General features: G+C 46.5%; 2 protein-coding genes and 1 pseudogene across 4 annotated transcripts in view; all 3 read left to right on the plus strand.

The window, feature by feature from the left end:
* The first annotated feature begins 3190 nt into the window (after positions 1 to 3190).
* NME4 (NME/NM23 nucleoside diphosphate kinase 4) lies at positions 3191 to 11021 on the plus strand. Of its 2 annotated transcripts, none has more exons than XM_083152893.1 (5): positions 3191 to 3408; positions 6241 to 6371; positions 9509 to 9610; positions 10438 to 10550; positions 10628 to 11021. In XM_083152893.1, the coding sequence occupies exons 1-5, from the start codon at positions 3327 to 3329 to the stop codon at positions 10767 to 10769; spliced, it is 570 nt and encodes a 189-aa protein (XP_083009019.1). In that variant the 5' UTR covers positions 3191 to 3326; the 3' UTR covers positions 10770 to 11021. The 2 variants fall into 2 exon arrangements, with proteins under 2 accessions (XP_083009019.1, XP_083009020.1); XM_083152894.1 differs by having other exon boundaries at positions 3197 to 3408; positions 10649 to 11021.
* A 38313-nt stretch (positions 11022 to 49334) lies between these two features.
* Positions 49335 to 49823, plus strand: LOC146021174 (RNA-binding protein MEX3B pseudogene; annotated as a pseudogene).
* Positions 49824 to 58601: 8778 nt separating this feature from the next.
* Positions 58602 to 72089, plus strand: part of DECR2 (2,4-dienoyl-CoA reductase 2) — a 16391-nt gene continuing 2903 nt past the window's right edge. For both annotated transcript variants that reach the window (XM_083152896.1, XM_083152895.1), the window contains exons 1-8: positions 58602 to 58813; positions 60996 to 61113; positions 62444 to 62512; positions 62637 to 62688; positions 63903 to 64038; positions 64398 to 64522; positions 70026 to 70119; positions 71958 to 72062. In XM_083152896.1, the coding sequence (XP_083009022.1) occupies positions 61016 to 61113; positions 62444 to 62512; positions 62637 to 62688; positions 63903 to 64038; positions 64398 to 64522; positions 70026 to 70119; positions 71958 to 72062 (679 nt within the window). In that variant the 5' untranslated portion in view covers positions 58602 to 58813; positions 60996 to 61015. The remainder of the gene's footprint in view (positions 58814 to 60995; positions 61114 to 62443; positions 62513 to 62636; positions 62689 to 63902; positions 64039 to 64397; positions 64523 to 70025; positions 70120 to 71957; positions 72063 to 72089) is intronic.

Below are 72089 nucleotides of genomic sequence, written 5' to 3' on the forward strand. Positions count from 1 at the left end.
TGTTTTGAGGAACAGGCATGGTTGCTGTCCCCAAATGCCCTCATGCTGTCAAGCTGAGGCTTAGGGGGCACTGTTTGCGAGGATGCAGGACATATCCTGCACATATGCAGTGTTCCCACCATCGGACTTGTACAGTAACCATTGGGATAGCGTACAAATCTGAATTAGGCCCTCTATGTACCACAGAATGGTGAATTATGTATGTAACACATGCAACTGTGACAGGGAAGGTGGCCCCTCTTATGTGGGGTACACACCAGGACGATATGGCCCAAAACAAGTCAATTTAGATACAATCTCGACCGATTGTACGTAAATTGGCCATGTTTTGGGCCATTTTGCTGTCCTTTTGATGCAATCCCAATCCGATGCGCGGCCCCCCGGGTCGGTCAGTATTTTCTGGGTGGACACCAGGTAGGTGTATATAGTGAGGGTGGGGTCTCAGAACCGACCATTGCAGTAGGTGGGGGTTGTGATCGGATCGCAACTACATCAGCAGCATTTTTGCGGCGTGTCGGCAGCGCCGTCAGCTCGTGAGCGGGTCGTACGTTCCTGTGACGACCCACTCATGAGCACCATCGTCCTGGTGTGTACCAGGCATTAGTTCTGAGCTCCATAGCAGCTGCATCCCCGTGCACCTATGGTAGCTGCACCCTTGTGTATAACACATCTAAAGCTGTGTACACACGGGGCAATATGATCGCTGGCAATATATTGCTCAGCAATCATATTGCTCAGTGTCCGGTTTTCATCAGCGACCAGAGATGGTCGCTGATAAAAATGACACACTGCCGGGAGAAGAGGCAGGGGAAGTCGCTGGTCGGAGGAGCATGGTCCTCCGACCAGCGACCATTAGGGGGCTGAAAACGAGAGCGTGCGCCTGGCGATTTTATGCCCATGTGTACGCACCTTTACTGTGAGAATGAAGGTGGCCCCTCTGGGCCCTACAGCAGTTGCACTCCCCAGACTTTATGGTAGCTACACCCTGTATATAACATATGTAACTGTGACAAGGAAGGTGGCCCCTCTCAGCTCTGGGCCCCATAGCAGCTGCACCCCCTGCACTTATGGTAGTTACACCCTGTATATAACACATGTCACTGTGACAAGGAAGGTGGCCCCGCTCAGCTCTGGGCCGCATAGCAGCTGCACCCCCTGCACCTATGGTAGCTACACTCTTGTATATAACACATGTAACTGTGACAGGGAAGGTGGCCCCGCTCAGCTCTGGGCCCCATAGCAGCTGCACTCCCTGCACCTATGGTAGTTACATCCTGTATATAACACATGTAACTGTGACAGGGAAGGTGACCCCTCTTAGCTCTGGGCCCCATAGCAGCTGCACCCCTTGCACTTATGGTAGTTACATCCTGTATATAACACATGTAACTGTGACAAGGAAGGTGGCCCCTCTCAGCTCTGGGCCCGCCCCCATAGCTTCACTATACCTCCCAACCAGCTTTTCAAGGGACAGTCACAATTTTTTGTGATTGTCGCACATCCTCACAGTGTGGGGGGGGGGGGGGGGGAGTTGGGAGTTTCCCCCTTGCGGTGAATAGACGATGTGCGCATGCGTTTGCCAGATAGCCAGTCCAGGCATTAGTAACCATAAGTGTTGCAGATGAGGGAATACCATGATGTGGCCACAGATTCATGATACACAATTGTTCTGCCATTCACTGCAATTAAAATGCTTATCTCATGCACAATAAACATCTGTAAATGAGTCCCCTCAGTGATGAATAGTTAATGACCTTTCTCTGCTATAGCAGTGCACTGCATGTCCCAGCATGTGGCTTTGGGACATGCTGGGAGAAACTGGCAGTTACATACGAGCTTCGGTACTTGATAAATGAAATTAAAAGTGGGTATCGTCCTTTCTTACTAAGTTTTTACATTTTATTACACACTAATGCTGGGTGCACACTAATGGTGCGTACACACGGGGGCGATTATAGCAAATATCTCTGGAAATATGGTCACTGAGCGACCATATTGCCAGTGATTGGAGTGTGCACCAGCGATAAATTGACGGGTGCACGCTCCCGTTTTCAGCCCCTGAATGGTCGCTGGTCGGAGGAGCATGCTCCTCCGACCAGCGGCTTCCACTGCCTCTTCTCCCGGCAGTGTGACATTTTCATCTGCGACCATCTCTGGTCGCAGATGAAAACGGGACACTGGGCAATATGATTGCTGAGCAATATATTGCCAGTGATCATATTGCCCCGTGTGTACGCACCTTAAGAGATCGGGATTCCAACAGTCAGTAAGTATACTGACATCAGAATCCCAACCTCCGGTATTCCGACAGGTGGGCGAGCACAAAAGCCGTGTACACAAGGCAACCGATATGGGTTATACTCGCTGGAAATATGGTCGTTGCGACCATATTGCCAGTGATGGGAGTGTGCCCCCGGCAATAAATCTCCGGGTGCGCACTCCCGTTTTCAGCCCCGTTCTAATCGCTGGTTGCAGGAGCTTGCTCCTCCGACCAGCTGATTACCTCTGCGGCACCGCCGGCAGAGGTTCCCTTTCATCAGCGACTATCTCTGGTCGCTGATGAAAAGGAGAAACGGAGCAATATATCTCCCCCCGTGTGTACGCACCTAAAGAAGCCCCTTGCGGCCTCACTGTGGGCTCGGTATATTCACAGGTTATATTCTCTCGGTATACTGTCAGAAGTCCATCATGCGGCACCCCAATGTAGCAATGGTGAGGGGCAGGCTGCATGTACAGGTGACGGAGGAACACGCGTGTAAGCGCACATCATCAGCGACATAGAGCATATGTACAATGTGATATTTAGTTCCCCTCACCATAGCATATTGTGTGATCTACATGGGAATATAAGCACTTGTGCTGCGGTCTAATCTACTCCCTGCAGAACTTCATGTGAAACCAATTAGGAAACCATGCAAATGTCTCCTATGTGCCTCAGGTTTCCCAGGACAGTGTATATGGGAGCACTAATTGCTCTAATAATGCACACACTCTCAGCATGCTCGGGGTCACATGATGAATTAATGGATTTGGAGACAGGATCTCTCACTAACTACTGTGCTTTACTGGCATGTGGCATTCCCCAAAAAAGGGCGTGGCTAGAATTGGGCATCCAGACCACCAGATACACGTCACTCGACATGGCCTGGCCCACCTTTATGGTTGATGGCCACCACAAGAGGGCGTGGCTAAACAGCTGATGTGGGCGTGTTCTGCGAACCAGTTCTGCGTTGTGGGCAGTGACGTGCGGTTGTTAAGCCCGGCCCGCCGCCGGCTGAGTGGCTAGTCCGCAGGAGGGAGAAGGTCTGTGTCTCCCGGCGGCTACAATGAGCTTCATCATCCGGGGTCTACTGAGCGGGGGGAGAGCACAGCACCCGGCCCGGGCATCCTGCCTCCGCTACAGCTCTGGTGAGTGGGGCATAGGGGGGAGGTTCCACAGTGGGGAGATGAGAAACTTTACATAAACTTTCCAAAGTTACATCCTATGCCGGCTCTGGGCAACTATGTGCAATGTAGTCTATCAGTGTAACATCCCCAGCTAGCTCTGCTGCTGCACCAGAAAGGTACTTTAGTATAGGAAAGGGTTACAATGCGCATAGCGACACGCCCCCTAGAGGGTCACTCTTCTGCTGGCTGGGGGAGAGATGCATTCGTCACCCCCTCCTCCCATTCATTATGGGTATATGACCCACACAGTGCAAGCCATTCATTCATTTGCACAGCCTCCAGGCTCCTTGTTCATTACTGGTAATTAGTTGCAGCTGATTGGGCAGAGCCTCTCAATCCAATTATGAATGAAAGGGTGTAATTGCCGGCAGAGTGGGACCTGCTGTGATCAAAGGAAGATATATGAATCTGCAGTGAGGGAGATGCACATTGTCATCTAGGTAATGCTGTATTACTCTGAAGGCAGCAGAAGTTGGGGCTTTACAGTTGTAATGGTAAGTTCTGTGTACCCTGTATTAGTCTGATGTGTGCTGTATGTATGGCCCTGCCAACCACTTATGGCGCCTCTATAAATAATATGTAGAAGTAGTAATAATTATGTGTATAAAATACACACCATTCTCTACTGGGCATTGCCTTGCCAGCATCAGACCTCCGCCATGCTGATACAGGTGGTCTAGCATTGTGTTAATGTCACTAACTTCCAATGACCTTTCCTTGTTGGTACTGTATTGCAATAGTCTTTATTGTGTTGCAGGGCTGATGTGAGTGGCTGAGATATTCTCTGTACAGCGCTGCTGAGAGTGTGTGTGTGTGTGCTATATAAATAACTGGAAATGAAGAGCTTGTTTTACACCGTGGGGCAGACAATGGGCTTGAAACCGTATAAACCACCAACCAATCAGATCCTAACTAACATGTTGCAAGCAGTGTTTGAAAAATGACAGGCAGAAGCTGATTGGCTGGTGGTTTATCACGCTGCATTTTATCACTTTTCAAGCTTAGTACATCTCGTCCAATGAATGGTATAAGGCTGTAAAGTGCAATGAAATGTACAGCGCTGTATAGGTAACTATTAATCAATATGTGGTGCTGCAGTTTACACGCATGGTACTGTAGTGCATAGTGATATTGCAGTGTCCTTTTGTATGTGACCTTTTCTTCACTTTCTCTTCTTCCCCCTATACATACACCCCCTCCCCCTCCCCTCCTTCCGGAGTCTGGAGGTACCCCCTCCTCTCTTGCAAAACTTTTTGAAGTTTCCTATCCATTACATAGCCCCAAGCTCCTCCTGTGTACTATATCCCAAATTGTCTGGCTGCCTATCTCATCTCAGGATCCCATGCCAGCTCTGGTATGCCTGAGAAATACTCTGCTTCTGTCACTTGAGATGAGCTTATGCCAGATGGGGTATTGTATGAGTTAGGGCTGTTAAGGGGCCTACAGTCGGGTTGGGATCATTTGGTCTATTGCATTATGGTAGAAAGTCATTAGGTCGAATCCATTAGGTCGACATGCTAAAAGGTCGACATGATTCTAGGTCGACATGGGAAAAGGTCGACATGATTCTAGGTCGAAAGGTCATTAGTTCGACAGGTCATTAGTTCGACAAGGTCATTAGTTCGACATTGTCTATGTCGACATTCACAAGGTCGACATGGGGTTTTTCACTGTTTTTTTACCTGAATGTCAACACAGTCGACATGGACACAGTTTAAAGTGCACTGCATCCCCTCGCATCGCTCGCTGCGCTCGCTATGCGTCGGGCACGGTGCCTCGCTACGCTCGGCACACTATTTTATTCTCCCACCACGCCCTAGTGGATGGTAGGGCATGAAATACCGCCTGTCGGCACATGTTGGCTCAAAAAACAGTGAAAAACTCCATGTCGACCTTGTGAATGTCGACATAGACAATGTCGAACTAATGACCTTGTCGAACTAATGACCTGTCGAACTAATGACCTTTCGAACTAGAATCATGTCGACCTTTTCCCATGTCGACCTAGAGTCATGTCGACCTTTTAGCATGTCGACCTAATGGATTCGACCTAATGACTGTCGACCATAATGCAGTAGACCAAATGACCGCATCCCCTACAGTCACACGTAGAGATTTTCTGAGCGATCTGTCAGGGCCAGTGTTCTCTGGTGAGAACACTGGCCCTGACATGCTAACATCCAGCATGCTGGATGTTAATCTTCAGGCAATAGTGATGCGTGGGGACATCGCTATGGCCCCTATACACATAGCGATCCCAGGGCATTTTCTATGCTGGATATTAATCTTCAGGCAATAGTGATGCGTGGGGACACGCATTGCTATGGCCCCTACACGTGTAGCGATCCCAGGGTATTTTCTAAGCAATCTCACTTGATCGCTTAGAAAATGTGTGTGTGTGTGTGTGTGTGTGTATAGCGACGCTGTATTCCCGGCAGTTAATATCCAGCAGGCTGGATAAATCTATAATAAGAAAACACTGTCTCTGACAGATCGCTCAGTATCCCATCGCTGTGAGATCTAGCATCGCTCAGAACGCTTATCTCCCTCTGTGTTGATTGGTTAGAAAATTCCCCTAAAACGCTACGTGTCTAGACCCCATTAGGGTTAAAATACTGGGATCTATCAGGATGCTGCTGTCGTCATTCTGACCATTGGTCTCCTTGATATCGATCCCTTCCTGTTTCTACATACATGGCTATTGCATTATAATATTATCCTTCAGTCTCACCAGAGTTCCTCCCCGCTGTACTTTCTACACCTTGCTGTAACCATGGTTTCCTGTTATCATAGTGGCTCCTGAGATTCGGGAAAGGACGCTGATTGCCGTGAAGCCAGATGGGGTCCAGCGGAGGCTGGTTGGAGAAATTATTAAGCGTTTTGAAAAGCGTGGCTTTAAGCTAGTGGGCATTAAAATGCTTCAGGTACCAGTATGAGGTCTATGCCCTGTATGGGATTATCAGAAAGAATGTGTGGTCTCTACACACCAGTAACATATGAACCATCCCATCCCTGGATGTACTGGGAGTGCAGCGTATCCTGCTCAGACATACGTCTGCTTCTGTGATTCATCCATTGTTCTTTCATTATAATGATCGTGTCAGGACTTGATCTGGCAGTGTCCTGGATATTACAGGGTACTGGGCATTTATGGTTACACTGGGGCTGTCCGTACTGAGACCCGCAGGCCAAATGCGGCCTTTCACCGTCTTCAGCGTGGCCTTTTGAACAGACCAGGGTTCTTAAGTCCCGTACATACAGGTTGACCTGGCTAGCACAGATCGCTCAGCACACATCACTGGCTAGGCTGCCCATACACATAGGGATGTATCCAATGTGTCCGGCGAGGGAGTTAAACGGCAGGGATCGCCGAAAACAAACGATCCTCGCCATTTAACCCCTGTGCCCGCCGCTCACCCCATTCAGCGTGCTGGGGAAATCCTTTCTGTCCCAGGACAATGAGGATTCCCCCAAACAGTAAGGCTCATGGCTAATGCAGGGAGCCTGTTGCAGTTAGCCGCGAGTCTCGCTGTTTTAGCGTCCGCTTATGCCATTTCCCCCTCACTCCAAAAAACCTAGCGACGTGGAAAAAGCGTGTGCAGGGGGTCAGTCGAATACTGACCCTGTGACAGTGAGCAGGCAGCACTGCTCGCTGTCACAGCTCGCAGAAAGCATTGACTAGACCCCATAGTGATCTGTGCTAACTCGGTGATCTTTATGCACATGGAGGCGATATGACCTGATCTTGACTACATGTGCTTAATATCTGAGCATGCGATGAAAACGAGCAGGACCGCACATCACCATGGGGCACACCATGCACGTGCGGTGAGGTAAATGGCTCAAGAGTCCCTGGCAAGTACCAGAGCCAGATATGCACACAATATATGAGCCATGGGGTACATGTGGGCATTCTACACATGTGCAGCAGTGTGTACTGTTGGAGATTCACTGAGTTTTGATAAGAGATGTGCAGAAAAGGTAGCCAGGTGAGGCACTTCCTCACCTGCCATAGACTTTTTACTCCAGCGTTTTGACTATAAAAATGATTAGAATAAAAATAAGATTTTTTTTTTTTTTTTATAAATTATTTGTATTTTTGACATACTTTATCAATTCCAAACACCGGCATATGCCCTAGTATGACAGGAAAGGCGGTGCCTCACCCCACCGCACGCGCACTGGGCGATGTGTGCTTAATTTCTAAGCAGTCTAGACAGAATGCAGGGAGTAACGTGTTGTATACCAGGGTGTAGATACCATAGGTGCAGGGAGTAACATGTTATATACAGGGATGTAGCTAGCATAGGTGCAGCAAGTGCAGCTTCTATGGGGCCAGAGCTGAGTGGCCACCTTCCCTGTCACGACTACATGTTATATACAGGGTGTAGCTACCATAGGTACAGGGAGTGCTGCTGCTATGGGGCCCAGAGCTGAGAGGGGCCACCTTCCCTGTCACGGCTGCATGTGTTATATACAGGGTGTAGCTATCATAGGTGCAGGGAGTGCTGCTGGTATGGGGCAGAGCTGTGAGAGGGGCCACCCTCCAAGTCAGTTACATGTGTTGTATACAGAGGTGTATTTACCATAGGTAAATGTGAGGGTTTTTTGTCTGCCGACTTGGAGGCCCCATTTGAAAAACTCAAAAAAAAAAAAAAAAAAATGTGTAAAACATGTCAACCTTTTGCCTGTCAGTCATTAGTGGTCGACCTATTGATCTATCGACCGGAATCACTGGGGGGCGCACACACAGAAACGAATAAGGGTCACTTGGCTCAGCACCCTTAGCTAATTCCTGGGAGGCTAAGAGCAGTATCCTATTAGGTAGGACCATTTGGATCTTTTTTTCAGACCATAAAAACAGCCTGATGGAGTGATTATTGTGCTGTCCAATTACCGGCAGTTTTTATCGGACATAAAAAGGTCCTGCGATCCTGTGAGGACACATGGGATCCGGTATAAGTTCCCGATCCCATATGTAATGGGAAGTGGTACATCTGTCAGAACAGACTTAGGTCGACAGGAGGTTCACTGTTTTTTTTTTACCCGAATGTCGACACAGTCGACATGGACACAGTTGGAGTTGAAACGCAGCCCCTCGCTTCGCTTCGCCCTAGTGGATGGTAGGGCATGAAATACTGCCTGTCGGCTCAAAAAAACAGTGAAAAACCCATGTCGACCTAGGCCCCCCATGTCGACCTAATGACTGTTGACTTAAGTCTGATCTGACAGATGACCGTTTCCCGTGAAATGGAAGTGGTATCAGGGCTATCTGGATCACTGCAGAAGAATCCCTTAGCTGCTGTAAATTACCACCGCTAATTAGATACTGGCATGAGAAATAAAATGTGTGACCCTCTGTTAAAATGAATTTCCTTAACCCTATGAGTGCCAAGTAACTTTGACAAAATAGGTGTAAAAATTGGCAAGCAAACCTTTTTATTCATCATAATGGCCTGTAATGTTACCTTGTATAGGAAATCTCTCTTTTTCCACTATTTTTTTTTTTTTTTTGGTACTTGTGTAGTTTCACGGCGGCAGCTCTACGCTACGTTTTCAACGTAGCCGGCACCGTAAAACTACACTGGGAGCAGGGTGGTGGGTGCTTTGTTTTATATTTACCGTCCTCCGGTCGGCGTTCCCCGCGGGCAACTGTCACTCCCCGGCGGCAGCAATGTACGTAATTCAGCGTATTGGTTTCCCTGCTCCCCCAGCGGCACTACGCTAATTGTGTACATTGTCCGCTGCCAGTGCCGGAGGAGGGGGACTGAATGCTGGCACTGGGGAGTGACTGCTGGAGGAGGGGGACTGAGGGAAACTCGCTGCGCTCGCCACACTTTATAAAATCAACTCCCCACCGACGTGGATACTGGGGGTATGACGCATTGTGTAGATTCAGGGCTCCAGAAGCTATGTAATTGCTGCCGTGAAACTACATAAGTACCTTTTTTATCTGTGCAGCAAGTGATTAATGCTAAGGATCAGTTTACTAAAGCTGCATTTTCCAGGATGCACTGGTGACATGATAGACCGTATACTGATGGTCTTATTCTCTTCTCAGGGCTCAGAGGGGATTCTGGCTGAACATTACCACGATCTGAGGAGAAAACCTTTCTACCCCGCACTTATACGTTACATGTCGTCTGGGCCTGTGGTTGCCATGGTAAGTGTGCTCATTGTACATCCAGAGCTGATTGGTTGGTGGTTTATCACCCTCCATTTTATCACATTTCAAGCTTAGTACATCTGGCCCTTATTCAGCTCTTTTCTATGACTTTGAAGTCACATGTTTTGATGAAACGCGTTAGTGGGCGTGGTTTGTTTTGCTTTTTCCCTGCTTCACTAAGGCTGGCTACTCACTAGTGCGTATATCTGCAGATTAATTGATATGCAGATCTATTGTATACAGATGGATTGTAGATCCATCGTGACAGACCTCACAACTGGACTTCCCACTGAGCTGTCAGTCATGCCAGCTCCCGCAGCGACATGTACGGACGGTTGGCAGATCCGCCGTACACACACCACGGTTATGTCTTTAGGCTATTTATCGCAGCTACATGGATCTACACTTTATTAAGTTCCTTGCATCAGCAAGTCCCTGTAGGTCAGGCATGTAAAAACTATGGCCCTCCAGCTGTTGAGAAACTACAGGTCCCATCATGCCTTGCTATTATGTAATGCTAAATCTATGGCAAGGCATGCTGGGATTTGTAGTTTCACAACAGCTGGAGGGCCACAGTTTGGACCTGCCCGCTGTAGGTCGTTGCCATTTTCCGCTCATTAATCCTATATACAAGCTGCCAGGAAAGTTCAGCAGAGCGTTTTATTCCTGCTTGGCCAAGGCAATGTATCTGCAGGAAAAGCTTATGAGGAGATGCATCAGAACTCATGGGCATCCTCACTACTGGGCTGGATGGCCAGGCATTAAGTTGAGAGTACTTGACTCGTTTGTTTTAAGGCGGGGCTTGACGTATCTTCTCATTCCAGGTGTGGGAGGGTCACAACGTGGTGCGCTCTTCACGGTTTATGGTTGGAGAGACTGACTCTTCTTTGGCGAAGCCTGGTACTGTGCGGGGCGACTTCAGTGTCCACATTAGCAGGTGAGTCTATACAGTAGAGGCTGGTAGAGCAGGCCTATGGGAGGGTCTTGTCTAGTGACCAATTTCTTCCCTTGAAGCTCCCTTTATTTCCTCTGCAGGAATGTCATCCATGCCAGTGACTCGGTGGAGGTAGCGGAGCGGGAGATTAGCCTGTGGTTCCACAGCGCAGAATTAATCAACTGGGAAACCTCAGATCACAGTGACTTGTATCAAGTTTAATGTTCCTTGGGGTGTTTGCTGTCCGCACCAAAAAAAAAAACTGTGTTCCTGTTTAATAAACCTATTTTTTTGTCTTTATATAAAAATAGCCATGTGCCAGTGTTCTGTTTATACCATCAGGCTAGGAGACACGCTGGGTGGGGGTAGCTTTTTCCATTGCCCTCCCTCCCCTGGGAATGCACTGTTGCTGCGTGATCTTGTCAGTTTGTCCTATGACTGCGTGTATTAACCCCTCCACCACTGGAATATGCTGCTGTTCATCACACAGGACCTGAATCTGTTAGCTATATTATTGAAGACCATTTTATGGTATGTTCTGCAAAACTTCGGTTGGGGTCATTAGAGTAAAAACACCGTAAAGACTGATTGTTTTGTGATTGGCTCTTAAGGACTGGTTATAGGTTTCTATTGGATTTACACTTAGAGCCAGATGTATCAAGCTTCAAAAGTGATAAACAACCAGCCAATCAGCTCTTACCTGTCATTTTACAAACCCAGCCTGTGTCATGACAGGTAGGAGCTGATTGGCTGGCTGTTTGTCACTCTCTATTTTATCCCTTTTTGAAGCTTGATACATCTGGCCCTAAAGGTGAAATATGATTCGTTCATCTTATTAAAGTGAGAGATTTGGTAAGGAATCTCCTCCAGGTGTTTTTTTTTTTTTTTTTTTTTTTAAAGCGGCAATCATTTGCACTTAAAACTAAAAACCTGTTTTTGCAGTGTAAAAGATTGCCGCTTTAAAAAAAAAAAAACCTTTTATTTTTTTAACCGAATCTCTCACTTTCTTCTCTCATCCTATTACATTTCACCCTAATTCTCCTCCTGCTTTAAATGTGCAATCTGGCAATGAATCACATACAATAATTTGGAAATAAGATGCATATGGCTTTTATTTGACGTGCAAATGTTGTCTCGTACATTGAAATAACCGTGGGGCTTCTTTTAATTATTTTTTTTTTTTTTTTTATTATCCCAGGATTGAAAAAAATACCTCAGGATTGGCATCCCTACCACATGCCTCCAGTAATGTTACTAGTTTAGGGCATTTATGGGGGTCACTTCAGTTAGCAATGAGGGGGAGCAAGCTCCTATTGTAAAGACTTGGAAACACCAGACAAGGGGCCAGATGCACTAAACTTCAAAAGTGATAAAATGGAGAGATAACTGTCCAGCCAATCAGCTCCTGCCTGACATTTTTCAAACAGTCTGTGACATGGCAGGTAGGAGCTGATTGGCTGGCTGTTTTCCACTCCGTTTTATCACTGATGTTGTGTGCGTTCTCAATCGTGCCATATGCCCAGGTGTAAAAATCAGGTAGTGTGTAGATCATGAGAAACCGGGCAATTTTCCTAAAAGAAAAAAAAAAAGTGCGTTGCCCAGTCATCAGGAACTTCTTTTAGGCAAATTGCTGGCGGGTGCTGGACTGGGTCCCGACAGTCGGGATCCCGACTGTTAAAACACCGAAAGCCGTGTTCCCGACCGCCACCTGCTATTTTCCCTCGTGGGGGTCCACGACCCCCATAGAGGGAGAATATAATGGGTAGCGAGTTGGGATCTCGACGTCGGGCTAATGACTGTCGGACCCCTGTACCACACCCATTGCTGACCTAACCCAAAAAATTGGACAGTCTGTTCCTAGCTTAACAGTCTAAGGCAGGCATGTCCAACCTGCGGCCCTCCAGATGTGCTAAAACTACACATCCCAGCATGCATTGCCATCATTCTAGCATTCCCTAATAGCCAAATTTGTAGCAAGGCATGCTGGGATGTGTAGTTTTAGCACATCTGGAGGGCTGCAGGTTGGATATGCATGGGTCTTCAAGATGTTGTGGAACTACGTGTCCCAGCATGCCCTGTCAATTTTGGCATGCTCTTATAGGATAAAAAAATGTGACCATGCATGTTGGAACATGTAGTTTCATAACATCTGGAGGGCCTCAGTTTGAAGACCCATGCTCTAAGGCTGGGGTAGCCAACCCTAGTCCTCGAGAGCTACCAACAGTGCATGTTTTGCAGGTCTCCTCACAGAATCACAAGTGAGCTAATTAGCTCCATCTATGGATCTCTTAAAATGTGTCAGTGATTAATGAGTGCAGCAGCTACGTTGTCTGGAAAATGTGAACTGTTGGTAGCTCTCAAGGGCTAGGGTTGGCTAGCACTGGTCTAAGGGAATCCTATTCTACTTCTTATTTAGTATCAGCTAGAAGATGATATAATAATATGGGCAACATCCAATCTTCAATAGACTGCCCATCTTAGTAAATGTACCCCCTAAGCTTTAAGGATCTCTATGCTTGTGCACAGATGGTATAATCAAACTAATTGAGGTACTAACTAATTAGCATGACTTTGAGGACTGCTTTTGAAAACCCAGACCTCACAGAATCACAAGTGAAATAATTAGCGTCACCTGTGGATCTTTTAAAACGCTTCAATGAGTAATGAGCGCACCTGTCGGGTGACCTGAAAAACGTGAACTGTGTGGGGCCGAGGTTGTGAACCACTTCCCTACATCAACCCAATGTGCTAATTGCTTGTTGGAGTGTTGCAGTATACATTTATGGTGCATACACACTGGGAGATTTAATGAACAATATTGCTAAGAAGGACAAAAATGAGTGCTATCGCTCATTATATTGCCCAGTGTGTACACTATGCGTAGCAAATGATGCATGCGCCAACTACTTCTCCTGCCACCTGTGCGTGTACAGGTGAGGGGGGAGTAAATAGTTAACAAGGGCTATGCTGCAGAATGTAGCATGACCCCTCACTTGTGCCTGCTGGACATCTTGTTGGTTTCCCACCAGATAGTAAAAAAGAATGTCGGAGACGTCTTGGGTGCGCACTAGCAATGATTGTGTATCTGGTCAACTGATTAAAAACTAACGTTGTGTGGGTAATGATGACGTACACCAACCTGGGCAGTGCTGTCTGTAGCCCATCAGTTACAGTGGGCTATTGCCATCTCATAATTGGTGGGAGACTGTGGATGTGAAGTAACGCTGCTCAATGTTGATACATCGGGCAGCATCACATTCCACAACTTAAACTATGGGGGATGTGGCTGGCGGCGGTGCAGGAGGTCTCGTGACAGGGATTGGAGATTTCTGCTGCGGTCCTTCCTGATACATTTGGGTGTGTTAATGCCGATGAATTATGACCAAAGAAACAATAAGTGAAAAGCGCAGGTTACGTATTATGTCTGTAACCTGCTTACCCTTTATTCCTAACTACGTGCGAACAAAGCGTAGCGCAGCGTAGCGTACCTTTATTGTATATTATACACCAAGAACCGATACCTTAATAAGAGATCCCTTCGCAGTACTTTGTCTCTAATCTGCGAATATACCTTTAAGGACAGTGTCCGTAATATACCTTTATCGCTAAATGCGAATAACAGACACAAACCACAGTATAGAAGTAAGGAGATAAGAACTCCGCAAAAAGGTTGTATTTAAGTCCCTAATGGACAAAAGGGGGTTACAGGAATAGAAAATACAGGTTTAACAGGTAATACAATAGACTAACAATAAAATACTATAATCAGGCTCTGCTAGGGGGAAAGAAACAGATACAAGACACAATCAGCCAACAATATAATAAGAATAAATACCGTGAATGCAACCGTTTACCGTCTCATCAAATATGCGAAGCGCAGTCCGGTCAGAGCTCGCTATCGTTCAGGGATGAACTATAGCCCGGTAGAAAGTCAGGGAAAGGTAGATGTGCCGAAGTGACTTTGGCTGCTCTGGGTCGCCTATCTTATAGGGTCAGAAAGGGGAGGACAAAGGCCGTTCTCATTGGTCAGAGGTCGTATGTCAGGTCAGCTGTGATTGGGGGGTAAGATGATACACCTGGTTTGGCTAGGTCCAGGGGAGTGAACTTTAAGAGTCCTTTGTTTGATGGTTTCGGCGTCAGCAGTGATAAGAACCGGTTTCATCTAGATTCCTTTGTTACATACTTTCAACAGAAACTGTCTCTGGAATATGGATTATGTCCATAACTATCGGGCCGTGTATATTGCGAAATATTCGCAATGACCGGAATACTACGCATAAGGAACGGAACGGTACTAAACATGATACAGACAGATGTATGCAGGGCTAACTAAGCTATGTGTGGCGTTCTAAACCTTTAACTATATTTCATTTAGTGTAAGTATGTTATTATGAATTTATGTGTGATAGTATGGCTACTCTTCTGGTCCACTTTGTCACACATACTCGGGTATGGAAACTTTATTTGCGCAACTCTGCGAACCAAAATGGCGGCCATACTATCCTAAAATGGCGTGTGTGCAACTCGACTTCCACAGTCCACCCTTTAACAGTAAATATAAAACTGTTACAATACAAAACATTTTACACAGCAATACAGAAATTCATAATCCTAACAGAGAAATTGGGATACATGAATTAAACATATAAGGGGAGTAAACCATCTGCTCTCGGCCGATCCAGGATCATGGATAAACGATGGGCCGCATTTATCGAACAATCTACTCAGGGTCACGAAGGATAATGTACAATTTTGGGATAAAAATAAAAACAGGGGTGGTTACAACATATACACATTCACAAATATGGTTTCTTTAAAGGGAGGTGGTTTCGATTCTAGGGTCATATACCAAACCCTGGTCTTCCTCTGTATCTCTCGTTCTTACACTCATGATTTCGGTACGTTTTGCTTTTCCCCGGGTCACCACCTTTAAACATTTGAACAATAACGCAAAGACTAGGATGGCACCACCGATACAGAGAAGGAGTTTTCCTATGCTAGCTATAATCCCTTGCGCCCATTCTCCTAAACCAGAGAACCAGTGCATTGGATTCAACCAGGAGGTCCATTCGCTAACTTTGTTACCTATTTCTGCCAGGCTGATATTATGTTCCCTTCTAAATTCCCATTTAAGCTGAAGAATCTCATCCATCCGATGATCGATGATTTCTTCTGGGTCTTCAGTATTGTTGGTGATATATGTACAACATTTCACCCCAAACTGTGTAGAGAGGGTGACACAATATCCTCCTGTCATAGCTGTCAGATAGTTCAACACCATCCGATGTTGGACTAGTTCTCTTTTGTACGCTTGCAACTCCTTCCCAGTGTATCTAAAAGTGTCATCATAAATCTCAGTGATGTTATCTACCAAGCTGGCTAATGCTTGTATATATTTAAAATTTATGACTCCTCTGGTGGTATGGGTGATATCTAATGCAATGAGGAGTTGGATACCGAACGACTCGTGTATCATTTCAGAAGCTAGGGGTTCTTTCCTGATTGTTAAATCCCTTTTATGGATTTGGTCATAATGGGTATGAGTGTAAGGAGGAGGTATACCTCTGTGTATGCTCACCATCTCATCATGTGTGAGGGTCATCACTTCAGGTAACACTCTGCCTAAATAACAAATACCAACGTAGTTCATGGAGAGTCATTTGTACGCCCCCCTACCACAAATATAATAAACGTCGTCAGGGAGAAAATAAGGGACAGAGTATTTCATGATCTTGTCACACATTATCCATAAGAACATTCCCGTCCCCTGCTCCCTGACTTGTTCCTCACAAGTTTCTGGCTGTAGGGTCATATTACAGTAGCCGGCTGATACTCTGCCGGCCATCATTTTACTTTTCTTCACCGTGTAAACATATTTATAGTGTCTCCCACTGGTTCGGATCTTTAACAACAATTCTTTATCAATAGGCTCTCCATCTGGACGCTGGGAGTAAGTTATTGTCTGGTTATGCCATGTCACTTCCCAAGTACCAATCGCTCTGGAACTCGAGAAGTTCATACATACCAGGGATTTATCCACTTGGTATGGGTGTAATCTAAGACTAGGGGACCTGGTATACAGGTATCTCTTATCCAATGGCCTCCCCTTATTTAATACGCTTATCTCTGAAATATTAAGCGGGTATGGGACTAGGCCTACACTACTCCTTTTATGTAACACTTGTGAACACACCCAGCATTCTGTTTGGTTTAAGACCTTACCCACTAACGAGTGGTAATCACTCAAAGGATGTCGGCCTGTAGTTGCCTTACTTGTCGACTGACATCGCTGGATGCATTCTTCTTCCATTTTAGGTTGACAATATCTACAGACACAGTACTCCGCAGACAATAACTCATCACATAGCCCTTGAACTACGTTCTCCTCATACCTTTTACCTTCTCCTGTCATGGGCAAAGTGTCAAGCTGGTTTAGGGATTCTACCTCACCCATATCTGGGTCCATTATTACACTGTCAGAACTCCGCTCCGATCGCTCTAGAATGTGGCAGCCACCGAGTATCCTTGGATGAAGAAAAGGGAACAGAAAGAAAACAAAGAAATAGATGCATAACTGTGAACCTGTTGCTTGGAGTCCTTCCATCATCTCTACCCAGGGGACTTTTATTTGCTCTGCTCTTGGACCTTTGCTCGCTCAGGTTGCTTGACCTTGGCTGCTTCTCAGTGTTCCTGAAACAATGCTTCTAGCGACACTTCTTCTCTTTCACTCTCTGCACACTGGGATTCTGGGTTACTGGCTTTCTTGCAGTGGGACGAATGTATCCAAGTCTCTCTCTCTGCGACTTTAATTGATGTAGTGCTGGTCAACAAAACTTGGTACGGTCCTTCCCAACGGTCTATCAAACAACCTGAGCGTAAAAAATTTCGGATCATAACAAAGTCTCCTGGTTTAAGATTATGACAATTCTCGGTAGGCATATCAGGGTTCAGTAAATTCAGCTGCTTTTGTTGTTCCCTTAGCTGTTTGTTTAGCTTTAGGATATACTGTACAGTTAGCTCATTGTTACATTTGAGATCATCCTGTGGGTCTATCATGATGTGTGGCTGCCGACCAAACAGTATCTCGAAGGGGGACAAGTTGAGCGGAGTCCTGGGAGTGGTCCTAATGCTATACAACACAATAGGCAGTGCCTCTGGCCATAACAACCCTGTTTCAGCCATAACTTTACCCAATTTGTTCTTAATAGTACCATTCATTCTCTCGACTTTGGCGCTCGCCTGGGGACGATATGGAGTATGAAGTTTACTATTAATCCCCAGGAGTTTACACATGATTTGGAAGACCTCTCCTATGAAATGAGTGCCTCTGTCACTCTCAATGACCTTTGGGATACCATATCTACAGACAAACTCCTGACATATTTTCTTTGCTGTAAAGGTAGCAGTGTTGGAGGCAGCGGGGAAAGCCTCCACCCAGCTGGAAAACATGTCAACACAAACTAATACATATTTCAAATTTCTACAGGGTGGTAACTGTATGAAGTCGATTTGTATTACCTGGAAAGGGCCTTCTGTAGGAGGGATGTGGGATGGCTCTGTTGGGATGGCTTTTCCAACGTTCTTCCTCAAACAGGTGAGGCATGACATTGCTACTCTACCTGCTTGAGAAGCGAACCCTGGTGCACACCAGTAGGCCTTTACCAGCTTGCACATACATACCTTCCTTCCCAAGATGTGTCAGCCCATGGGCCGCCTCGGCTAGACTAGGAAGGTATGCCCTGGGGGCCACTGGTTTCCCGTGTCCATCTCTCCAAAGTCCGGTGGACTCTTGGCCACATCCCTTCGACTTCCATACTGCTCTTTCCTGTGGGGAACACAAATTCTGCATGTCTATCAGTTTGGATGTGGATACCATGTTCAGTGTACAAAGGTTGGTAGGATGGGTGAAAATATTTACAGGGCATGCGGCCCTTTCCGCTGCCTCATCAGCGCGGCTGTTACCAAGTGACACCGGGTCCTTCTCTGATGTGTGAGCTTTGCACTTGATAACAGCCACTCTGTCTGGAAGCTGAATAGCTCCCAGAAGTCTCCTAATGTATGTCGCATGCGCCACTGGTGTGCCAGCCGCCGTCATGAAATTTCGGAGGCGCCATAGGGCTCCAAAATCATGCACTACTCCGAAAGCATATCTGGAGTCGGTATATATGTTAACTGCTTTTCCCTGGGCCAGTTCACATGCTCTGGTCAGTGCCACCAGTTCCGCTACTTGTGCTGAGTGAGGTGGTCCCAAGGGTTCAGCTTCCACAATACCTTCTCCATCTACTACCGCGTAGCCTGTGCACAGCTCTCCCGTCTCCGTCTGTCTATGACAGCTACCATCTGTGAATAAGGTTATGTCTACCTCACTTAATGGGCTGTCGCTTATGTCAGGACGTGCTGTGAAGGTCTGATTCAGGTAGGTCATGCAATCATGTTTGTCCTCACCCTCACTAAACTCTGCTTTACCATTTTCAGCAACATTCCCATCACCCTCCACCCTTTGTGCCTTGGAGGGCACATGAGGAAGGAATGTGGCTGGGTTTAGTGTGTTGCATCTTTTGATGGTAATATTTACTGGGGCCATCAGTGCCAGTTCCCACTTAGTGAACCGTGCTGAGGACACATGACGTGTTTGGGCAGAATTTAGGAGGGCAGAGACAGCATGGGGAGCATGAACAGTTAAATCGTGTCCCAACACTACGTCCTCACTCTTACTTACTAGTTGTGCTATTGCAGCCACACTTCGTAAGCAAGTTGGGAGTGAGCGTGCTACTGTGTCTAGCTGGCCACTGTAGTACGCTATTGGTCGGTTGGCATCACCATGTTTTTGTACAAGTACTCCTGCCGCACACCCACCTGATTCAGTTCCGTACAGTTCAAAGGGTTTCCCATAATCTGGCATTCCCAGTGCTGGGGCCTTTGTTAGGCTCACCTTTAGTTCCTCGAAAGCCAGCTCAGATTCCTCAGTATGAGAGACCCGATCTGGCTTAGTTGAGGAAACCATCTCTTGTAGTGGTAATGCCAGAATAGAGAATCCTGGGATCCAATTGCGACAGTATCCACACATGCCTAGGAACGTACGGATCTGATGCTGGGTCTGTGGCAGTACCATGTTCTGAATCGCTTGGATTCTGTCGTTGGTGAGGTGTCTCAGCCCTTGGGTAAGGCAGTGGCCCAGATACTTAACCCTGGTCTGGCATAATTGCAGCTTATCCTTTGATACTTTATGTTCTGTCCCTGAGAGATGCATCAGTAGTTGTCTAGTGTCATCCACTGATGACTCCAGTGACTCAGAACACAACAGTAAGTCATCGACATACTGTATCAGTATCGAACCACTCATGGGTTGAAAGGATTGTAAACAATCATGCAAGGCCTGGGAGAAGATGCTGGGGCTGTCTATGAATCCCTGGGGAAGTCGTGTCCAGGTATACTGTACTCCTCTGTAGGTAAAGGCGAACAGATACTGGCTGTCAGGGTGCAAAGGGACGGAGAAGAACGCTGAACACAAATCAATGACTGTGAAATGAGTACAGTGAGGTGGGATTTGCATTAGGATGACAGCTGGGTTTGGCACTACGGGGAATTGGCTCTCAACTACTTTGTTTACCCCTCTTAAATCCTGCACTAGTCTGTAGCCCCTCCCCCCGCTCTTTTTCACAGGAAAGATGGGACTATTGGCCGTGCTGGAAGTTCTAACTAGGATTTCCTGTTGGAGCAATCGTTGGATCACTGGGAATATTCCTAGCTCAACTTCAGGTTTTAAAGGGTATTGTGGTATTTTTGGGGCTATCCTGCCTTCTTTTAAGCGGATTTCTACTGGAGCTACATTTGCCATCAGCCCAGCATCCTGTCCATCTTTAGTCCAAAGGGAACTCGGTATTTGTGCTGTAATTTCAGCTACCCTAGATGGATTTGATTCTACAACAGTGGAATACAACATTAGCCTCTGAGGACTGTCCAGCATATCTTGCACTTCTTGTGTAAGATTTCTAGGAGTGTCCAGAAATACCCCATCGGGGGTGCAATAGATGACACATCCCATTTTGCATAGTAAATCTCTACCCAGGAGGTTAGTCGGGGCCGCTGCAGCCAACAGGAAAGAATGTTTGGTATGCAAAGGCCCGATTGTAACCTCCGCTGGTTTCGTCAGTGGGTAATGTTGTATTTTTCCTGTTACCCCAATTGCTGCTACTGATTTGTCAGTGAAACCCAAGTGAAGAGGAGTGTTGAGAACAGATCTGGCCGCCCCTGTATCAACCAAAAAGGTTTGCCTTACTCCAGCTATATCAACCTTCACCTGAGGTTCCTCTCTAAGGTGTTGAGTTAATCTAACTGGCTGTAGGATACAGGTATGACCTGTTTCCTATTGTCTGACCTGGGTTGCCCTTAGCACAGTGTCAGCCATCAGATGGGGAGGAGGCATGTTGCGTGACCTGTCTGTCTCCTCCCATTGTCTAGGGGCTGGGTATCTTCGTGTCTCACCTTTGTGAGATTCCCATTCTCGCTTATGTGTCTGATAACTCCTGGGGTTTCCTGACCTACAATGAGCTGAGTAGTGACCTTCCCTATTGCAGTTGTAACAAATAATTGGCTTTCTACCTGTGTCCCTGGTGTTTCGTTGGTATGCAGCTTTGTTTGGGGCATTAGTAAGGGCTTGGATGCTAACCATCATTAGTTTGTCAGTTTGCAGTTCCCTGTGTTTCTTAATGTTGCGGTCGTGGTCCACAGCAGATTCCCGTAGGGCATCCACTGTCATTCCACGCCAATTTGGGAAAGAAGTTTGGACTCTGGCTCTCAGGTTTTCCCTAAGCCCTTCCACCAGCACAGAGACAATCATCTCCCTCAGGTGGGGGTCGTCCTTAGGCTCGGAGACACCAGTGTACTTTGATACCTCCAGTAAGGCCTTAGTGAAATAATCAGCAGCAGATTCGCCATCCTTTTGTTTGATGGTAAACATCCTGCTATATTCCACTGTTGCAGGAAAATGTACTCCCAATTGTAAGTTAATCAGGCGTATATTTTCCTGGTTGATCTCATCATTTATCTCCCTGTCCACTTTCAATCCACTATCCTGAATGAATTTCGGGATGTCTATGTGGGCAGGGAGACAGGCCCTCAACATGATTCTCCAATCCTTGTTGGTGGGCTCATCAGAGTTTCCCAAATCCCTTACAAATTTCCGGCTCAGGGCCAGATCTTTCCTAGGATCAGGGAAATCTGAAATGATGGACCGCAGCTCTAGCCGTGTCCATGGGTTTAGCATGGTCATCTTTCTGGTAGGTATCACACCCTCTCTGTCTGCCTTACCATAGGGAACCTCCAGTGTGCGAACAGGGTATGTTTGTACCACATCCGCATTACTGGGACCTGCTTGGGAATCGTCCGTGTCTGTGCTGTGTAGTGCATCCTTACCTGAGTCCAATACTACGCTGTTGGCATCAGCCGTCTCCTCCTCCTGTGCTGGGGCCCCAACAGCGGGTTGAGCTTTTCCCTCAATCATGTTAATTGCATGGGAGACGGCCAGTGCCAACAGCTGCTCGTTTTCCTCTCGGGTTTCCTTGTAAGGGGATAAGACAGGGTACAAGTTAGCAACGGATACATTATTACTTATGTCTTTCTTATGAGTCATTAACCCCTTCGGCACATATGGGGGTGGGGGAGCTGATTCTATTGTGGCAGCGGTTGCATTTTTATTGTGGCTGATTGCATCTGGTATCGCCAGACCTCTGATTCCCCATTGTTCCGGTCCTTCCTTCTGCCACAATTTAAGAATATCTATATGCTTCACTCTCTCCTTACGACTGGAGAGTAGGCATATTTCATCTTTTACTGCCGATAAGATTTCTGGATCGAAGCTACCAACACTGGGAAATTCTAACTTGCTGCCTTGTGTCATTTTTCTCCATTTATTTTGGTAAACAACTGCGCGTTCACCGTGCTTCCTGCACATAATAAAAGCCGCCGATCCTTTTGGCCGGCTTGCTTCCTCCCTAACATGCACGTTATCACAGCGTGACCCGTTATTACCCATAATTACAGGAATAAACGTTCACAGCTTAATAGATACCGGTGGGTTATTACTTGTCTGAGAGCTCCCCAAACACTCACTTCTACAGCTTCCTAGAACATCCCACAGTCAAGCAGGTGCGAAGGATACGAGGTATGATACTCAATCACCAAGTCTTTCAACTAGCAGCGAACTTCTAGCCAACTTGCAAGGTGCGGCCTAATTTCTCCAGGGCACAACAAACTTGTTTTCCTGTGCCCCCAGAAACTGGATTTCTAAAGTAGCTAATCGGAAACAACTGGGTTCCGATGTATCTTCTTGTACCCTCTTAGCGGAATTTAGTTCCACTGAAGGGGCAGTTCCTATGGGCACGTCGTCACGTGAACCCTGTCCTAACTGGACTGTCCTACACTGGACTACACTGCGCTTGAGTCGTGTCGTCACACACCCGTTCGCCTCAGTTATGTTTCACACTGGGCGCTGGTTACACCTTGGTCTTATGCATATATTTGAAATATTTCTGTACAGAAAATCTTCCCAGGCTGGTAGCTTTTCAATAGATACTTATGCAGGTATAAATCCCTTATAATACGCTATAGGAATCTATTAAAATAATGCTTGAGTTGCTTGTTTTAAAAAAAAAATGAACAAAAAGAAAAAACTTATTTTCTTTTATTAATCACCGCCTTATTCGCAGTATATTACTATACTGTTTAAATAAAGCTAGTAGTTTAATACTGTTCACCTTTGAGTTCCTATGTGTGCTGCATGTGCAGTACCAATGAACACCCACGTGTGTACATGCGTTGTTCACAGGCCGCCGATGAAATCGGCCACCCACGTGTTCTATAGTGTATTTGCAAGGTTGCGCTCGGGTTTCGCTATACGCAGTAATTGCGCCTAAATGTGGAATAAATCCCTTAACTTCGTCCGAAAGTTACGTATCAAGATGCGAAATAAATCCCACACTTAATCCGTAAATCACGTACAAAGATGCGAAAATTTCCTGATGTGGGCACGTGCGCGCGCACCTTGCGTAATACACAATAGACGCTTTACGTTACTGTAAAAGGCCCGGAACTTATCGCCACGTGGCGGAGTCCCTGACCCTGCAGTAACTAACAATAAAAGTTATAGTTTTGCACAGAAGGGATCCTCTATGTACTATAATAAAACACAGGCCACGTGTGCGAACTTTATCGCACGTGGCACATATACTGTAATAAACAAGCAACCCAAGACACTATACCCCGTTAAACTACTTGTGGCAGGCAGAAGTACAGTTTACTAAACACTTAGATATGATATACTTTAAAACACGTGGCTTTCACTTATTGTGCTTCGGGTTCAGCGCTAGCACTTCCCGAACCCCGCACCGCCGCGGACCTGGCCTATCCAGCAATGGATAATAATACTTCCACCCTTTTGCTGGTATAGGTCACGCCGCGCGCCTAGTACTGAGCTCCAGAATGTGTAACGGACGGACGAGCCCTCAATTGTTAATGCCGATGAATTATGACCAAAGAAACAATAAGTGAAAAGCGCAGGTTACGTATTATGTCCGTAACCTGCTTACCCTTTATTCCTAACTACGTGCGAACAAAACGTAGCGCAGCGTAGCGTACCTTTATTGTATATTATACACCAAGAACCGATACCTTAATAAGAGATCCCTTCGCAGTACTTTGTCTCTAATCTGCGAATATACCTTTAAGGACAGTGTCCGTAATATACCTTTATCGCTAAATGCGAATAACAGACACAAACCACAGTATAGAAGTAAGGAGATAAGAACTCCGCAAAAAGGTTGTATTTAAGTCCCTAATGGACAAAAGGGGGTTACAGGAATAGAAAATACAGGTTTAACAGGTAATACAATAGACTAACAATAAAATACTATAATCAGGCTCTGCTAGGGGAAAAGAAACAGATACAAGACACAATCAGCCAACAATATAATAAGAATAAATACCGTGAATGCAACCGTTTACCGTCTCATCAAATATGCGAAGCGCAGTCCGGTCAGAGCTCGCTATCGTTTAGGGATGAACTATAGCCCGGTAGAAAGTCAGGGAAAGGTAGATGTGCCGAAGCGACTTTGGCTGCTCTGGGTCGCCTATCTTATAGGGTCAGAAAGGGGAGGACAAAGGCCGTTCTCATTGGTCAGAGGTCGTATGTCAGGTCAGCTGTGATTGGGGGGTAAGATGATACACCTGGTTTGGCTAGGTCCAGGGGAGTGAACTTTAAGAGTCCTTTGTTTGATGGTTTCGGCGTCAGCAGTGATAAGAACCGGTTTCATCTAGATTCCTTTGTTACATACTTTCAACAGAAACTGTCTCTGGAATATGGATTATGTCCATAACTATCGGGCCGTGTATATTGCGAAATATTCGCAATGACCGGAATACTACGCATAAGAAACGGAACGGAACGGTACTAAACATGATACAGACAGATGTATGCAGGGCTAACTAAGCTATGTGTGGCGTTCTAAACCTTTAACTATATTTCATTTAGTGTAAGTATGTTATTATGAATTTATGTGTGATAGTATGGCTACTCTTCTGGTCCACTTTGTCACACATACTCGGGTATGGAAACTTTATTTGCGCAACTCTGCGAACCAAAATGGCGGCCATACTATCCTAAAATGGCGTGTGTGCAACTCGACTTCCACAGGTGATACTTAATATTTGTGGCTATCCAGAATTTAACTGCAAACATTAAATGAGAAGTGGGCCCCACAATCTGTAACCCTCAAAGGCCAAGTGGCGTCCAGAAATCACCTCTGCTCAGCTATCGCCAATGACGGGTTTTTGTCATAGCTTTCTGCTATGGTTTTTACAAAGTTACAGGAATCCATTAAACACTTTTGCACAATAATTATCACCTCTGCTGGTGCTATTTTTCAACTTGATAGAACTGTAAGAGCAACACCCGGATCTGACCCAGTATTTGGAACACTGTTCCAAGCCAGGTCGGATCCGGGATTTTGGGTTGCCACCAGCCTCTATGCACCCCACTCCCAAGCCCCTGTCCGAGAAGTGCCTTCACCTCCTCCCGGCCTCCGCTGCTGGCTGAAGAGTACAGCAGACCGCAGCGGAGGCTGTGTGCATCCCTCACCCAACCTCCATGTTGACCGCAGGAAGAGATTCCCCCATTCCTGTAAACAGGAGCTGGGTCGGATGACTCGGTATACCCCTTTGCACTGCCCATTAACCAGGTCCTGCCTGTGTTCTACTTTGGTCAGGACCTGGGTAGAAGTCCCGTGTAAAGGGCCACGGGTTAACCCCTTTTACACTGCTGCTGACCCGGGTCCAAGAGGAAAAAACCCGGCATTTTGCAGTGGTGTAAAACTATATAACTCTCCCATATGCCCCTAGCGGAGACACTTCAGTCCCTGTCTGTGTCGAATGCTGCCTCAGGGCTGAGCACAAGATCTCCTGATAATAGAAAGATACCCTGCATTTCTAGTGTGGCATTGTGGAGGTGCAGTAGTAACAGCAGGTAATGAAGATGCAGGCGATTATTTACAGTGTTCATCATAAGACAGGAGACCTAACGCACACCTATATCTGCAACAACAACCTTACGAGAATATCCCTCTTTGATGATGCCTTTTTCCAACTAGAAAAATTTCAGTCAGTAAGCTACGTTTTTATAAAAAAAAAAAAAAGTACAAAATAGGTTCCAACATTTTAGAAACTTTTAAGATCAAACCATATTGCACAAGAGAAATTTGCAAATGTATTTATAAAACAAATTTAAACATGTCATGGCCTAAAAATTTATCTACAAATTCAGAAAAAGCCCCACACACAAAAATGAGGGATTTTTGAAACCTTTACTTTATTTGACTAACTGGAATGTGCAATTCCATAAGAAATGGGAATGTGTGGATTTGTGGGTTCTTTGTTTTTTTTTACAAATGCGTGGGAAGCGCTCCCCCCACCACGCATAACAAGCCCCCGGCTCTTTGAGCTGGTACGGGCTCTCCAAATGGGGATGCAGTTAAAATCCCGGCGTTCAGAATCCCGACCGCTGAAATCCCGACACTTTCTCCCTCCGCGGGTGTCCACGACAACCCTGGAGGGAGAATAAATTAGCGTGCCGAGCGTAGCGAGGCACCGGGCCCGCTGCGTGGCGAGGGCAGCGAGCCCGCAAGGGGGGGCGATCCACGTCCCCCCCCCCTTGTCGGGATTTCGGCGGTCGGGATTCCGGCAGGATTTTGAACGCCGGGATCCCAACCGCCGGGATTTCATACTGAATCCCTCCAAATGTGGTTAAAAAAAAGTAGTGGAGACAAAACACATAGCGGTCACCTGTATATTTGGACCAGGTCCAGCCTCCAAAAGTGGTGTAGTGGTGTCATTCCATAGGCGGGAAACACTTTTTATGCAAGGTCCCCTGGCTGAACCATGATGACTGACTGGTCAGCCCTGGATTGAGTACCTGGGGGAGTGGGGACACCACCCAATAAAGGTGACCGCCCCCCCCCCCAATGATTCAAACTTCCATGGGTGAAGCCCAGGACTGTCCCCAACACCCCAGAGCAATGGGTGCCAGGCTGATTAATTTGTGTTTGATGGACCATTGGCAGCCTTGGTTCTTAAAATATGGGGGTCAAAATGAGTAGGGGTCCCCCGTGTTTTAGGAACCAGCACCAGGCTCTAACGAGCAGGGGGGGGAGGGGTAGCAGCGCTTAAGGGATAGATCCCAGAGTTAAATAAAAAATCTAACGAGCAGGGGGTGTATTGTCATAGCCAGGGGACACACTTCATGGGGTCCCGTGGTCATAACATTACTCACCCTAACTAGTCAGCCCAGGCCGGAAGACCATGAGGAGGTGAGGATCCCCCCCAAAATAAAGGGATCCCGCCTCTCCAGAGCACCCCAGGCCTGGGCTGAAGCCTAGGGCTATCCCCCACACCCCTGAGCAGTGGCTGCGGGGATGATAGCTGGTTTAAAAAAATAAATTTGTCCTTTACCGCAGACAGGCACAGGTACCAGCCTGTGGGGCATTAAAGGCCCACTGGTACCTATAGCCCCCCCCCCCCCCCCTGGTAATGGATATATTAAAATTAAATGAAACATGAAATGAAACATGGGTTTAAAATATTTTATTAAACTGGTTCTTCTTTCTTCATGCAGGGGTCCCCCCCCTCCACCAGGGCTTCTGCAGCATCTTCACCTGGGGGTGTCGGCCTTTTAAGCGGTTTTTCCATGTCCATACCTCCCAACAGTCCTGTCCCGCTGTCCCACCCGCGGGCGGCAGTGTCCCGCGGTGTGGGGGGGCTGTTGGGAGTCCCCCCTGTCAGCTGCTAAGCAGCGGGGAATAAACGCTGTGCGCATGCGCACAGCGTCTATTCCCGCAGCCAGGGGGCTGGGGGCATGGCTAGAGGCTCACAGAGCCTCTGGGTCATGCCCCCATAGCGGCAAAATGGGGGCGTGGCCTCGCGGAAGAGCCGCGAGTATAGGCCATGCCCCCGAAAATTCCGCCGCGCCTCCGGCGCGCAGCAGCAGCGTCCCGCCTGCTGAAGTGCCAAAGTTGGGAGGTATGCATGTCCGCTGCTGCCTTCCAGGACTTCAGCATCTTCTGTGGCTGTTCTCTGCTCCTCCTCTGCCGCCAGACTATCTGTTTGCCCCTGCCTCGCACTGGCTAATACAGCCAGCTCAATGCCAAGGCCAGCAATGATTGGCTGGTGGTGGCCATTTTGAAATGTAAATATATTTTTCCCCCGCCCCCATGCCTGGCCCATACACACGGGACGATTTTAGCCATAATCGTGGGGGATATGTTGCTGAGCGTCCATATCCCCGTGTGTACGGAGCTTAACATTACAATCTCTTTCATATTGTCATATACAGCATCTCTGCAGTGAGAGCAAGTGTCATCATTACTGTCATATACAGCATTATACTAATAAATGTACCGTGCTCTTAATTGTTTTTAGACAGCTCCAAGGGGTTAAACTAGATTAAAATAATAAAAGGAGTGTTAGGGGTATTATGTTGGAAAACCTAACTGTCCCTACCTTCTGGGTTCCTGGCTGCGGCACAGCGCGACGGCTGTTAGTACTTCACTCATGGCTTCCGGTCTGTAGTCCCGTGTGCGGCGGGGAGGTCCTGTGTGCGGCGGGGAGGTCCTGTGTGCGGCGGGGAGGTCCCGCGTGCGGCGGGGAGGTATGTTCGGTTGTCATCTGGTCTCCTTCTTCAGCTGCTCGTAGTAGCGGGACTACATACCAGAAACTGTGGCTAAAGTACAAACAGCCGCCGAGCCAGGCTTCCAGAAGGTAGGGACAGTTAGGTTTTCCAGCGGGGGACTCCACCACCTCCATAATACATGGATTTAAGAAAATAAGACAGCCAAACATTGTATTTAACCAATTTTTCTTTTGCATGCTCTTACTGATGCACATAATACCCCTAGTGCTTCTTATATTATTTTAATTATTGTCATACAGGAAAAGGGGTTGTTTTACTGCAGTGCTGGACATGAGGGTCTCTGACTCTGGTGTTTATGAAAGGGAATTAGGTGGCTCTGCCACTTTGGCTAGGCTTAAGAGCCATTGAGGTGCAAAGGGCTCTGGCAGACTGATCGGGCATGGGTGGTGTAATCCTGGTTAGCATTACTAACTGTGCGGAGTGTGTATATTCTCCCCGTGTTTGAGTGGGTTTACTCCGGGTACTCCGGTTTCCTCCCACAATCCAAAAATATACTGGTAGGCTAATTGGCTTCCAACAAAATTAATCCTAGAATGTCTGTGTGCGTGTACATGTGGTAGGGAATATAGATTGTAAGCTCCACTGGGGCAGGGACTGATGTGAATGCTAAACTATACTCCGTAAAGCGCTGCGGAATATGTATGCGCTGTATAAGAAACTGTTAATAAAAAATAAATAAAGGACTCCCATGGCCATAATCACAAAGCTCTGACCTGGTATTGTGGCATAAGGGATTCTGGGACATTAAGATAGCAGCTTAAGCCCCATTGCGGAGAGGACCTTTCCCATGATACACTGGGTCCACGTTGGTCTGGGTGTGGTATGGGACTCCGACAGTCGGGATCCCGACTGCCTGTACTCAGACAGCATGGCGAGCTCAAAAAAGCCCCTTGAGGGCTCGCTGTGCCCGCCACGCTGCGGGCACGGTGGTTTGCTATGCGAGCCACATATTCTATTCTCCCTCTATGGGGGTCATGGACCCCCACGAGGGAAAATAGCGGGTGGCCGTCGGGCACCCGGCTGTCGGCGTTTTGACAGTCGGGATCCCGACGTCGGGTAAATGACTGTCGGGATCCCGACTGTCGGGAACCCGACGTCGGGTAAATGACTGTCGGGATCCCGACTGTCGGGAACCCGTCCGGCACCCGTTGGTCTACAGGGGAATATATATGTGTGACGAGCAAAGCGAGCCACCGTGATCAAAGCATGGCAAGCGTCCACTCCAGCTGATCTAAAAGAAAATAACGCTGTAAGGGCATGTAAACACTTCTACACTCACCTTGTGTCACATCTTGGTGCTTCCTGTGAAGGGAAAATAGTCAAAACCGTGCTCTTAAGGCATGTCAAGGAGCATGTAGGAATTCTGGGCTGCTGGACATTTGTATGCAGGGTGCTCTATGGAACATAAAAAATCATGAATATGTGACACACTAGAGTAGTGGTTCCTAAACTTTTTGAATCATGGCACCCTAGAGAATTAGACTTTTTTTATGGCACCTCTAGACCAAAAGTTTCTTATATTACATTTTTTAAAATATATTAATTTGTTTTTATATGTCTTTCCTATGTTCCATTATGTGGTGAGGGATAGGATATGCTTCTGTTTGTCCAAATAAATCATAATTGTAAACCACAAGTAGGGGTTTTGACCATTACACTGATAATAAATAATTAGAATTGGTCCTGATCCGCCATCCACCAAACCAATGCACCCCTGAAAGTGTCCTGAGGGCGGAACCCCAGGATGTCACGGCACACAGTTTGGGAACCACAGCACTACGGGAGTCTTCCATGATTTCCTGGCCATTGGTTAATATTTAACACCTATCCTTGTGTGTCAATGCCTATTTCCCTATAGAGTGTGAGCTTGCGGGCAGGGCCCTCCTACCTTTATAACTGTCTGGAAATACCCAGTTTGTTTTATCACTGTTTCCAATTTTAAAGTGCAATGGAATTTGCTGTGCTATATAAGAAACTGTTAATTAACAAATAAATAATACATTTTGTGTATGCTATTTGCTAGTGACGTGAGTCCGGATATTTTGAATTATTTTGATCAAGGTCCACAAAAGGGGGCGTGGTCTCATGAAAGGGGGCATGGCATCATAAAAAGGGGTGTGGTATTACATGACTGATATGGGACACATGGGGGCACCCATGGAATTATACAGCACACATGCGGACACCCCTGGACTGATATTGCACATATGCGGGCACACCTGGACTGATAAGGGTCAAATTACAGAGGAACCATTTTTAAAAATATAGGGGCCATAAAACAATGACCAGGAGTCCCTGTTCTCCCCCAACACCCCACCCTATCCCATGCCACCATAAATGCAAAAAGGCACCTTAGAAAAAGACCTCTTCCTAACTTTTTTTGAGATGCTGGCTCACTTCAGCCACTCTGCCACTCCACAATCCAGTCCAGCTGCCCTGCCCACTGTGCCCACTCTGCTGCTGCTCTATGCTGAAGCCACACTGCCGAGGTGCCTGCTCTGCTCACTCTGCAGCCACTTACAGCTACCGGGTTCGCTTCCCGTCCGACTCAGCGTTCTCAGTCCTGCAGGGAACGCTGAAGCCCTGAGCGGCTTCAAAAGAAATTGCATACTAACGGGGACTGAAAACTAAAATGTAAAGTTTAAATTGTGTGCGGCGGTCTAATGCCTAGATTCGCCTATGGCTACTATAACGCAGCAGCACTAATCTATATTCTAGAGACGGTCCGGTTCCCTGTCCTTTGCGGTCCGGAGATGGACCGCGGTCCGCCAGTTGCCTACCTCTGTTCTAAAGGCTATGTGTTGAAATTTGATGATGTGTAAGGGTCATTTGCGGAGCATGAGAGAAATGTTATTGTATCAATTCAACAGTGCCCCAAACATTGGCTTGTTTTCTGAACAATCAAGCAGCTCAGTGTAACCTCTTTGTCAGTGAAGTAAGTGCTGTACCAGTTTAAGAACTTGGAGTATTTAACCCCTTCCTGACGGAGCCTGTTTTTGCCTTCCTGACAGAGCCCTTTTTTTTCAAATCTGACATGTATCACTTAAGTGGGGATAACTTTTTTTTGCTTTTACTTATCCCAGTGATTTTGAGATTGTTTTCTCGTGACACATTGTACTTCAAGTTAGTGGTAAATTTTGGTCGATACAGTCTGTGTTTTTTTGTGAAAAATTCCAAAATGTCGTAAAAAATGGAAAATTTAGCGATTTGCAAAATGTTAAATTTTCTGCTTGTGAGACAAATAATCTTACCACTCAAAATAGTTAATAACTAACATAGACCATATGTATACTTTATGTTGCCATCATTATTTCAACCTCATTTTCATTTTTTTGGACACTAGGAGGCTTAAAATATGAATAGCAAATTCTCAAATTTTCAAGAAAATTTCAAACTATGATTTTTTTAGGGACCAGTTCAGTTATGATGTGACTTTGAGGGACTTGTATGTGAGACACCCCCATAAATGATGCCATTTCAAAAAGTGCACCCCTCACAGTATTCAAAACAGCATTTTGGAAGTTTGTTAACCCTTTAGGTGTTTCACAAGAGTTAAAACAAAGTGTAGGTGAAATTTCAAAATTTCATTTTTTTGGCAGATTTTCAATTTTAATACATTTTTCTAAGGAACACAGTAGATTTTACTAGAGAAATGTGACTAAAAATTGATTCCCCCAATTCTTTTGTTTTCATAAATATCTTATATGTGGCCCTAGTGTGCACGGTGACCAAACCACAGGCTTCATAATAGAAGGAGCACCTACTTGATTTTGGAGCCTCCTTTTTATGAGATTATTTTTTAGGCACCATGTAGGTTTATAGGCACCATAAGATGCTAAAAGTTAGGAACCTCCCCCACAAGTGACCCCATTTTGCAAACTACACCCTTCAGGGAATTCATCTAGGGGTATAGTGTACATTTCAAACCCCCAGGGGTTTCACCAATTTTGATACAACTGGGCTGTGCAAATGAAAAAATGTAATTTTTCATTTTCACAGCTCAGTTGTATCAAAATTGGTGAAACCCCTGGGGGTTTGAAATGTACACTATACCCCTTGTTGAATTCCCTGAAGGGTGTAGTTTGCAAAATGGGGTCACTTGTGGGGGGGTTCCACTGTATGGATGCTTCAGGGGTCATTCAACCAGAATCTGTGCTGCAAAATCCAAATATCACTCCTTCCCTTCTGAGTCCTGCCATGCACCCAACTGATATTTTTTGGTCACATGTGAGGCATTGCCATACTCGGGAGAAATTGGGGCACAGATTTTGGGGTGCTTTGTCTCCTTCATTCCTTGTGAAAATGAAAAATTTTGAGCCAGAACTGCATTTTTGTGTAAAAAAATGTAATTTTTTACACAAAAATGCATTTCTGGCTCAAAATTTTTCATTTTCACAAGGAATGAAGGAGACAAAGCACCCCAAAATCTGTGCCCCAATTTCTCCCGAGTACGGCAATGCCTCACATGTGACCAAAAAATACCATTTGGGTGCATGGCAGGACTCAGAAGGGAAGGAGTGATATTTGGTGGTGGAATGAATGGTGGGTGCTATGTCGCATTAGCAAGACCCCCGAAGCACCAATACAGTGGAACCCCCCCACATGTGACCCCATTTTGCTCACCAGCTTTGGGAGGGGGGCTGGCGCTGCGGCTGGTGGGGGGGTGGGAGGGGTGCTGGCACTGCGGCAGCCGGGTGGGTGGGAGGGGGGGCTGCCGGGTGGGAGGGGGGGGGGGGCTGGCGATCGGTGGTGATCGGTGCTGTACTTAACAGCACCGATCACCACCGATCACTGTGTTACCGAGCGGCTTAGCCGCCGGTAACACAGAAAACGCTGTGATTGGCTGTTCACATTTGAACAGCCAATAACAGCGATCGCTGATTGGGAATCAGGGACAGCAGACATCTCCAAACTGTCACCGCGTCTATAGACGCGGTGACATATAAAACCATGACGTATATATACGTCTCCGACGCGGTGACAGTTAGAAGCCATGACGTATATATACGTCATGTGTCGGGAAGTACATCCCGGCCATGACGTATATATACGTCAAATGTCGGGAAGGGGTTAAGGTAATTTGGGTAATTATGTAGTACAAACATAAAATGGTCTTTTTGGTATTTATAGATTTCGTTTGAACTAGTTTCTTACTGGTTGGCTAAACCTGATGTACAGTACATGAGAAAAGCCCCCCAAAAAACAACAGAAGTCCAAATACAGAGACAATACACCTTTAAGGTTAGTGTTACCACTGTGCAATGGAGGATTAAGTGAAGAAAGGGTGTAGGTTATTGTTTCCTAACTTCGAGTCAAGGCACACTAACAGTCCATTTTTTTAAGGCTATCCATACTTGAACACAGTTGACTTAATTAGTACCTTAGTTATTTTTATTGAACCATCTGTGCTGAAGCTTGGACTATTAAGGTGCTTAATAGTTCCGAGGTTGGGAAAGACTGGTCTATATGGTTGTATTCATTTATATTAGTTTTGTAGGCATCTACATGATGAATCAATAAAAAACTTGGGCCCAAAAAAGGAAGGAAAAGAAAGACAATGATAAAGAGAGATGAAGACCTTAAGGAGAAAAATGTCCTTTTTAAGTATTTTGAGAAGAGGCAGAAGACAGATGATGAAAGAGACAAAAGACTGATGAAGACGAGAGACAGATTTCTGACAAAGAGGAGACACAGAAGTCTGACGAAGAGGTTGTAAGTTTTGAGAAGTCACCTGAGACTGCATTAGATTCCCAGGATGAACTAAATGCAACTTGTGAAGCATCAACTTCAACCACAGCCATCCTGAAAATACCTTCTGAGGATGTACCTATCATTTCTGATGAAGAAATGTCTGGACCAAGTAATATGCAGCTGGATGTGGGCCAGAAGATTCCATTTAACCCAAAAGATCCAGGTGAATGGCCTGAAGTGCTTACAGACCATGATCGGCAAGTCATTGTGAAAATTGGTCTACACTCTGAAGAAAAACTAAAAGAAATGGTTGGGCAACTTCCTACAGATGTCGATGGCAATTTTCTCCCACTTATCTGCTCCACACACGTACACCCAACGGAAGAGAAAAGTCACCCAGAGTTTGGCTGTTTTCAAGTCTAGTAAAAAAGACCTTATACTGTGTCCCATGCCAACTGTTTGCATCTGCTTCTCAGTCCAAACATCCTGTAAGCTCCCTTGCTACAGAAGAAGGTTTTAATCTCAAGAAACAGAAATGGCGGAAACTTTACAGAAGACTTCCAGAGCATGAGAGTAGTCTTCAACACAAGCAGTTTTATTTGCAGTGGAGAACACTTGAACATGCTGTTATGGGTGACAGTAGAGCAATTGATAATCAACTACAACAGTTGTTATCCGAAAAAGAGAAGTTGATTTGCTTATTGAAACGTTTTCTCAATGTCACTATTCGTTTAGGATCACGTGGTCAAACATTCCGAGGCAGCACAGATAAAATAGGAGATGTGCATAATGGTAACTTTCTAGGAAACCTTGAATTAGTTTCTCATTACGATTATTTGCTAGAAGAGCACTTAGCTAAAGTAACCCATCAGGGCTGACCTTGTTTTAAACCTGGACTGGTCTTCTAGTCATCCGCATGGACGGGCCGATGAAGGAAACAGCAAACACCAGTGCTTTATTAAACGGAGGAGGTACTTGGAAAATACGGGTTTCCAAGACAGTGGTAAACGACTTCAAGCTCACTATATGTCACACGAAACTCAAAATGAGTTCATTGAATTGTGTGGGAAACATGTCTTAAATGTTATTTTAAATGAAAGAGCCAAATCTATTTTTTATTCTCTGATATGTGATGCTACATCTGGCACAGCTCACAATGAGCAAAATGACCTGATTTTGCGCTACATTTACAAGGATAAAGAAACAAGGCAATGGTCCGTGCAAGAAAGATTTATTGAGTTTTTTATTTTTCCCAGAAAACTGGGATGGAGATATTAAGACGACTTCAGCACTATGGCATAAACATGGCTGATTGCAGAGGACAAGGATATGATAATGGCAGTAACATGTCTGGAAGAGTTAAAGGTGTTCAGGCAAAACATCCAACAGCGATCTATTCACCATGCCCTGCGCATTCTCGAAATCTTGTTGGTGTACATGGTGCATCGTGCTGCCATGAATCAATCACTTTTTTTGGATGTGTTTATCGCCTCTATGCTCTGTTTAGTTGCAACCCTGACAGGTGGAGGTTGATCACTGAAAAAAACAGGATGTTCTCTACAAAGTCAAAGTGACACCCGTTGGAGTGCTAAAAAAGAAGCAATTCGCCCAGTTGCTCGACATCTTTCCGGTGTTATTGAAGCGTTAGATGAATTGATTGCCACCCACTGGCGTAACTATAGCACCGCAGCCCCCGCCACCGCGGGGGGGCGCTGTGCATATGGGGGCGCCGGGGGCTGTGGTGCTATAGTTACACCTCCCCCCAATCCCCCGCAGGCTTACCTATTTCGCTGGCCCGGCGGCTCCGTTCTTCTGCTGAGGACCACCACAAAATGGCCGCCCCCATATAGCACACAGTTCTCTGAAACTGTCTGCTGTATGGGGGCGGCCATTTTGTGGTGGTCCTCAGCAGAAGAACGGAGCCGCCGGGACCAGCGCGAAAGGTAAGGCTGCGGGGGATTGGGGGGGCTTTGAATGGGCGGCGGGGGGCCCAAAACGTAGCTACGCCGCTGTTGCCACCAAATGGAAAGAACTTACCCAACTGCTTACTCTGAACTAGTAGGTTTGCGTAAATATTTTTCAAGTTTTACGGCTGTTGTGGGCTAAGATTCTAGAAAGTTTTGACGATAGAAACGTAATCCTTCAGTCAAGGGCAATCACGCTGAAAATTGCAGCTGCAAACATAAATGACCTTACTTTTTTAAATGAGATCCCTAAGAGAACAATGGGAAGTTATTCTCTCTGAAGCCACAATTGTTGCTAATAATTTGAATATCCGCGCAAAGCTTAAACAGCCCGGAGAAACAGTTGGTGATGCTCCTCCTGAGGTTGCATTTAAGAGAGAGGACTTCTTATTAATAATGGATTCCATTATATCAGATCTCACAGATCGGTTTCAGCACATGGAGCTCATCTCAAAATTGTTTTCACCACTTCTAAAATTCCATGTTCTTAGTGAAGGTGAAATCCGTCAACAATGCAAATCACTGCTGGACAAGTATCCAGATGACCTGACTTCCAGTTTGGAGAACGAAATAATACACCTTAAAAGTATCTGCAAAGCGACGTTTGGAGAACATGTGTCTGGACCTCTTACACTGCTGAATGCAATTTACAAGCCGCAGTTGGAAGACATTTTCGTAGAAGTATATGTTGGATTAAGAATCTTCTGCACTCTTCCAATTATGGTTGCAGAAGGGGAGCGAGCATTCAGCAAACTTGCCATCATAAAAACCCACCTGCGAGCAACTATGCTTGAAAGTCGTTAAAATGGGTTAAATGGGTTAGCATTGCTGTCAATTGAACATGAAATAGCACAGAATATTGATTTCGATGATAATATAAAAGATTTTGCTTCCTTGAAAGTAAGAAGACATTTATAACTTTAAATGCATTGGGACTCATTTATCGTGGCCTTTAGAAAAAGAAAAATGTTGATGTTGTAAAATTATTTATCACATTGTTTGTTAAACATATAATTTTGTATCTGTATGAAATGGATGTTCTATTCAAGTAGTGTTTTCAGTAAGCTACTCTTTTTTTTTATTATTCTTGTGTCCAGTAGGTTCTACATGCAGAAGAGGGTTTTGTCGGCTTGGAATTACCTGGGGGTGGGGGTGAAGGCTGGGGGGCCCCAGAAATATCAGTGTACAGGGCCCCAAGATTTCTGTTGCCGGCCCTGCGTGTACCTCACAGTGTGGTTGGTCTTGTTGTAAGACATAAAGGGGCTACCATCAAGAGAATTCAGCAGAGCACCCACACTTATATTTTAACACCCAGCCGAGACAAAGAACCTGTTTTTGAAGTCACAGGGATGCCAGAGAATGTGGTCCGTGCACGAGAGGAGATAGAAGCCCACTATACTATGAGGACAGGTTATCTGGTAGATTTTCCTCCTGACAGTGATTTCCATTCTAATGGTACAGATATTTGCATGGACCTGCTAGGTGGAGGCTCAGGCAAAATTTGTGCTAAGATGTCAGCCCCACATCAAGACACATGGGTTAGGTCGACGGTCAAAAGATCAACATGGTTTTTTTACTGTTTATTTACCCGAATGTCGACACAGTCGCTGCACTTGCCATGCTTCGGGCACACTATTTTATTCTCCACCCACACCCTAGTGGATGGTAGGGCATGAAATACCACCTGTAGGCACGTCAGCTCAAAAAACAGTCAAAAATCCCATGTCGACCTTTTGACCATCGCCCTAACCCACGTCGACCTAACACATGTGTCGACCTTGACCCATGTCGACCTAGTCCCTTGTCGACCTAGACCCCTGTCGACCTTGACCCATGTCGACATAGACCCCTGTCGACCTTCCTGTATGTCGACCCCAAGGTGTCAACCTTATGACTGTCGACCATCCTATGGTCAATGTGGAAGTCTAGGTGTACACACACGCCATTTTGTGATAGTATGGCCGCCATTTTGGTTCGCAGAGTTGCGCAAATAAAGTTTCCATACCCGAGTATGTGTGACAATGTGGACCAGAAGAGTAGACATACTATCACACATAAATTCATAATAACACACTTACACGAAATGAAATATAGTTAAAAGGTTTAGAACGCCACACATAGCTTAGTTAGCCCTGCACACACCTGTCTATATCGTGTTTAGTACCGTTCCGCTCAGTTCATTATGCGAAGTATTCCGGTCATTGCGAATATGTCGCAATGTACATTGCCCGATAGATATGGACATAATCCATATCTCAGAGACAGTTTCTGTTGTAAGTAGTTAACAAAGGAAACTAGCTCAAACCGGTTCTTATCCTTGCTGACGCCGAAACCACCAAACAAAGGACTCTTAAGTTCACTCCCCTGCACCTGGTCAGACCAGGTACAGCGTCTAACCTCCAATCACAGTGGACCGGACATATGATCTCTGACCAATGAGAATGGCCTTTGACCTCCCCCTTCTGACCCTATAAGATAGGCGACCCGGAGCAGGCTCGGTCTCTTCGGCACATCTACTTTCCCTGGACCTTCCTACCGGACTATAGTTCATTCCTGAACGATAGTGAGCTCTGACCGGACTGCGCTTCGCTTACTAGATAACCACGGTAAACGGTTGCATTTTCACGGTATTTATTCTTAAAGGTATTGTTGGCTGATTGTGTCTTGTATTATTGTATTCTTTCCCCTTAGCAGAGTTTGTTAGTATTCATTGTTAGTAGATTGTATCACTTGTTATACCTGTTTATTCTTATTTCTGTAACCCCCTTTTGTCCATTAGGGACTTTAATACAACCTTTTATATGGAGTTCTAACCTCCTTACTTCTATTCAGTGGTCGTGTCTGGTTATTCGCATAATAGCGATAAGGTACATTGCGGACTCTGTCCTTTAAAGTATATTCGCAGAATTAGAGACAAAGTCCTGCGAAGGGATCTCTTATCAAGGTATTGGTTCTTAAGTGTATAACATACAATTAAAAGGTACGCTACGCTGCGCTACGTTTTGTTCGCACGTAGCTAGGTATAAAGGGTAAGCAGGTTACGGACACATTACGTAACCTGCGCTTTTCACATATTGTATCTCTGGTAATAATCATATCGCCATTAACAATTGAGGGCTCGTCCGTCCGCTCCACAGTCCAGAACTCAGTACCAGGCGTGCGGATCGACCTATACCAGCAAAAGGGTGGAAGTATTTATTTGTTTCCATTGCTGGATAGGCCGATTCCACGGCGGTGCGGGGTTCGGGAAGTGCTAGCGCTGAACCCGGAGTACAATAAGTGAAAGCCACGTGTTTTAAAGCATATCATACCTAAGTGTTTAGTAAACTGTACTTCTGCCTGCCACAAGTAGTTTAACGGGGTATAGTGTCTTGGGCTGCTTGTTTATTATAGTATATGTACCACGTGCGATAAGGTTCGCACACGTGGAGTCTGTGTTTATTATAGTACATAGAGGATCCCCTCTGTGCAAAACTATAATTGTTTATTGTTAGTTACCGCAAAAACAGGGACCACGCCACGTGGCGACAAGTCCTGGACCTTTTGCAGTAACGTAAAGCGTCTATTGTGTATTACGCAAGGTGCGCGCGCACGTGCCCACATCGGGAAAGTTTCGCATCTTTGTACGTGGTTTACGGATTAAGTACGGGATTTATTTCGCATCTTGATACGTAACTCTCGGACAGAGTTAAGGGATTTATTCCACATTTAGGCGCAATTACTGCGTATAGCGAAACCCGAGCGCAACCTTGCAAATACACCATAGAACACGTGGGTGGCCGATTCATCGGCGGCCTGTGAACAGTGCATGTACACACGTGGCTGTTCATTGGTACTGCACATGCAGCACACATAGGAACTCAAAGGTGAACAGTATTTAACCGCTAGCTTTATTTAAACAGTATAACAATATACTGCGAATGAGGTGGTGATTAATAAAAGAAAATAAGTTTTTTCTTTTTGTTCATTTTTTTTTAAACAAGCAACTCAAGCATTATTTTAATAGATTCCTATAGTTTATTATAAGGGATTTATACCTGCATAAGTATCCAGTGAAAAGCTACCAACTTGGGAAGATTTTCTGTACAGAAATATTTCAAATATATGCATAAGACCAAGGTGTAACCAGCGCCCAGTGTGAAACATAACTGAGGCGAACGGGTGTGTGACGGCACGACTCAGCGCAGTGTAAGTCCAGTGTAGGACAGTCCAGTTAGGACCCGGGTTCACGTGACGACGTGCCCATAGGAACTGCCCCTTCAGTGGAATTAATTCCGCTAGGAGGGTACAAGAAGATATATCGGAACGCACTTGTTTCCGATTAGCTACTTTAGAAATCCGATTTTTGGGGGTATAGGAAAACAAGTTTGTTATACCCTGGAAAAATTGTGCCGCATCAAGCAAGTTGGCTAGAAGTTCGCTGCTAGTTGAAAGACTTGGTGATTGAGTACATTACCTCGCATTGTGGGCTCTTCGCTTGATTGCGTTGAAGTGTCGCTGTGTGGAGAAGTGAGTGGTTGGGGAGCTCTCAACTTAAATAACCCACCGATTATCTATTAGGCGTGAACATTTATTCCTGTAATTATGGGTAATAACGGGTCACGCTGTGATAACGTGCATGTTAGGGAGGAAGCAAGCCAGCCAAAAGGATCGGCTGCTTTTATTATGTGCAGGAAGCACGGTGAACTCGCAGTTGTTTACCAAAATAAATGGAGAAAAATGACACAAGGCAGCAAGTTAGAATTTCCCAGTGTTGGTAGCTTCGATCCAGAAATCTTATCGGCAGTAAAAGATGAAATATGCCTACTCTCCAGTCGTAAGAAGAGAGTGAAGCATATAGATATTCTTAAATTGTGGCAGAAGGAAGGACAGGAACAATGGGGAATCAAAGATCTGGCAATACCGGACACAATCAGCCACAATAAAAATGCAACCGTTGCCGCAATAGAATCAACTCCCCCACCCCCATTTGTGCCGAAGGGGTTAATGACTCATAAGAAAGACATAAGTAATAATGTATCCGTTACTAACTTGTACCCTGTCTTACCCCCTTATAAGGAAACCCGAGAGGAGAACGAGCAGCTGTTGGCACTGGCCGTCTCCCATGCCCTTAACATGCTTGAGGAAAAGGTGCAACCCACTGCTGGGGTCCCAGCACAGGAGGAGGAGACGGCTGATGTCAACAGCATAGTATTAGACACAGGTAAGTACACACAACACAGCACAGAGATAGTTGCTCCTGGGATGTTGTCCAATGGTGCAGGGGGAATACAGATCCACCCTCTGCACACAGTGGAACCTCCTTGTGGACGGGGAGGCGGGGATGAGGTAATGCCTGTAAAGGATAGTGACATGCACAATACATGGACACGATTGGAACGTCATTCAATCATCAAAAATTTCCCTGATCCCAGCAAAGATCTGGCAAAGTGTCAGAAATTTGTAAGGGAGCGAGGAAATTCAGATGAGCCCACCAATAAGGATTGGCGATACATGTTGAGAGCTTGCCTCCCTTCACATATAGATGTCCAGAAGTTCATTCGAGACAGTGGTGTGGAGGGCGATAAGATCTTAACTGAACAGGGCAACCAGGAAAATATACGCCTAATAAATATACAATTGGGTGTATATTTCCCAGGGACAGTTGAAAATACCTTAGGGTTCACCATCACACAGAAAGATGGTGAGTCCACCAGCGGATATTTCAACCGTGCTTTACAGATGTTGCCAAAACACTCTGGTATCCCCGGCCACGGGGACAACATACATCTTAAGGGAGGGATTGTCTCTGTGCTGATACAAGGTCTTAGAAAAAATCTGAGAACCAACCTAGAAACCATTCACCCCAACTGCAGACAGATGTCAATACACATTTTAAAGAAATCTGCTGTTGATCTGGACAAACGATTTATGACAGAAAGACAAAACCAAATAGTATGTTTCAAATGTGGAAACAATGGACACATAGCCAGACATTGCAGGGTAAATAACCATAGAAAACATAACACATATGTAAGTAACTGAGAGACACAATGGGAGAAGACAGGTAGGTCTCAACACATAGCCATAGCCCCACCTAGTAGCCAACGCCGCCCTAAGCATGACACATATATGCAAACAGGGAGTAGGACACACATACACCCCACATCCAGGTAACATAAGACAATATCTGAGGGAGGAGCCTCAGATATGGGTAAGTGGAATAGTTTAAATATAAAGTTTTTTTTGTACCTAACCCGTTAACAACATTCCCTCCTGGTCTAGGTTGTGTCAAGCAATTAGTAGCAGCAAGCGGGGTAACAGGAAAAATACAACATTACCCACTGACGAAACCAGCAGATGTTATAAGCGGGCCTCTGCATACCAAACACTCTTTTCTGTTGGCTGCAGCGGCCCGACTAACCTCCTGGGTAGAGATTTACTATGTAAAATGGGATGTGTCATCTATTGCACCCCTGATGGGGTATTTCTGGACACTCCTAGAAATCTTACACAAGAAGTGCAAGATATGCTGGACAGTCCTCAGAGGCTAATGTTGTATTCCACTGTTATAGAGTCAAATCCATCTAAGGTAGCTAAAAACTACAGCACAAATACCGAGTTCCCTTTGAACTAAAGATGGGAAGGACACAGGATCAATGGCAACCATAGCTTCAATAGAAACCCTGTTAAAAACAGAAAGTATAGCGCCCCAAAGTACAGCCTCACCATTCGAAACCTGAGGTTGAGCTGGGAAAATACCCAGTGAAATAACAAGGTTCCCAAAAAGAGAACTTTTAGCTAAATACCCCTAGACACAGCCCATAGTCACAACCACACTGGGAAACAGAAAGAAAGGGAGGGCTTACGAATCAGAACAGGAGTTGACAAGGGTAAGAACCAAATAGTTGAGAGCCAATTCCCCCATAGTGCTAAATCCTGGCGTCATCAAAATAAAAGAAAAATGTTTCTGTTGAAAATAAATGTACACATTACTGTCATTAATATTTTCTACCCTTTTTGAGTTTTTCTCTCTCTCTTTTTCCAATTTTTTCTCCTTCCCCTACCCTTCTGTTCCAGAAACCCACAAATCATAGATAAATAGTTCGAAGAATCTGTCGCACTCCCAGCAGAGAAATACCATTGTGAATATGCGGTACCCTGCAAAGCGAGTAGTCACAATAGAGATATTTTTCAGTAAATCTTGAACAAAGTCTCAATAACTTTAAGCATTACTCCTAATGTTACCCAGGGCAACCACAGCCACCATCTTGTGAAAAGCAGTCCAAGTAATGCACAAAGCATTCCCCTTCTACAAAGAATGAAAAGGGTTGTAAAACGCATTTACATATAAATAGGTGCAATCACAATACCCATGTCTTCACAGACAGATGTGGATAGTAAAGAAGAAGAAACAGGCCTGATTACAGCCTTTTGCCATGGGTAAAACTGACACAAGAGACCATGTGATGTAGAATATTAGACCTGCTGAGGGGGCGACAGATATAGTGACGTAAGAAACCTGGTGATGCCAGCCTGACCAATGTCGTACTGCAGTGTGCAATTAAACCCTATTACTTAAGCACATTCATACTTGTCTACACAGTGTAGTCGCCATAGCACTACTGGTAAACAAAACTGAGAATGTGGTGTTGGGGTGTGTTTTAACTGTTTATGCTCCTCATATAGTCTGGACACTCCTAAAATTCTGCCTAAACATGTGAAAAATATTCATCAGCCAAGTTCACTAAATGGGAACTTGCATTGATGTTACCATGTAAAATGGGTAATATTGTAAACCCAGCAACACTCTTACCAGGTGTGCCCGCCAAAGGCACAAAGGGTGGAGTGGTGCTGAGGTTGCTGGAATTTAGTGGGAGCCGAGACGAATATGATTGCATGACATGTTTGAATCAGACCTTTTGCAGCATGCCCCCAAAGGGTGGTAACAACCCATTGGAAGAGGTAATTCATTTTTTTTCCCGTTCTTTCCACAACACCGAGAGGGAAAAATTGTACACTGGCTATACCGTAATAGATGGAAAAGGCATAGTAGAGGCTGAACCCATTGGACGTCTCACTCAGCAGCAGCAGTCTCATTAATAGTACTGCGAACTGAAAAAAAAAAAAAAAAAACAGCCAATATTCATGCCGACTCCAAGTATGTTTGTTGGGGTAATACAAAAGATCTTAGGCCCTATGGCGCATCAGATGTTTTGTTTCAGTAGCTGGCACTCCAGTGGCGCAAGCGTTGTAAGTTTAAAAGATTCTCGACAGTCACACAGCTGCCGGACAGAGTGGCTGTTATCAAGTGTAAAAACCACATCTTCAATGAGGATTCAGTGTCACTTGATGATGAACATGCTGGCAAGGCAGCTGGGTGAGCCATGCGCTCTGCGGATAATGTTTGTGGTCCCCCTATAAATGTCAGTATATTCACATAGTAATACAAGATTTGTGTCCCCTGCAGGAGAAGCAGTCTGGAAGCCGAAGGGATGTGGACAGGAATAGAAAGATGGACAAGGTAAACCAGTGACTCTGAGAACATGCCAAACTGTCAGGACAGAGATAGCCCATGGCCTGACTTGTCTTGACAGGGAAGGTATGTGGAAAAATTAGTCCAAAATTACTGGTGTGCCCACAGACAGGTAAGACGACAGAATCATGCCTTACTTGTCTGGGGGAAACAAACTGCAACGGCTGTTCCCACAGAGCCATCTCCACATCCCTCCTCCAGCAGGATCCTCTGCAGGTAATACAAAATTGGCTTTGTACAGTCCACTCTAGAAGCATTTAAGTTATTTATTTATTTTTATATATATATATATATATATATATATATATATGTTGACGTTTGTGTGTATAGATATGGCAGCCCAGAAGCACCCTTGAGTATGCAAATATATATATAAAAGGTTTAAGTCATGTGTTAACCTTCAGGGACTGATGGTACACCCCATAATCTTTTTTGTAGTAGTAAAATCACTCTCAGAACTCCACCTCATTGGTCCCCATCGAAACATTGCTTGGCGGGCAGCCACAGGTTATGGTAATCCCACAAGGAGATCCTAGACCACAAATGCAAGTGATGTATCCACACCTGGAAAACTGCAGCAAAAGGACTTTGTTGACACCTGTTGTGAACTGTCATAACCATGAACCAGGAGATGTTGTTGTTGTTTCCCCTGCTTTTCCATATACAGGTTGCTTGATAGACCTTTGGAAAGGACCACCCCAGATCTTGTTGACCAGCACTACCTCAATAACAAAGTCGCAGAGAGAGATTCGGGTACGTTCGTCCTACTGCCAAAAGAACTGAAAACCGGAAGGTCCCTACACTCGAGGGCGAAAGAAAGAAATCGCTAAGAGGCACCATTTCGGGAGGACTGGAGAGCAGCTAAGGTCAAGCAACCTGTACAAGCTACAAAAAGGGACTGTGACACACCCCACTGGTGACAGGTTGAAAGGATCACTAACAAAATGTTTCCTTTCTCAGTTTTCTCTATTGTGGGTCCTATTCTTATCCTCAAAAGCAAGGATACCGCCGCCGCCCTGCTGCCAGGCATTGGACGGACGATACAGAGTTCTGAGAGTGTGTTACCCGTCCCAGCTTAGGTTAAGGTAGAATCTATAAACTTGACACCTTACCCGGGACCGGATGTTTTAATACCATCATACTTAAAAGCATACCAAAAAGAGAGACAACAAAGAGTTCAAGGATCTGTTGTCACAAACAATACCTACCAAAGGATGCCATATTTGTGAACGTGTATATGTTGTAACCACCCCTGTTTTTATTTTTTATCCCAAAATTGTACATTATCCTTCGTGACCCTGAGTAGATTGTTCGATAAATGCGGCCCATCGTTTATCCATGATCCTGGATCGGCCGAGAGCAGATGGTTTACTCCCCTTATATGTTTATTTCATGGATCCCAATTTCTTTGTTAGGATTATGAATTTCTGTATTGTCGTGTGAAATGTTTTTGTATTGTAACAGTTTTATATTTACTGTTAAAGGGTGGACTGTGGAAGTCTAGGTGTACACACACGCCATTTTGTGATAGTATGGCCGCCATTTTGGTTCGCAGAGTTGCGCAAATAAAGTTTCCATACCCGAGTATGTGTGACAATGTGGACCAGAAGAGTAGACATACTATCACACATAAATTCATAATAACACACTTACACGAAATGAAATATAGTTAAAAGGTTTAGAACGCCACACATAGCTTAGTTAGCCCTGCACACACCTGTCTATATCGTGTTTAGTACCGTTCCGCTCAGTTCATTATGCGAAGTATTCCGGTCATTGCGAATATGTCGCAATGTACATTGCCCGATAGATATGGACATAATCCATATCTCAGAGACAGTTTCTGTTGTAAGTAGTTAACAAAGGAAACTAGCTCAAACCGGTTCTTATCCTTGCTGACGCCGAAACCACCAAACAAAGGACTCTTAAGTTCACTCCCCTGCACCTGGTCAGACCAGGTACAGCGTCTAACCTCCAATCACAGTGGACCGGACATATGATCTCTGACCAATGAGAATGGCCTTTGACCTCCCCCTTCTGACCCTATAAGATAGGCGACCCGGAGCAGGCTCGGTCTCTTCGGCACATCTACTTTCCCTGGACCTTCCTACCGGACTATAGTTCATTCCTGAACGATAGTGAGCTCTGACCGGACTGCGCTTCGCTTACTAGATAACCACGGTAAACGGTTGCATTTTCACGGTATTTATTCTTATAAGTATTGTTGGCTGATTGTGTCTTGTATTATTGTATTCTTTCCCCTTAGCAGAGTTTGTTAGTATTCATTGTTAGTAGATTGTATCACTTGTTATACCTGTTTATTCTTATTTCTGTAACCCCCTTTTGTCCATTAGGGACTTTAATACAACCTTTTATATGGAGTTCTAACCTCCTTACTTCTATTCAGTGGTCGTGTCTGGTTATTCGCATAATAGCGATAAGGTACATTGCGGACTCTGTCCTTTAAAGTATATTCGCAGAATTAGAGACAAAGTCCTGCGAAGGGATCTCTTATCAAGGTATTGGTTCTTAAGTGTATAACATACAATTAAAAGGTACGCTACGCTGCGCTACGTTTTGTTCGCACGTAGCTAGGTATAAAGGGTAAGCAGGTTACGGACACATTACGTAACCTGCGCTTTTCACATATTGTATCTCTGGTAATAATCATATCGCCATTAACATCAACCATTCTACCGTATACCATCCCGGGTTGGGATTGTTTGGTCGACCATAGAATGGTCAGGTATACAAATCTGCATTAAAATCATCCCACCTAAATAAAAAAGATATAGCCATCATCCCCCTGGAAACAAATAAACAATATAGGAACATATAATATACAATAAATATGGGATAATGCCGTTTTTACTGCAAATGATAAGGATAAAAGACACTTGTCCGACTGACATATTAATTGATGTTTATACGGGAAAAAAGCCTATACTTTAGCGCATGGGTCTTCAAACTGTGGCCCTCCAGATGTTGTGAAACTACAAATCCCAGCATGCCTTGCCACAGTTTTAACACTCTTATAGCAAAACTGTGGCAAGGCATGCTGGGATTTGTAGTTTCACAACATCTGGAGGGCCGCAGTTTGAAGACCCATGCTTTAGCGCTTCTTCATTATACAAAGCACGCAAAGCTGTACTCGATAAAAGCAGCTTCATACATTTGAAGGAAGCGGTAATACCAGTAATAAAGGTGCGCTATGTGCATAAAGCACATGACACTTCATACATCTGCCCCACTGGAAGAACGCAATACTACTGACAGCTGGGTCCCAACTGTCATCCTGCAACCAGGGGCGAATTTAGGGGTCAGGCCGCCCCTAGGCACAACATTTTTGTCCCCCCCCCTCCTATTTTAATGTAATCATATATGTATATACAATGTTATTTATATTACATTAAAATGTAACTGTAGCCCACCTCAATATTTTTTTAAGCACTGTGGACTGCTCACTGTACGGAGGACCCGGAGAGAGGGAGGCACTTATGAGTACAGTGATTAGCACATTATCTCTGTCAGTCTCTCTCCGGCTCACACACTGTGACTGACTGAGCGCAGGGAGGATCTGCGCGTTGCTCAGCTCCTGGATACACAGCAGACAATAGACTGTGTGTGTGTAGAGTAGCCAATGGGCGGGCGCCGGCAGCAGTGAGTCTGAGACATTTCCGGACACGCAGGTGGACCGTCGGACCCAGCCACTAAGCGGTGATGTAATGTGCATGGCACAGCGGGTGGGCAGTGGCGGGTGACTAGCGGCGCTGCCGCCAACACATGATAATTCACGTCTGCGGCGGCGGCACTTGTCACTCGCTGCTGCCCACCCGCTGTGCCATGCTGCTATTTAACAGAATGTTAGCCTGCCTGCCGCCCTTAATTGGTGCCACCCTGTGGCCGGTGCCTCACGTGCCTAGGCACAAATTCGGCCCTGCCTGCAACCGTCACTCCAAGGATACCAGCCAGGCACCAACCCAGAGCATCTTCCCTGCAGGTTACCCCTGGGACTCCCGTTGAAAGTGTGTCCACTGCGGGTGGAGGAGAATACTGCTGACCACAAAGAGCTGGAACATCACGGCACCTCCCCCCAGTCCCCTGCCCGCCTGCCTCCTCTAACGCTGTTCCCTGGGGCCCCAGACGCTGCACAGCTCCCAACAACTGCCAGCATCATGCTGCCTGCCCAGCTCTTCCCCTCGCAACCCGCCGAGGAGGAAGTCCCACTGATGTTGGACCCACTCTCCGTCCTGGGCTTCCAAGATGATCCAAAGGAAGACAACGGTGGCTCAGAGATGGTGATCACAGGGACTCCGGAGCCGGAAGACTTGTTTAAGGAGATGACCGATCAGTTTCCCGGGGCGTGGCGGAGAGGCACCGACATGAGAGAGGGAGTCCCGGTGCCCAGCTCCGAAGTCGTTGCAAAGATTGTGGGCAGGCAGGGATGTAACATGATAGCTCTGCAAGCCAAGACAAATGCTTGTATCAAGACACCTGTGCGAGGAGAGGAGCCTGTCTTTATTGTAACTGACCGAAAAGAGGATGTAGAGATGGCAAATCAGAAAATTCTTGCAGCAGCAAATTCTGGAACTACCCAGGTGCCACCAAATTTTCCAGGTTAAACTACAATTCGAATGCGCGTACCTCACAGTGTGGTTGGTCTTGTTGTAGGACATAAAGATGCTACCATCAAGAGAATTCAACAGAGCACCCACACTTATATTTTAACACCCAGCTGAGACAAAGAACCTGTTTTTGAAGTCACAGGGATACCAGAGAATGTGGACCGTGCGCGAGAGAAGATTGAAGCCCACTATACTAAGAGGACAGGTTCTTTGGTACATTTTCCTCCTGACAGTGATTCCTGCTAGGTGGAGGCTCAGGCAAAATTTGTGCTAAGATGTCAGCCCCACATCAAGACCCTGTGGGATCGTGCAATGAAAGTCTATGCAGATCGATCTTGGATGGAGCCTTTCTGCTGGGAGAACTCCCAACATGGCAGCCTATGAAACACAAAGTGGACAACTCTAGGAATTAAGTGGATGCCCAACTCTGAGGAGAAATAGCAGCATGAGTGGAAGTGCCACCCCTTTGCTCTACCTCACCTTGCCTGATCCTGGGATAGGTCTAGAGCATCCACTGGCACATAGGATTCACAGTGATCCAGTCAACAGTATTTCCTGGCTGCCGAGCCAAGGATCCTGCTCTTACTTTTCAAATAGTGCTGAGTTTTCATCATCGTCATCTCTACCGGGCAGTTCATCTGTGGCATCTGGCTATATCACAGAATCCAGCATCTCAGATGGCCAGCGCAAGAGTGGGAGAGACGGTGTAGTGTGCCATGAGAGTGAAGTCATAGCAGCATTGGTGCCCTGTGGGCACTATGTCTTCTGCATGGAATGTGCCACACGGATCTGTGACTGGGTGTTACCAGAGTGTCCGGCCTGCCACACACCTGCTACCCAGGCAATTCGCTTCTTTTCATAATTGCACGTTTAGGAAAATATTTGACATGTCCTAATAAATACGGAGTGGTCAATACACTTTGGTGGAAAATGGGTTAATACCAAAAAAAAAGCTTTGATGTTTACAGCACACTAAGGAGGTTATTCTGATCGTAGCGGCCAAACGTGCGTACGTTCCATATTAACGTACGCTCTCCGTACGCGGCCGTTGGGGTTAAGTCCACCCACAAGTCAGCCGCATACGTACGGCCAGAAACAACGTCAAAGGGGAGTGGCGTACAATTGAGCATACGCCAACGTACACGGACGGACCAGCCCTTACACTCCGACAACTGGCGTACAACAGAGCGTACGCCACCGTTTACGGACGTCTCTCGTCCGTCTTCCCACCGACTTCTTGCGGAGATCTGAGCGTACGCCAGCTTGCACGGACGGGTCCCTATTGTTTTCAATGGAAAACTCAGCTTATGTCACCGCTCGTGAGAGTGAGCGTACGTCCGTGCACGCTGGCATACCCTTCACATATATGGACCTGCAAATCTTGCCTTTCAACTACAAATCAGACAATTAATTAATTATTCTAATTGTTATTCAATTATTGTTTTCTATTAACTCAATTGTCTACCTTAATAAAGACCCTAATAAAACAAAATTTTAACCCTCATTACATGTATATTTGTTATGTTCTAATGTGGCATTTTAATCACTATCTATGTGTCCCCATATTGCTGTTACTTTTAAATCAAGTTATGTTGGTGTTTCTGTATATGTACTAAATTATGTCCATAATTAGTTTGTCCAAAATGTGTAACATGTATACCTACCCTGATGTTATGTGTGATGTTTTAATCGAACAACATTAAACATTCATGCATTTTCACTATGTGTTATTTTACTCAAAAACACACACATTCACACATCAATCATTACCCCTCACCTCAAATTACAAATATAACTTACATTACACATCTGTATGTACCTACCCTTACAAGCCCTCTAACATATTTATTATTAAAAACACAGGCAATTTATAACAGAATATAAACTTTTATTTTTAACAAACATAATAAGGGGGGGGGGGGGATAAAAATAAATTAAATGCGGGCCTCCAGTTGGGCAAAAAGGATGTGCAAATACAGGAGGGTCAGGAAGATCTCCCGAATTATTGCTGCCACCTCCTCCTGGTGCTGTTCAGTGTCTGTAGTGAAGGGATAAAAAAAAAATTAATATATAACATACACAAATGTTTGTTGTATTTGTACATAATAAAAAGTTGTGAGTTATGTGTGAAGGCCACATACATTTTTAAACTACATTGAAGATGGGTCTGCTGTAAACACAGTACTAAAAAATAATATGTTAACACACACATACTGTACATAGTAAATAACATTAATTAAATTACTCCTTCTTGGATGAATGTATGCTGTATCCCAATTGGTAGTTTGGTTTTGGGGGACTCTCCTCTAACCTCACAATTAGGCTGTGCTATTTAAGGGTTATGACATTGTTGCGGCTTAAGCACTCCTTACTATTTTAAATTTAGGACATTGCTGTACAAAATATAGGCCTACAGCTATGTTTGTAAAGCATGCATCCGCATGGCCTCACACACTATTAACAAAACAATCTCTACATTTATGTTGCACATCATGCTGGGAACTGGAGTTACCCAACACCTGGACCCACATAACTACAACACCACTAATGTCGGATATCTCATTGGATGTACTGTTATGTCAATTATTCAAGGGGTGAGGCATGGCCACACTCCAAAAAACCACCAAGGGGACCCTTGTTCCTGGAGAAGGACAGGCCACACCTCATGGTCTCCCTGCAGTGATATGTTGCAACTAATGTTGATGTTGGATACACATATGTGGTTGTTGTGATTGTTTATGTGTAGAAATGTGTAGGTAAACATTAGACACATTATTTACTTACGGCTACTTGAGCCATCCTGGTCGCCGCTGGTTGGGTGTGCGGTGGTTGGGGGGGGTCAGGAGCAAGGGGGATGGGATTGGACTTTGGATGCTGGTAGTGGGTGTGAGTGGGGATTGGAGAGGTTTGGGGGTGGGTGGTGGAGAGGTGTAGGGGGGTTGGAAATGGGGTGGGGAGGGGGTGGGGGTAGGGGTGGGAGTTGGGGAGGGGGTGGGAGTTGGGGAGGGGGTGGGGGTAGGGGTGTGGGTGGGGGTTGGGGAGGGGGTGGGGGTTGGGGAGGGGGTGGGGGTAGGGGTGTGGGTGGGGGTTGGGGAGGGGGTGGGGGAAGGGGATGGCGAAATTTGGTGGGTCCCAGCTTGACCCATTGTCTCCTCGTCTTCCTCCTCCTCTTCCTCCTCCTCTTCCTCCTCCTCCTCTTCCTCCTCCTCTTCCTTCTCCTCCTCTTCCTCCTCCTCTTCCTCCTCCTCCTCTTCCTCCTCCTCCTCTTCCTCCTCCTCTTCCGGCTGCTCCTGGGCTGCCTGGTCCCGGGCTGCCTGCTCCCGGGCTTCTATGCGGGCTCTTGCCCGTGCTGAAATGTTCATGTTGATGGCATAGAAATCAAAGATTGGGTTTCATAAAAAAGGGGGAAAGAAAAATTCACATTAGTCATGCTCATAACCTTCCAAATTATCATTGCTGTTATATTTCAGACATTTATCATGCAAACTAATTGATATGCTACACCCAAAAACTGAGCAACTACTTAAACCCCCCCCTATACACCCCCTATACACCCCCTATACACCCATATACACCCCCTATACACCCCCTATACACCCATATACACCCCCTATACACCCCATATACACCCCCTATACACCCCATATACACCCCCTATACACCCCCTATACACCCCATATACACCCACATACTCAGGAACATATTTATAAAAAGTACAGAAATCATTTGCAAAAAAACGCAGACATACTAGTCATAAAAACTTACATCGGGCAATATGGCGGCGAAGTGTACAAAGCAACACTGGCTGCCGCCGGCGCAGGTCAGACCAGCGCCGCTCAACTTGGCCCAGGCTTCTGCGGACGCCGGTCCGGGTGTATATTAGGCGGCGGGCAGCAGTATACGCCCGCCGCTTGTCCATGTTGGACACATATGGGCCCCTGGGCCCCAGGTGATGGTCCATGACCTCAACCAAGGCCAACAGCTCCTGTGTCGAAAACGCCCTAGCCCTGGTTGAAGTCATAGTGGCAATGGCGCAGTTAATAATTGCAGGTACATATATCACTTTTGGTGCTTGCTGATTGGTGTAAAAAATTGTTTGTTTGGTATTAACTTTATTAATCCTTCTTACATTAACAAACTGGATGCGAATAGAAACTTACGCGGACCGTTCCGATATACACACACCATAACCAACAGCATGCATTCAATGTATAGAGAGGAACTGTATATACAGTGTGCGTAAAAGAATACACGCAACCGTCTACTAATAAATACGCTGCTAAAAGGGGCACAATACACCCATTTCCATGGAGAGACGTACTGTATATACAGTGTGCGTAAAAGAATACACGCAACCGTCTACTAATAAATACGCTGCTAAAAGGGGCACAATGCAACATGTTGGTGTATGACAATTTCATACTCATTACATATGTAAGGAAAGCATTATAACGTGATGTTTTGAAATGTGACTCACAAAGCATACACGAACTCCAACAGATACCAGCTGACAACACTCATCATTGGAATGACAGGTGCACACATTTCACGATGTAGCACACAATGCTCCACAACCTGTGTATGTGCATATACAGGTGATTGATCAGGTGCGTGGAGACCTGCGTAATTTAAGCGGCAATTATCGGCGGGAAATATCGGCGTAAATTGGCAACTACATTGCGGGGAAAAATATACGCCCCCTTGTTCATGGCGGGAGATTAACATATAAATATTCAGTCAGATGCAGGCCAGAATTGCTGCAAACATGTCTAACTCAGACGATTCCGCAGCTGAGGACGCTCTACAGAGAGCACAAGCAGAATCCCTGCTTGAATCTTTACAGAAGAGGGAACAGGAGCGGAGAAGGAGGGCTCAAGAGAGAAGTAGCCTGCAAGACCAAGCGGGCCCCTCACTAACAGGCCCTGTTCAACCTCCACCAGCTCCACAAGGGCCAAGCAACCAGCCAGAACAAGAGGTTGCATCTCTCCAAACAGGTGTGACCCAGCAGGTGCATGTTGAGAGAACTGGGGCCACCAGAAAACGAGCTGCAACATCTAGGGTGAGGACTGAGCAGGATACCACCACCAAAAAGAGAAACCCTGCATTTGTAGAGGCAGAATTAAGAATTTTAGTGCCCAGAGCACGCGAATGGATCGAATTGCCAACCAGGAAGCCGGGTGCCAGTGCAAGGAGAAACCTTTGGGACAAGATCACAGAGGAAGTGAACCAGGTGTCACCAGTGGTCAGAGATTGGCTATCGGTGAAGAGGTCCTATGCCCGATACTTTGGAGTATACCACCCTGGAGCAGGACGCCTTGGACGTCATTGATGTGCCCGAGGTCAGGGGGATCTCCAATATGGACAGTGAGCTCCCGGCGGAGGTCTTTGATGCTGCTTTTGATGGTAAGTCACAGTAATGCATTGTATTTTGAAAGATATTTTTTAGTGCGTATGTGATGGTGACATTGTTTTCAATTATTATCCTAGCAGAAGCAGAAACCCAGGATGAACCGGCAGCATCTTCCTCTGCAGAGCCACAGGTGGAGCAAGTGGTCCAGCCTCCACCAAGAAGACACCCCCAGCCCCAGCGACAGGAGAAATGGGATGAGAGCGTGATGGTGATGCTTGAGAGGATCGAGCAGCAAGGGGTGGATGCTGCGCTCCGTCAGCAGCAGATTGGGGAATTTTTGGAGGATTGGAAGGCCACAAACAGGCAGCAGTGTGAGGCCTTCAACCGCATGAATGACACTCTGGCGGCTGGCATGCAAAGCATTGGCCAACACCTCAGCCGCCTGAATGACATTCTTGCGGAGCTGCTGACCACCGCCAGGTCCCTAAGGGACAATCCCCCATCTGCTGGGCCACCCCAAGCTGCTCCCCAACCTTCCACCTCTGCTGACCCTCCTGTGTCCACTAGGGGAAGACGCCGCAAGCCATCTGACCCAAAGGCCCCTGTCCCCAAGGCCCCATCTAAAAGGGGGAAAAAAGGGCCCAAATAATGAGACCTGGTTCACTTCCTCTGTGGTTGGACCCCAAATGTTTAAATTGCACTGGACATCCACTTCCTGAGTTGGCCATCGATCCATTTTCGTGCCATGGGCATTAAAGTTCTTATTTTGACCTCTACAAATGCAGGATACATTTTTGGTGGTGTGTATCTTGCTTAGTATTCACCCTGGTTGTTGCAGTACGTATTCTGGTGTCCCCATTTCTTTCACCATTGCATTTGCAGGGTAACACATGTTTGGAGATATGCAACCTCTTGTTCTGGCTGTTTTTTTTTTTTTGTGTCTATTTTATTTGTTTATTTGATTTATGACATGAAAGTGTCTACTAAGCTGTGATGCTGAACAGCAAATAAATTTATTTTACCAATTAAAACAAAATTGTTGTATGTGTAATTTCTTGTGTGAAACAAATACTAGATTTATGTGTACTTACTGACCAGGGTATTTTTGAACATTTGTTGAAGTGTGGTCGAAGTTTCCCATGTGTAACCCTCTCCATGGCCATTCCCATGTTCCTATCCAACTTTTCCCTGCTAATTAGTTTGTGTCAGCACATGTGCAGAGCAACTTAATAGGTGAGAAAGCAGTTTGTGTGCAGGTGAGGTAGCTCCTACAGTAGTAGGTAAAAGCAGGTCCAGAACAATGCTTTCCTCATGGAGTGGGTGAGGCAGACAAACAAGGGTCAAAAGGTACATTTGTGTAGGAATGCATATGTGTCCTCCCTAAAAAAAGATGTGTGAATCGGCCAAACATGATAAAATTGCTTGTGAACAAACATGTATAAGTTTTTAAATATATATGATTTTACAGTGTCATAAGCAGATGTAGGAATCCTTTGTTAGAGAGATGTGAGTGCAATAATGTGATTGGTGGCATCTTACATCCAGAGTGTAGTCAAATCCAATTCATAGCAGATCAGATAGTGGTACTGTTCTGTATTTTGGGTACTATACAAAGATTGTGTGCAAAATAGTGGGCATGGGCTTAAAACATTGCTGAAACATCCTTTGTAGGTGTTAGATGTGGTTTATGTTATTGTATCATAAATACAAAACCTATGTTTGTATTAGAGTGAACACGTTGACACATGTCGACTTGTGTAGATTGAGTGTGCTACTGTGTAAAGTCTATGAAAGCACGTAGTGAATGTGTATAACTGTTTAGCAAATACCTACCTTAGCATATATAAGCAGGTCTTAAAAAGATTCTTACCTTAAATTAAACAAACCTTTAAATGTCGAGAAGTATAGAAAGATAAGCTTCCAATGTGTTTGAGTGCTGTGTGTGGCTTGCAGGTAGTGAAATCATGGTTTGGACTTAATAGACTGCAGCATTGCTTATTACATTCAGGTGTATGTGTTTGAGTAGTAATCAGCGTAAATTAGCAAACCCAGGCGCACGCTGGCATGCGGTATCTGTAGGGGTGGTTTGAGATGGCGGTTGGCGGCCGCCTGTTTTGTGTCCGAAATGAACGGTGCTTTAATCGATCGTGCGGTAGTAGCACCGCTCATTTTTGGTGCACACCCCCGTGTACGCCCATATTTACGCCCATTTTCCCTCATTATTTCGGCCGCTCCCCTCATCACGCCCCTATGCCGCCCCCAATGCCCGTACACTCGCGTATAGGTTTTTTCGCACGTAGAGACCCGTCCGTAAGCGTTGTGGAGTGTTCGCGCCTGCGCATTAGCGAATGTACGCATGCGCAGATCATAAAAAACCCCGGGACGTACGCGTACGGCCCGGCCGCACCAACCAGAATAAGGCCCTAAAGGTGGCCATACATCAGGAAGACCGATCTTAAGATGGCCATACATCTAAAAGACCGGTCTTACAATCACAATTGTGTCCAACTTTCCCTTCAACTCCTCGGCAGTCGTTGGTGGTTTTTGGACAATGTGCACACAATCTGTCATACAATCAATCATACAACCAGTTCAGATTGTACGATTGGGTACAATATCTTTTTGATGTATAGGGCCTTAACCCTTTTACACAGCACTTTTTTTTATTTTACATCAAGATCCATGTTTTCAACTCCAAATAGTATTCGGTTTTATTAAGTGAAAAGAGAAACGCAAGCTGCACTTTTATGTCTAATATACAAAGAAATCTTTAAAAATGGAAAGAAAAGGATGTTTGTTTTGATAGTCAAGCTGATGTTAATATGAGTCTCCCCAGAGGCGTAGCTCTGGGAGGCAATGGAGTCTTCTGCTGTCGGGCTTCTGCAATCAAGGGGGCACCTCTCCTCTGTGACCCCATTACCTGTTACACTAGAAGTAGATACCTTACATACTGTATATGCATACACACATGCTTGCATACATCTCTTATATATTTAGCCAGATCCGTCACTCACAAGCAGTGTAGCTAACGGTGTGCGGGGATCCACGGGTGATTGACAGGCCCGTCCACCGTTATCCACACTGCAGAACCTGCGTTACCACGTTCTACACAGGCTACGTCCTACACAGCAAGCTCCTGCCCCCTCCTCGCCCACTACTCCCCATGTCCGCCCAAGCACCCCCCAAACCACGCCCCCGGCTGCACACCACGCCCCCACACTATGCTACTTCTGACTGATTACGCTGGCCGCGGGAACACTACGCTACTTTTGACTGACTACGCTGGCCGCGGGAACACTACGCTGATTCTGACAGGGACGCTACGCTGACGGCGTAACTGCCGCAGTGAAACTACACAAGTACCTAAAAAAGATATAGCCATCATCCCCCTGGAAACAAATGAACAATATAGTAACATATAGTATACAATAAATATGGGGTAATGCAGTTTTTTACTGCAAATGATAAGAATAAAAGACACTTGTCCGACTGACATATTAATTGATGATTGTACGTGTTTTTTTTTTTTTTTTTGGGCAGTTTGTAAATGTTGAAATCAGTAAAAATGTGGACATCTAGTGTATTGGAGGGGAACTGCAGGCAATCATCCCGATCAACCCTAACCTGCAATCACCTTCTTTACTACATCTCTGGCAGCCCCTGGACATGCACAGAGAGGAGTGCAACACACAAGCTGGTAGCAATTGGCAGGCAGTGCAGAACACAGTAAAGCTGAGCTCCTCCAGCCCAGTGAAAGCTCCAGCCTAGGTAGCTCAACTACAACTCCCAGGATTCCCTGCGGCTGCAGCCGGAGAGAGGTTGGAAAGTGCAGCAGTGAGGAGGTGGCGAATACAAAGTCCGTCCGGAGTTGCTGCAAGTGTGAGTGGTGAGTGGGCTTCAGTGTATATGATATCCTGCCCTAGGCTATCATATGGCTTTATCCAACTTTATATACAGTTGTGTGTTATGCACACATTGTATAGTATCCTAGTGTGGTGTGCAGAGGTGCTCCCTGCATGTGTATACATGCATTGTGTATATTGTGCACACACTGTATGGTATCCTAGTGTAGTGTGCAGACGTGTTCCCGGCATGTGTATACACTGCATTGTGTGTATTGTGCACACACTGTATAGTAGGGTGCTTCCATGTGTATACACTGCATTGTGTGTTGTGCACACACTGTATAGTATGGTGCTTTCATGTGTATACACTGCATTGCGCACACACTGTATAGTATGGTGCTTTCATGTGTATACACTGCATTGCGCACACACTGTATAGTATGGTGCCTTCATGTGTATACACTGCATTGTGCACACACTGTATAGGATGGTGCTTTCATGTGTATACACTGCATTGTGTATTGTGCAAACAATGTATAGTATGGTGCCTTCATGTGTATACACTGCATTGTGCACACACTGTATAGGATGGTGCCTTCATGTGTATACACTGCATTGCGCACACACTGTATAGGATGGTGCCTTCATGTGTATACACTGCATTGTGTATTGTGCACACACTGCATAGTATGGTGCTTCCATGTGTATATACTTCATAGTGTATTGTGCACATACTGTATAGTATCCTAGTGTAGTGTGCAGACAGGGGCCCTTATTCAGATCTGATCGCAGTACAAATTTGGTCTCGAAATGGACAAAGGGCGGGATGTATTAACATACATCGCGCCCCTCACCACGCCTCCGCCGCAATGCCAGTGCATATGTACTAACATGCAGCTGGCGGTGCGGTGACAGAGGCCCCCTGCGATACCTGTGATGTGGCGTGCGTCTCCGTCACCTCCTTGGCTCTGCGGCGGTACCCGGTGTCTCCTCCTCCCCCCTGCAGCCAGAAGGACATCCCCAGCTGTGACATGTTGCTGGGGGAGGAAGAGCAGCACAGACGACAGGGGAGGGGGGCGCGGACGGTGGGCGTCGATAGAAGCCCATAGGCACCCAAAGGTGGCGATACTCTGCCCACCGAAGACCGTGCGGCTTGGTTTTAGCAGATTTGAAAATGCAGTAAAATGGGGGTTTTACCGAATTTTCGTCATAGTACATCCCGCCTAAAACCATGAGAGAGTTAGATTTGGGTGGGGTGTGTTGAAACTGAAATCTAAATTGCAGTGTAAAAATAATGCAGCCAGTATTTCCCCTGCACAGAAACAAAATAACTCCCCCAAATCTAACTCTCTCTATACATGTTACATCTGCCCCACCTGCAGTGCACATGGTTTTGCCCATTTTGAAGTTGTACAGCGAGCAGATCTGAATAATGGTGTGTGTATGTATGTATGTGTGTATATATATATATATATATACATATATATATATATACACATAACACACACACACACACACACTGTATAGTATGGTCCTTCATGCATTTAGGTCGACATGGGGTTTTTCACTGTTTTTTGACCCGCATGTCGACACAGTTGACATGGACACAGGTTAAAGTGCAAAGCGTCCCCTCGCTGCGCTCGCCTTGCTTCGGGCTCGGTGCCTTGCCATGCTCGGCACACTATTTTATTCTCCCACCATGCCCTAGTGGATGGTAGGGCATGAAATGCCGCCTGTCGGCTTCAAAAACAGTGAAAACCCCATGTCGACCTAATGTCCCTGTTGACCTACCCCATGTCGACCTTCCATGCATCCTCCGCTACCTCCATACAGGCATGCATTGTATATTGTGTGCACAGGTAGAACCTAAATGTATCCTCTCTGTCTATATTGCTGCAGTCAGCACGTGTGTGTCTCCGCTACCTCCATACAGACATGCATTGTGGGTACACCAGATCCAAGTGCAGTGTGTCATAGGGCAGGCACTGTGTGGCCTGGTGCCATATAACCTCATAGCTGGGTGGGTCGCTCAGGGGCAGATTTATTAAGCCTGAAGTGATAAAGGTGCCAGTGATAATGCAGCGACCAATCAGCTCCAAACTGCCATTTTTCAAGCCTATACTTGCTTATAGCTTCATTCCCAGGTACTTTTTGAGCTTGGTTTATATAGCATGTGCATATTCTCTCCAGCAGACGTTCTTCTTACACAATTCTCCCTTTCAGCGTTCCCAGGAAGCAGTGCGATGTCTAAACTACCAAACCTGGATCAGGCCCCTGAAGATGTGCAAACCGATGACTGCCTCTCCTCCTACACCTATCTGTATAGTCCCACTCTACTCCAGTAAGGACCAGGTGCTTTGTTGGGGCATAGTGTTCCCCTTATGGCCAGTATTCAATGCTCTCGATTCACCTATATTTGCCGAAAGCTGGTGTATTTCAATGGGGTTTTCACTGGGATTCGCCGAGAGTGTATTCAATGCTCAGATGGCAAATTGCTTTCTCCATGATTTTCGCCATGATTCACCGTTTTGCATTCAACATCTTTTTAAGTGAACTGGAAAGTGATCTTTTAAAATAAAGGGTTTTTATTTATTTTTTTGGTGTAAAAAAAAAATCAGATTTTTTTTTTTTCTGTGAAGGGGCATGCTATTTTTATTCATGTGCTTGAAGCACATTAATATATATTTAATTATTAAAAAAAATGTAATTTAAATTTTTTTTTTTTTTACACTTTTGCCAGCAGGGGGCCAGGAGCCGCTCATTAATATTCATATATTCACTGCACTCTGGTCCCGATCATTACATATGCAGGATCGGGACCAGTGAGTGCAGTGGCTCCTTATTTCAGCCCCCTGTCAGCTCTTGGGGGGCTCTCCCTGTGTCCCTCCTTAACCCCCTCAGTGTCCGGCGCAGGCAGGGAGGCTTCCATCTCTCTGCCTGCCGCCATCCCCCAGCTCCCTGCGGCATTCGCCGCAGGGGTTAAAATTCGCCGCCAGGGGCTCGCTGCCCCTGACGCGTTGAATAGGGTGACACGGAGGGCTGGCAGCGAATGCTCCAGCCCTCCAGAACCCTGCAAATGTGCAGCGAATCCTTAACAGGATTCGCTTCACATTTCGAAAACCAGCATTGAATACTGCACTTTGTCTTATACCCTTCAGTGTGATCTGCAGGAAATGGATCCTTGCGGGACAATATTTTTGTAGACCTTGTATTGGGGTTTGATATACGTGGCCTTGAAAAGTACAGTGCCGTGACTTTAAAATAGGAACTTTGACCAGTGAAGAATACATAAGCTAAATACTCCCTATATCTATAATGTAAATGTGAGTGAAGTTAAATCACTGCAGGAGAGGGATCAGTAGGATCCATTTCCAGTATGACGTAGATCAGGGGTAGGAAAGGGTAATCTGCCTTGCAAAGTAATTAACATATTAGTTGGGGTGCTTGGCATATTAAAGGGGTTTGCATTATTTTATTAACTGCTAGCTCATTATATCAGTGGGTGACATGATAACGGGATAATTACAGATGAATACTAAATCGCATCTTATAAAGTTTGGGGACACTCCCCTGTGACTGAATGGTTTCCCGGGCTGGGCCGTGGTTGTTCATACGTTGCTGCATGCACGCCGATTATATGAGCAGTAATCCAGTTCCTCCGTCCGTACCAGGGGCAGAGTGGCACTACTTACCGGAGGCGGATCAGGGATTGGCTTCCGCATTGCCGAAATATTCATGAGGTAAGAACGCTCACTGTGGTCCACCTGCTGCTCTACTCCCATGAGCCCTCTGTCATCCTCTCTCTTATATCGGGGTAACTGTCACCCCACCTGGCATAAGTGTCTGCCTCTCCATTCTCTGTAGGCACGGATGTGACACAGTCATTGTGAGCAGGAACCTGCAGAGGGTGACAGAGGTAAGGCGATTATTTTGCTTAATGTCACTCTTAAATGAATGTACCACGTCTCCGTGCATGTCTCACTACAGGCCAATTAGAGTCAATGTGTATGGTAATGTATGAAAGAGTAAAAAAAATAAAAGTCTTCCTGTGTGTCGACCATTGAGATGTCGACATGTCAGATTCAACCTTTGGGGGGGGGGATGTTTATGACGTAATCGGGGTGTGGGGTGTCACCTGCAGGGCATGGTCAGGTTAGAAAGTCATGATGGTGTTACAGAAAACAGGAAAGGATAATGGGCACTGCCTCTGGAATGTGCTGCTAGCCTGCGGAGAGAAATGGCCTGAATCTGTCTAGGGCAGGGGTGTCCAAACTTTTTGCGACGAGGGCCAGATTTGGTGAGGTGAAAATGTGTGGGGGCCGACCATTCAACCTGACATTCTTTGAATCATTAATTACATCAGAATGGTCCCCCACTCTGCTGGGGCACTGTATGTGCCCCAGCCTGCCCCTTCACTGTACATTCCCCTGCCTGCCCCCATTCACTGTATGTCCCTCAGCCTGCCCCTTCACTGTACATTCCCCTGCCTGCCCCCATTCACTGTATGTCCTCCACTCTGCCCCCTTCACATTATATTCCCCTGCCGGACCATCCTTCTCTGTATGTCCCCCAGCCTGGCCCTCCTTCACTGTATGTTCACCACTTTGCACCCATTCACTCTGTCCCGTAGCTTGCCCCCCCTTCTCTGAATGTCCAGGGGTTGGACGCACACTCACCCGAAAGCCGCCAAACACATCTCACTGTGGCGGCCGCCACCTCCTCACTGCTGCAGACAGCAAGGTAAAGGCACGCTCGGCTGGGACCCCACCTTTAGTGTCCTGTGCTGTGCATCCTGCATCTGATGATCCGCCCGCTTCTGGCTGGAGGCTGCGGGCCGCTTGAAATGATGGCAGGGGCCGCAATTGGCCCCCGGGCCGGACTTTGGAGATGCCTGGTCTAGGGCATACATTAGCCTCTATTATATATAGTTACACAACTGCAATAGACCAAAACGTATCCTCTTTAATTGATCCGAATCTTAGTGGCAATAAATAAGTATATGTGTGTGTGCGTTATGCATGTCGGTGTTCAATAAAACCTGATTCAGTGACCGGCATCTGCTATATCTATATATAGGAATATACATATTGCATAATACACCAGTACTGGACGTAAATATCTCTTTCCCAGGCAGCGGAGAAGCTAAGTGCTGCCACGGGCCGGCGCTGTCTTGCGCTGTCAGCGGATGTGCGTCAGCCAGAGACACTGATTACGGCCGTAGAGGAGGCTCTGAGGACATTCTCACGAATAGATATCCTTGTGAACAGTAAGTACTCCTATGACGGGGGTTACCACTTGTGTTATGGAATACATACTGATGGCCGGTGGTCATGAGACAGCAGCAGCCAATGGTCAGAATCCCGACAGTGGCTGGGTAATTATACTTACCCTCTACCCGTAACCCTCCTTACCTGATCCCTAACCTCCGGTATGGAATTCTGGCATTGACATTTCCAGGATTCTGGTGCCGGGGTAGTGGCTGCCGGTCAGAATGTCCATTCATGTCATGGGCAAGCTGAACTCCTCCCTTTATGTAGCCCTGGCAAATCTAATGTTTCATCTCTGTACTTCTCTCCTGCTCCATAGCTGTGTACTTACATCTTGTGCCTATGTCTTCTCATGCAGATGCTGCTGGGAATTTTCTCTGCCCTGCCAGTTCCTTATCATTTAATGCCTTTAAGGTCGTCCTCGACATAGACACAATGGGAACATTCAATGCCAGCAAGATCTTATTTGAGCGCTTCTTCCGGGTAAGTGTAGCATGTGTTACAGGACAACCGTTTACTGGACATATAGCAGCTGTGGTCAGGGCATAAGGATCGTTTCTTGGTGTGATCTGGTTGTACTGGTGAGTGTAGGGCATGACATGCTTTCTACAGTGAGCATAAACTCACTGTAGGTAGAGGTTATAGAGCTATGCCCCCTAATAATATCTCTATCACTGTTAACAACACCATCATCTCCCCCGTTCCCCAACTCCGCTGCCTGGGTGTCACTCTTGACTCCTCCCTCTCCTTTGCACCCCACATCCAAGCCCTGGCCCATTCTTGCCGGTTCCAGTTACGCAACATTGCTCGCATCAGGCCCTTTCTCTCACAGAGTGCAACTAAGCTGATCATCCACTCAATGGTCATCTCACGGCTCGACTACTGCAATGTTCTCCTCACTGGCCTCGCTCAATCCCAACTGGCTCCTCTCCAATCTGTCCTCAATGCTGCAGCCAGGCTTATCTTCCTCTCCCGCCGCTCTAATTCTGCCACTCCCCTTCAACAAAATCTGCACTGGCTTCCATTCCCCTACAGAATCCTCTTCAAACACCTCACACTCACATACAGGGCCATCTCTAATTCCATTGCTCCATATATCTCTAACCTCATCTCCATTCATACACCCTCCCGCCCTCTACGGTCGGCTGATGACTGTCGTCTCTCCTCCACCCTGATCTCTGCTTCCCATGCTAAAGTACAGGACTTTGCCCGTACTGCACCCCTTCAGTGGAACGCACTCCCTCGCTCCATTAGACTCTCCCCGACCTTGCAAAGCTTCAAATGGGCACTGAAAACTTACCTATTCATCAAAGCGTACCCTTCCACTGCATAAACCAGCTGGTTCTCCGACCCCTTGCCTTTTTACATCCTGCTATCTAACCACCACCCACTCGCTTGCACCTCTTGTAATCTGTCTGTCTCCCCTTCCTACTAGATTGTAAGCTCCTCTGAGCAGGGCCCTCTTCCCTCCTGTTGTCAAAGCCCACTTCTCTTCACATTTCACTCACAGCTCTCCTATACTCCAACACTCAGTGACCATCTTTGTCCGCATACTCCTCTCCATCATTGGCATCAAGCCTCTAGTTGTATGTTGATTGAGTCCTCACTACTTACATTTAAGCTGTAATGTGTATTGAACTGTGGTGCTATTTATTTGTACTGTATTTTTGTTATTTATTCAATGTTATGCTAAGCTTTGTCTCCCTGTATTGTTCCTTTGTACGGCGCCGCGAAACACTTGTGGCGCCTTATAAATAAAATTATAATAATAATAATAGAGGGGATGCAGTCAGGATCCCCACAGTGGTCAGACTCCAGATGGATCCCAATGGTAAGTACTAGCCTTGTGTTCAGGATTAGGTAGAGGGTAAGAGTTAGGCTGCAGAAGGGAGAGGTTAGGGGTTATGCTGCAGGGGTATGAGGGGCTAGGATAAGGCTGCAGGAGGGAGGGAGGGGTTAGGGTTAGGCTGCAGGGGAATAAGGGGTTAGGGGTTAGGCTGCAGGAGGGAGAGGTTAGGATTAGGCTGCAGGAGGGAGAGGTTAGGGTTAGGCTGCAGGAGGGAGAGGTTAGGGGTTAGGCTGCAGGGGTATGAGGGGTTAGGATTAGGCTGCAGGAGGGAGAGGTTAGGGGTTAGGCTGCAGGGGTATGAGGGGCTAGGATTAGGCTGCAGGAGGGAAAGGTTAGGGGTTAGGCTGCAGGGGTATGAGGGGCTAGGATTAGGCTGCAGGAGGGAGAGGTTAGGGTTAGGCTGCAGGAGGGAGAGGTTAGGGGTTAGGCTGCAGGAGGGAGAGGTTAGCTATGAGGCTGCAGGGGTATGAGGGGTTAGGATTAGGCTGCAGGAGGGAAATGTTAGGGCAGTCGTTCCCAAACTGTGTGCCTAGGCTCCCTGGGGTGCCTCGGGACACTTGCAGGGGTGCCTCGGGTTGGTCGTCCAGGACCAATTCAAATTATTTATGATCAATTATTACTGGACAAAACCAGTGCTGGTGGCTGCCACTCATAAAAGTGTACAATCAGAACCAAATCCTGCCCTTTACCACATAACTGAACCTAAGAAGCACAATCTACTTAATTTTATATATACTTTTTGGGGCCTAGGGGTGCCGTGGAAAAATGCTGATACTCTAGTGTGCCTTGATTAGAAAAAGATTGGGAACCCCTGGGTTAGGGGTTAGGCTGCAGGGGTATGAGGGTCTAGGATTAGGCTGCAGGAGGGAGAGGTTATGGGTTAGGCTGCAGGAGGGAGAGGTTAGGGGTTAGGCTGCAGGGGAATGGGGTTAGGCTGCAGGGGGGAAAGGTTAGGGGTTAGGCTGCAGGGGGGAGAGGTTAGGGGTTAGGCTGCAGGAGGGAGAGGTTAGGGGTTAGGCTGCAGGGGTATGAGGGGCTAGGATTAGGCTGCAGGAGGGAGAGGTTAGGGGTTAGGCTGCAGGAGGGAGAGGTTAGGGGTTAGGCTGCAGGAGGGAGAGGTTAGGGGTTAGGCTGCAGGGGTATGAGGGGTTAGGATTAGGCTGCAGGAGGGAGAGGTTAGGGGTTAGGCTGCAGGGGTATGAGGGGCTAGGATTAGGCTGCAGGAGGGAAAGGTTAGGGGTTAGGCTGCAGGGGTATGAGGGGCTAGGATTAGGCTGCAGGAGGGAGAGGTTAGGGTTAGGCTGCAGGAGGGAGAGGTTAGGGGTTAGGCTGCAGGAGGGAGAGGTTAGCTATGAGGCTGCAGGGGTATGAGGGGTTAGGATTAGGCTGCAGGAGGGAAATGTTAGGGCAGTCGTTCCCAAACTGTGTGCCTAGGCTCCCTGGGGTGCCTCGGGACACTTGCAGGGGTGCCTCGGGTTGGTCGTCCAGGACCAATTCAAATTATTTATGATCAATTATTACTGGACAAAACCAGTGCTGGTGGCTGCCACTCATAAAAGTGTACAATCAGAACCAAATCCTGCCCTTTACCACATAACTGAACCTAAGAAGCACAATCTACTTAATTTTATATATACTTTTTGGGGCCTAGGGGTGCCGTGGAAAAATGCTGATACTCTAGTGTGCCTTGATTAGAAAAAGATTGGGAACCCCTGGGTTAGGGGTTAGGCTGCAGGGGTATGAGGGTCTAGGATTAGGCTGCAGGAGGGAGAGGTTATGGGTTAGGCTGCAGGAGGGAGAGGTTAGGGGTTAGGCTGCAGGGGAATGGGGTTAGGCTGCAGGGGGGAAAGGTTAGGGGTTAGGCTGCAGGGGGGAGAGGTTAGGGGTTAGGCTGCAGGAGGGAGAGGTTAGGGGTTAGGCTGCAGGGGTATGAGGGGCTAGGATTAGGCTGCAGGAGGGAGAGGTTAGGGGTTAGGCTGCAGGAGGGAGAGGTTAGGGGTTAGGCTGCAGGAGGGAGAGGTTAGGGGTTAGGCTGCAGGAGGGAGAGGTTAGGGGTTAGGCTGCAGGAGGGAGAGGTTAGGGTTAGGCTGCAGGAGGGAGAGGTTAGGGTTAGGCTGCAGGGGTATGAGGGGCTAGTATTAGGCTGCGGGAGGGAGGGGTTAGGGTTAGGCTGCAGGGTTAGGATTAGGCTGCGGGAGGGAGAGGTTAGGGGTTAGGCTGCAGGAGGGAGAGGTTAGGGGTTAGGCTGCAGGAGGGAGAGGTTAGGGGTTAGGCTGCAGGAGGGAGAGGTTAGGGGTTAGGCTGCAGGAGGGAGAGGTTAGGGGTTAGGCTGCAGGAGGGAGAGGTTAGGGTTAGGCTGCAGGGGTATGAGGGGCTAGTATTAGGCTGCGGGAGGGAGGGGTTAGGGTTAGGCTGCAGGGTTAGGATTAGGCTGCGGGAGGGAGAGGTTAGGGGTTAGGCTGCAGGAGGGAGAGGTTAGGGGTTAGGCTGCAGGAGGGAGAGGTTAGGGTTAGGCTGCAGGAGGGAGAGGTTAGGGGTTAGGCTGCAGGAGGGAGAGGTTAGGGGTTAGGCTGCAGGAGGGAGAGGTTAGGGTTAGGCTGCAGGAGGGAGAGGTTAGGGTTAGGCTGCAGGAGGGAGAGGTTAGGGTTAGGCTGCAGGGGTATGAGGGGCTAGTATTAGGCTGCGGGAGGGAGGGGTTAGGGTTAGGCTGCAGGGTTAGGATTAGGCTGCGGGAGGGAGAGGTTAGGGGTTAGGCTGCAGGAGGGAGAGGTTAGGGGTTAGGCTGCAGGAGGGAGAGGTTAGGGTTAGGCTGCAGGAGGGAGAGGTTAGGGTTAGGCTGCAGGAGGGAGAGGTTAGGGGTTAGGCTGCAGGAGGGAGAGGTTAGAAGTTAGGCTGCAGGAGGGAGAGGTTAGGGGTTAGGCTGCAGGAGGGAGAGGTTAGGGGTTAGGCTGCAGGAGGGAGAGGTTAGGGGTTAGGCTGCAGGAGGGAGAGGTTAGGGGTTAGGCTGCAGGAGGGAGAGGTTAGGGGTTAGGCTGCAGGAGGGAGAGGTTAGGGGTTAGGCTGCAGGAGGGAGAGGTTAGGGGTTAGGCTGCAGGAGGGAGAGGTTAGGGGTTAGGCTGCAGGAGGGAGAGGTTTTGGTTAGGCTGCAGGAGGGAGAGGTTAGGCTGCAGGGGTATGAGGGGCTAGGATTAGGCTGCGGGAGGGAGAGATTAGGGGTTAGGCTGCAGGACGGGTATTTTTATTGGTTAGGATGCAGGAATGGTGGGTTAGTGGTATGGGTTCCGCTGTCTGTATTCTGACTGTTGGAATCCCGGATGCCAGGACATCATGGCCAACTCGTTAAGCAGCTGGTAAATAAGGGGGTTATTCAGACCTGATCGCTGCCCTTGCAGAGCCCATTCGATCATGTATATGAAGCCCAGACAGAGTTAAATCCCACCCTGTGCAAGCCTGCAAATTGCTTAGCAGGACTTGCAAAAACTAGCTGGATCTGCGATCTGCCGCAATCCAATCGCAAGCTGCGCACCAGCGAATGATTTTTCCTGTGCAGTCTATGCGTAGCCCAGGACTTACTTGGCGGCTGAGATAAAACAGTCGGATCTGTCCCAGAGCTGAGGTCACACAACTTCTCCTCCGATGCCCGGCACGCCGCCGATTTCCCTGACTCTCTCAGAAACGTCCATCTACCACCTACAAACTCAGACTTCCTGTCAGTCAACTTGCATGTGGCCAGCGATGAAAAAACTTGCAGGATTATATCGCGCGGTAGTACTATGCGCCATCTATCGATAATAGCTCAGCTTGCGAATTTGAAGCCTTACGATCTGAATAACCCCCAGAGTGACAATGCCAGTAATAATGCCGGAGATTTCTGTTATTGTCAGAGTAAAACATAATCTCATCTGCTGTAGACCATGCATTTATGTAGCACAGCCGTTATTAGAAATGTTCCTATATAGCTCATTTACATGCTGACCCACCTCTCTGCCTGACCATATAGTCACAGTGTAATAAGAATCAGCAAAAATGTTAATTTCTATATTGTATGATGGTGACTGGTTGAGAATTGAATACAGGTTTTCTTGAGTCCTATTGGAGAAAGAGTAGAATATACGTAACATTGTTCTTATTCTAAAGGACAATGGTGGCGTCATTATAAACATCACAGCTACACTGAGCTACAGGGGACAAGTCCTGCAAATGCACGCGGGCAGTGCCAAGGCTGCTATAGGTAAGGACCCTCTATATAACCTTGCTCTGGGGATGTATGCAGTGGCGTCCAGAGGGGGTGGGGGGGCAGCTACTTTTTACCCGATTGCATGGAGCCGGGCAGTGGGGAGAGAGAGCACAGCCTCTCTCCCCAGTGCTGTGTGCTGAGCTGGGGGGAGAGAGAGCTGCAGCGGCAGCCTGTCCTCTCTCTCCCTCTTTTTTTTTTTTTTCATGGGGGCGTATATTTATATATTTCCTAAGCCAAGGCAGCTATAGGTACATGATAAAGCCTGGCTGCTATGACTGCGCAGGTCCATAGCAATGCTTTACAGAATAACCACTTGGTGTACATTTACTGTATCTCTAGTTATGTACGCTCTATGGGCGGTATTCAATGTGAATACCTGCGAGGTGCAGCAAATCCTTTTAGGATTCGCTGCACATTCGCCACGTTCCGGAGCCTCGCTGGCTCTGGTATTCAACGAGTCAGGGGCTTGCTGCCCCTGACCGGCCAATATGAGCTCCTGCGGCGAACGCCGCAGGGAGCCTGAGGACGGTGGCAGGCAGGGAGATGGAAGTCTCTCTGCCTGCCCCAGAGCGTATGTGGGGGGGAGGTGGGCTCCCCGGGTGCCAGGCAGCACAGACTGCCCCCCGGGGGTGCCAGCAGGGGACCGCGTATATTCACTACACCCGATCGTAACGATCGGGTGCAGTGAATATATGAATATCTAATGAGCGGCTCGGCTCCGGCGCCCCCTGCTGGCTGCTGTGTAAAAAAAAAAAATATATATATATATATATATATATATATATATATATATATATATATATATATATATATATATATATATATATATATATATATATATATATATATATATATATATTTTTTTTTTATTAAATATATATTCATGAGCTTACAGCACATGAATAAAAATAGCATGCCCCTCCTCAGAATAAAATTCCTGATTTTTTGACACCAAATGTAAAAAACAAAACACTTTATTTTAAAACTTCACATTCCACTTCACCATAAAAAGATAGCGATTGCTACTCGGTGAATCATGGCGAAAAAAACCTTCAAATGTATTCGCCATGTGGTCATTGAATAGGGTGATTCACCGTTTTAGTCAAAAATTCGCCAAACAGCACAAATTCGCCATAAAAACATGGCGAATCAGGCTCATTGAATACCGCCCTATATGTACCCAGCATCGATGCTGCCCTGTCCTCCTGAAGTGTTACATGAAGCCGTTGTTGTCAGTTATAGGGCGGTATTCAATGAGAATACCGGCGACGTGCAGCGAATCCTGTTTAGGATTCGCTGCACATTCGCCACTGGTCGCCGCGTTCCGGAGCCTCGCCGGCTCCGGTATTCAACGAGTCAGGGGCTCGCTGCCCCTGACCGGCAAATATGAGCTCCTGCGGCGAACGCCGCAGGGAGCCTGAGGACGGTGGCAGGCAGAGAGATGGAAGTCTCTCTGCCTGCCCCTGAACGTTTGTGGGGGGTGGTGGGCTCCCCGGGTGCCAGGCAGCTTACAGCACATGAATAAAAATAGCATGCCCCTCCTCAGAATAAAATTCCTGATTTTTTTACACCAAATGTAAAAAACAAAACACTTTATTTTAAAAGTTCACATTCCACTTCACCATAAAAAGATAGCGATTGCTACTCGGTGAATCATGGCGAAAACAACCTTGAAATGTATTCGCCATCTGCTCATTGAATAGGGTGATTCACCGTTTTTGTCAAAAATTCGCCAAACAGCACAAATTCGCCATAAAAACATGGAGAATCAGGCTCATTGAATACCGCCCAAAGTGTATGTCCCTAATCCAAACTTCCTTCTCTTCCTGCAGAAGCCATGACCAAGCACCTGGCAGTGGAGTGGGGTCCCAGCAAGGTGCGGGTGATTAGCCTGGCACCGGGGCCCATCTCTGGCACAGAGGGCATGCGCAGACTGGGTGAGTGCCTACTTTACTGCACATATG

This window comes from Crinia signifera, chromosome 7 (assembly GCF_055691185.1).
Source record: "Crinia signifera chromosome 7, ASM5569118v1, whole genome shotgun sequence".
Classification (NCBI taxonomy): Eukaryota; Metazoa; Chordata; class Amphibia; order Anura; family Myobatrachidae; genus Crinia; species Crinia signifera.

Excerpts from the sequence above, each read along its gene's own strand:
- NME4 (XM_083152893.1), top strand. The coding sequence starts at position 3,327 with ATGAGCTTCATCATCCGGGGTCTACTGAGCGGGGGGAGAGCACAGCAC. Across the intron at positions 3,409-6,240 it reads CTGCCTCCGCTACAGCTCTG|TGGCTCCTGAGATTCGGGAA; the intron begins GTGAGTGGGGCA and ends CTGTTATCATAG. Across the intron at positions 9,611-10,437 it reads CTGGGCCTGTGGTTGCCATG|GTGTGGGAGGGTCACAACGT; the intron begins GTAAGTGTGCTC and ends TTCTCATTCCAG.